At 45.7% G+C, this 71585-nt stretch overlaps 2 protein-coding genes and 1 long non-coding RNA gene across 5 annotated transcripts in view; 2 read left to right on the top strand and 1 right to left on the bottom strand.

Moving 5' to 3' along the window:
• Positions 1–15782: 15782 nt before the first annotated feature.
• On the top strand, positions 15783–19928 carry LOC310636515 (uncharacterized protein; the record flags this gene model as incomplete). The annotated part of the gene is made up of 2 exons (XM_083356434.1): positions 15783–15984; positions 18252–19928. Exon 2 carries the CDS (start codon positions 18342–18344, stop codon positions 19926–19928), a length of 1587 nt encoding a protein of 528 aa, XP_083212560.1. The 5' UTR covers positions 15783–15984; positions 18252–18341.
• Positions 19929–27450: 7522 nt separating this feature from the next.
• LOC310636543 lies at positions 27451–32613 on the top strand. The gene is made up of 3 exons (XR_014491738.1): positions 27451–27974; positions 29287–29403; positions 30561–32613. It is a non-coding gene; the product is annotated as an uncharacterized lncRNA (long non-coding RNA).
• A 30913-nt stretch (positions 32614–63526) lies between these two features.
• LOC310636484 (uncharacterized protein) overlaps positions 63527–71585 on the bottom strand; it is a 27311-nt gene continuing 19252 nt past the window's right edge. For all 3 annotated transcript variants that reach the window (XM_083356376.1, XM_083356374.1, XM_083356375.1), the window contains exons 4-6: positions 70438–70914; positions 66113–66340; positions 63527–64522 (exon numbers count right to left, since the gene is read on the bottom strand). In XM_083356376.1, coding sequence (XP_083212502.1) covers positions 63915–64522; positions 66113–66340; positions 70438–70914 — 1313 coding nt within the window. In that variant the 3' untranslated portion in view covers positions 63527–63914. The remainder of the gene's footprint in view (positions 64523–66112; positions 66341–70437; positions 70915–71585) is intronic.

The following is a 71585-nucleotide window of genomic DNA, read 5'->3' as shown; positions in this document are numbered from 1 at the left end:
CCGACGGCACCCTGAGAAGGCCCTCCCTGTGTGAGCCCACTGGGCGATGGGAACTCATTCCCAGCAGCAGACAGTCCTGCAAGTATCCTGGGCCTAAGCCATGTAGGGCTTTAAAGGTAAGTACCAGCACCTTAAATTTTGGGGATTCCCTATAGGTACTTCTCGTATTATGACCACAATTCAGACCGGAATCTCAGTCTTTGAGAAAAGTGGCCATTAAGTCAGATGTCATATGATTGCTTTGCTCAAAGAGTGCAATCCTGTTCTTGTGGTGGTGAAGCTATTTCACAAGCAGTCAAAGTCCCAGTTAAGGAATCTGGATTTGCAACGCGACTTGGACAACGGCGCAAGGCTGCAAAGGCCTCCGGTCTGGGGATTAAGGCCTCATTTCTCAGTGGCAGCGGAGACAATGGGCTGAAGTGCAGTCCTGGGGTCAGTGGCAGATGGCTGAAACGGCTGAGGGCCCCAGGCCTCCACTTAACACGCAGTCCCAGCATGGTTGTCAATCAGGGCTCCTTTGCATTGCCCGGCTGGGGCGGCTCAGGCTTCCAGAAGTGGCAGCAGCTTTGCATCCCACTTCATCACCCCTGAACTCATGGTGGGGCTGTTCCTGGTCTCTAGGACCTCCCCCACCCCTGAGATTCCCCCACGACCATTGCCTGCCCTTCCATTAAGAACCCTCAAGATCACTTCATGATTGCAACCAGGAATGTGGGATTGTGCTTGTGGAGGGAAATGCTTATGTGACCCCTCACCTGACCGCTGTTTCAATGAATGACCAAAATTCCAGTCCCGACTGTGGTTCTAAGTTGAGGACATCTCTCCTACAGATGTAGGGCCTCCATGACTGTCTTGGGTATACCGAGGACCCTACCCTGGGCAGAGGGTGAGACTGGAAGACCTTCAAGGTCCATTCCAAGGCTGAGATTTTGTGATTCTCTACATGTCTCAAAAGGAAATATTCTCAGTTTGTTTTTCATTTTAACAGCAGATAAAAGATTACCAAAGATTTACCTGCAAGTCAACTATCAACAGATAACAGAAAATCAGCACAAGGCAGCAGCCGCCAGAAAGAATGACGGGTGGGAAACTCTTGGATGCCCCGTCAGACACAAGCAGCACTCGAGAAAACCACAAAAAAACCCATCAATGCTCAGAGTGTGAGAAATCCTTTGCTCGCAGATCCCTCCTTTTGACCCACAGGAAGCTCCATGTGGGAAGTGGATCCAGTGAAGCTTTGAAGGGTGAGAAATCCTTCTCTGGAAAACTCACGAAAGATCTCAGACACCCCACCAGACTAAAACCTTATAAATGTGAGGAATGTGACTTATGCTTTGGTAAAAAGTCACATCTTGTTACACATCAGAAAATCCACACCGGAGAGAAACCTTATCAATGTCTGGAATGTGGGAAATTTTTCCGTCAAAAAGGCCATCTGGGGAACCATGAGAAAATTCACACAGGGGAGAAACCTTATAAATGTTGGGAATGTGGGAGGAGCTTTTCTCGGAGTTCATATCTTTGGGTCCATGAGAAGATTCATGCAGGAATAAAATCTTACAAATGCTTTGAGTGTGGAAAATGTTTCACCCAGAGTTCAACCCTTCGGACTCATGAGAAAACACACAGAGGGGAGAAAAAGGAAAAGTGCCTAGAATGCGGGAAATGTTTTTCCAGAAAAGGAAATCTGGTAATACATCAGAGAATTCACACTGGAGAAAAACCCTATGAATGCCCAGAATGTGAGAGACGATTTGCAAATTCTTCTGAACTTCGGACACACCAGAGGAGGCACAGAGGGGAGAAACCCTATCAATGTGGGGAGTGTGGGAGAAATTTTTTTACACAAAGTGCATGTCGGAGTCATGAGAGAATCCACACAGGGGAAAAACCATACAAATGTGGGGAGTGTGGGAAATGCCTCACCCAAAAAGCAAGCCTTTTACAGCATCAGAGGCTGCACACAGGAGAGAAGCCGTACAGATGCGTAGAATGTGGAAAATGTTTTGCTCAAAAGGGAAACCTTTGGTCACATCATAAAACCCACACAGGGGTGAAGCCATATCAATGCATTGAATGTGAAAGATTTTTTTCTACCACATCAGCCCTTAGAAATCATGTGAAAATTCACACGGGGGAAAAAAACTACAAATGTTTCGACTGTGGGAGAGCATTTGCTCGGTCATGTCACCTTATATGTCACAGCCAAATCCACACAGGAGTGAAGCCGCATAAATGCTCAGAGTGTGATGAATGTTTTTCTCGAAAAAGTACTCTTTTGAACCATCAGCGAATCCACACTGGAGGAAAACCACACAAATGTCTGGAGTGTGGGAAATATTTTGCCAAACCTTCAGCACTTCGCAGGCACACCCGAAATCACAGAAGAGAGTGGCCTTACAAGTGTGTAAAGTGTGAGAAAACTTTTCATTGCAAATCAAAGCTAAAAATGCACCAGAAAGCCCATAGTAGAGGTATGTGAACAATGTGGAATACATTTTTTTTCAAACTTCACACCTTACTGCTCACCTGGAACTTCACAGAGTGACAGAAGGGAAATCCTAGAAATGTTACTTTTTCTAGTCAATTAACTTTCAGTACCATCTTAGAATACACAATTAAGCCAAAGTGTATAAATCTTGGGAGTGTGAGAATATTTTGCTTGCTAAACTGCATTAGTAACTTGTCAGAGTGTTTAAACAACTGGCCATAAATTGTGAAGAGTCATAACTCAAGGCATCCAGGTATTTCTGTTTTTTATTTGTTGTTGTTAGTTCCAACGTCGTGTCCAACCCAATGCGACCCTATGGACAATGTTCCTCCAGGCCTTCCTGTCTTCTACCATCTTCTGGAGTCCATTTAAGCTCACGCCTACTGCTTCAGTGACTCCATCCAGCCACCTCATTCTCTGTTGTCCCCTTCTTCTTTTGCCCTCAATCTTTCCCAGCATTAGGCTCTTCTCCAGTGAGTTTTTCCTTCTCATTAGGTGGCCAAAGTATTTGAGTTTTAGCTTCAGGATCTGGCCTTCTAAAGAGCAGTCAGGGTTGATTGCCTAAATCTTTTTTTGAGATGAAAGATGATTTGGAATTGAGAGACCTTTGGAGAGAACGAAATCTGGAAGAAAAAGATTTTACCTTTTTTTCTGATCGACATCAATCCTTTTCTAGGATTGATTTTGTATTAACTACGAATGATTTTTTTCTAGGGTTAAGAAGATCAAGATATGTCCAAGAACTTTATCAGATCATAGTCCAGTATGGTTGGAATTGGATAAGGAGAGGAAAGATAGAAGATCTTGGAAATTAAATGAGAATTTGTTTAGATATCAAGAGAATGTGGATGAATGTAAAAAACAGATGACAGAATTTTTTAATATAAATATGCATAAGGGTACTCCTATTGAAATGGTTTGGGATGCAAGTAAAGCCTATATGAGAGGAGTGTTAATATATTTGAATAATAAATATAGACGTAGATTGGAATACAAGCGTAAAGAGTTAGAGGAGGAAATCAAGAGGAAAGAGAAGGCTCTAACTTTGAACCCATCTGATAAGAGGGGTGAAGGAAGCAATTACTTTGTTAAGAGGTCAGTTTAATATGTTGATGGCAGATCAAGTGGAATCTAACCTGTGGTATGTTAAACACAATACTTTTTGTAATGCTAATAAGCCGGGTAGGTGGCTAGCTTATTTGTTAAGGAAAAAACAAAGGTCACATAATATAGATAAGATAGAATATAAGGGTAAAGAGATGTTTCAGCAAAGTTATATTAAAAAGGCTTTGTTGAATTTTATTCTAAGTTATATGCCGGGGATAGAATTCAAAGTTTAGATATAGATAGATACTTACAAGAAGTGAATATCCCTGTACTTACACAAGAGCAAAGGGAAGGGATGAATCAATTGATAAATGCTGAAGAAATTATTTTGGCAATTAAACAATTAAAAGTGGGTAAAGCACCAGGAACAGATGGTTTGACTTCCATTTATTATAAAAATTTACAGTTAGAAATGGTGGAACCTCTAAAAGAGTTACTTAGAACAATTCAATCTGGAGAAGTGCCTCCATCGTGGAAAACAGCTTTTATATCGTTGATTCCAAAGGAAGATCAAGATCTTACCCAAACCAAAAATTATAGACCAATATCGCTTTTAAATACTGATTATAAAATATTTGCAAAATTTTTAGCAAATAGATTAATGAAGATTATGCAGCAAATGATTCATAGTGATCAAACAGGATTTATAAGTGGTAGACAAATGAAAAATAATGTGAGACATGGTAGATTTATTGGAATTTTTGGAGAGAAATAACCAGGTCGATTATATTCAGAATAAATATGGGACTAGAAAGTTTCATTTAGTATATGAATAAGTATTAGTATTATATGATGTATTATTAATTAGTTATTATTATTTAGTTATTTAGTTATGTTAACAGGAGCTAAAGTGCGATAGAATCTAAAGTGTCTTTTTTTAGTTGGTTAGCATATTTTAGCTTAAGTTGGTTAAAGTTTATACCCTGTATTCAGCTCTGGGAAGTCGGGGGGGGGAGGGGAAGTGGGGGGAGGGGGAGGGAGGGAGTTTATGTTTTTAAAAATGTATTTTAAAACTTTTCCATAAAAAAAGAGCAGTCAGGGTTGATCTCCTCTAGGACTGACCGGTTTGATCGCCTTGCAGTCCAAGGGACTCGCAGGAGTCTTCTCCAGCACCATAGTTCAAAGGCTTCAATTCTTTGGCGCTCAGCCTTTTTTATGGTCCAACTTTCACTGCCATACATTGCAACTGGGAAGACCATAGCCTTGACTATATGCACTTTTGTTGACAGGGTGATGTCTCTGCTTTTTAGTGTGTTGTCCAGATTTGCCATGGCTTTCATTCCAAGGAGCAAGCATCTTTTAATTTCTTGGCTACAGTCCCCATCTGCAGTGATCTTGGAGCCCAGGAAAATAAAATCTGTCACTACCTCCATTTCTTCCCCATCTATTTGCCAGGAATTGAGAGGGCCGGATGCCATGATCTTGGTTTTCTTAATGTTTAGTTTCAACCCAAGTTTTGCACTCTCCTTCTTCACTCGCAACAAGAGGCTCTTTAGTTCCTCTTCACTTTCTGCCATTAAAGTGGTATCATCTGCATATCTTAGGTTGTTGATATTTCTTCCGGCAATCTTAATTCCAACTTTTGATTCATCTAGCCCTGCCTTTCTCATGATGTGCTCTGCATATAAGTTAAATAGGCAAGGCGACAGTATACAGCCTTGCCGGACTCCTTTCCCAATTTTGAACCAATCAGTGCTTCCGTGTCCAGTTCTCACTGTTGCTTCTTGGCCCGCATATAGGTTTCTCAAGAGACAAATAGTCTGGTACACCCATCTCTTTAAGGATTTGCCACAGTTTGTTATGATCCACACAATCAAAGGCTTTAGCATAGTCAATGAAGCAGAAGTAGATGTTTTTCTGGAACTCTCTAGCTTTCTCCATGATCCAGCGTATGTTGGCAATTTGATCTCTAGTTCCTCTGCCTCTTCGAAATCCTGCCTGTACTTCTGGTAGTTCTCGATCCACATACTGCTGGAGTCTAGCTTGTAGGATTTTAAGCATAACTTTACTAGCATGAGAAATGAGTGCAATGGTGCAATAGTTTGAACATTCTTTGGTACTGCCTTTCTTTGGAATTGGAATGTAAACTGAGCTTTTCCAATCCTGTGGCCACTGTTGAGTTTTCCAAATTTGCTGGCAAATTGAGTGTAACACTTTTACTGCATCGTCTTTTAAGATTTTGAATAGGTCAGCTGGAATACTGTCACCTCCACTAGCTTTGTTGTTGCTCAGCTTTTCTAAGGCCCACTTCACTTCACATTCTAGGATGTCTGGCTCAAGGTCAGTGACCACCTCATTGTGATTATCAGGGACGTTAAGCTCATTCTTGTATAGTTCTTCTGTGTAATTTTGCCACCTCTTCTTAATCTCTTCTGCCTCTGTTAGGTCCCTGCCATTTTGGTCCTTTATCATGCCCATTTTGGCATTAAACGTTCCCTTCATCTCTCCAATTTTCTTGAAAAGATCTTTGGTCCTCCCTATTCTATTGTTTTCTTCCATTTCTTTGCACTGTTTATTTAAGAAGGCATTCTTATCTCTTCTAGCTATTCTCTGGAATTCTGCATTCAATTGGGTGTATCTTTCTTTTTCTCCCTTGCCTTTGGCTTCCCTCCTTTCCTCAGCTATTTGCAAAGCTTCCTCAGACAGCCATTTTGCTTTCTTGCATTTCTTTTTCTTTGGGATGGTTTTGGTTGCTACCTGTTGTACAATGTTGAGAACCTCTGTCCATAGTTCTTCAGGCACTCTGTCTATCAGATCTAATTCCTTAAATCTATTTGTCACCTCTACTGTATATTCAACAGGGATATGATTTAATTCATACCTGAGTGGCCTAGTGCTTTTTCCTACTTTCTTCAGTTTAAGCCTAAACTTTGCAATGAGAAGCTCATGGTCTGAGCCACAGTCAGCTCCTGGTCTTGTTTTTACTGACTGTATAGAGCTCCTCCATCTTTGGCTGCAGAGCACATAGTCAATCTGATTTCTGTATTGACCGTCTGGTGATGTCCATGTGTAGAGCCGTCTCTTGGGTTGTTGGAAAAGAGTGTTTGCTAGGACCATTGTATTCTCTTGACAAAATTCTATCAGCCTGTGCCCTGCTTCATTTTGTACTCCAAGGCCAAACTTGCCTGTTATTCCGGTTATCTTTTGGCTTCCTACTTTAGCATTCCAATCCCCCATGATGATAAGGACATCATTTTTTGGTGTTAGTTCTATAAGGTGCTGTAGGGCTTCATAGAACCGGTCAATTTCATCCTCTTCAGCACCGGTGGTTGGGGCATAGACTTGGACTACTGTGATATTGAATGGTTTGCCTTGGATTCGAACTGAGATCATTCTGTCATTTTGAGGATTGTATTCCAGTATTGATTTTCCTACTCTTTTATTGACTATGAAGGCTACTCCATTTCTTCTGAGGGATTCTTGCCCGCAGTAGTATACCTGATGGTCATCTGAATTAAATTCACCCATTCCTGTCCATTTTAGTTCGCTGATACCTAAGATGTCGATGTTCAGTTCTCTTGTTTGACCACGTCCAGCTTGCCTTGATTCATGGATCTTACATGTTTTTTATTAGACCCCTGTTGATCAATAAGGAGAACAGAAGATTTAGAGAGACGAAAACAGGGTGAGGGATGGAACGAAGATGCATCTGTTTTTTTATTTAGTGATAAAGTGTTGGTGTTGAATATGCTGGCTGAGGATGAAGAAGGAAAGTTTCTTTCTTTTACTATCTTTTTTGGGAGGGTTTTCTTTTTTTCCCTTTTTTATATATTCACACGCCTATTTATATTAAATTTCTTTGTTTGATCTGTGATTATAATCCTTAATAAAAGTATTGTTCAAAATTATCAACTGGAATTTTTTCAGGACATGTACTGGGGGTGGGGATCAAAAAAATCAAGATGGACGTCAAGTTGTGCCATACCGTACAAAGTCTTGCTGCTTTTTAGCTGTGTATGTGATGTCCTTTAAAACAGCCACCATCTTGGCTGACACACTCGTGATTGAGCCATATCTTATTTAGGGCATACGGTACATTATAGGCCACAAGAACTGCGAGTTTGAACTATGTAATCAATTTAGTGCACTTTGCAAATTGATACCAGGCAGGCTGCATTTCATGCAATCCAGAATTCAGTTTAATGTGAGTCTGTTGTGTGTGAGTAGTTTAAAGCGCACGTGATGGAGGGTCACATAAGCGCTACACCAGTGACTATTACACTCTTTAAGACCTAAAGATACCAGAATTAAAAATTCCCAGCAATTAAACAAAATATTTACTACCCAGGTAAGAGGGAACACCAACAGTCTTCTGGCAGCTGTCCAAAAAGGCAGCTGTAGATTGCTGGGACTTTGAAGGGTCCCTGGGTGGTTGGTTCCCACCTTGGGAGATGAAACGTAGGCAAGAGGTCCACAGCAGAGAAGATTCCTTTATTGACCGACGGTCCAAACCCTTTCCCAGCCTCCTCTCTGAGGGTTGGATAGGGAGGTCATGGATGAAGGCTGCAGAAAGCCTTCATGCTTCCTAGGAGATCCCTTCTTTGATTGACAGCCACAGTCCAGCCCAGGAATGGATGAGGTTCTCTCTCAACTGATGGAGGGATGAGAAGCTCCATTGACTGAGACAAGAAGGGGCTCTTTGGCCAGAGCTGGTGTGGGGGCGTTTTTGCTATTACTCAGCGCGTTGGCCTCTACTTAAATTGGGCCAGTAATTCATCAGGTTGGCTGGCTGGGAAATTGGGACTTCCCAAACCATCCCATCGGATTCTGAGGGCTGAGAATGGAGAAACATCCGGCGCCGCCTGTGGAGGAGGCCATGCCGGTAGAGATCAGCCCCCCCAAAAAAAATACCTGGAAGGATCCAGATGTTGGGAAAGGCAGAGGGGGATGGATGGCGGGGGGGGGGGTTTAAAGGTGGTTTGCGACTCGACTCGGTTTCTGCATCCTCTCTCCCCCCTCCGGCCACGGAGGACCCCCCGGGGAAGGGACCCTGGGCAGCCCCTCCCTCTCCCTCCTCCCCAGCCGGGGAAGATCCCCCCTCGAAGGGACGGTGGGTCCCCTTGTGCGCTCCCGGCTCTTTCCCACTTCCTCCCTCCGAGGATTCCCTGGCAATCCGCCTCCTTCCGTCCTCTCCGGAGCATCTGCCCGGCTGCCCTTCCAGGATCTTCGGAATGCGGAAGGGATCTTCCCGGGGCTTCTTCCCGACCCTCCTCCTGGCTTTCCCCGCCCCCCCTCCTCTCCCCTCCCACTCGCTGGATCTCCGCTTCCCTTCCTGTATTCCTCTGCGGCCCGGCAGGATCGGCGCTGGATCCGTCGGGAGTGGCTTCTGGATCCCGCTCCGGACAGGTCTGGCTGCTCTCCTCCTTCCGGTCTTCGAGGCGCCCCTCCCGCCAGGGAGATCTTTTCCCCGCAAGCAGAAAGGTAGCTGGGGATCCCCCTCTTCGTCCTGCAGGGATTTCCTTGGGGAGATTCGGCTCTGGCGTCGCCTGCAGGGAGCGGATCCTTCCCTTCCCTCCAGGGGATCAAAGGGGGATCCCTCCCCGGGCTGGATCTGCCCCCTCCTCGCCCGTCCGAGGCTCCGGAAGAAAGGTTTTGGGGAAGTTACTCCAGAAGGTCTCTCTGTGGTCCGTCAGAGCGGGAGGTCTCCGGCCATGCATATCCCGCACGTGCAGCGGCAGTCTTCAAACTCGGCCCTTTGATGACTCGTGGACTTCAACTCCCAGAATTCCTCAGCCAGGCATGCTGGGTGAGGAATTCTGGGAGTTGAAGTCCATGAGTCATAAAAGGGCCGAGTTTGAAGACCCCTGACATAATAGGATGACAGTATGAATATTCCACTCACATCATAGAGCAGGGGTCTTCAAACTTGGCCCTTTTATGCCTTGTGGACTTCAACTCCCAGAATTCCTCAGCCAGGCATGCTGGGTGAGGAATTCTGGGAGTTGAAGTCCACGAGTCATAAAAGGGCCGAGTTTGAAGACCCCAGGAGTAAACGGAGCTTTGTAATGAGGTATTAAACACAGACTGACCTCATTGCGATGGGGGGGGGGTTTGTCCTTGGGGAAAAGAAAAGGTTTAAATTAACTGAATGCGGTTCATGTTTTCTTGACCCTCCGGGAGATCCCTCTTTCTTTTAGCTCAATGTAAAAAGCGAAAAAAAATAAAAGTCCTTGGTTTTGATGCTAATGTTTACTTTTCCTCCGCCTTAAAAAGCTGGGACGGATTTCTAAACTTTATACTTTCCTTGTTTTGCCTAGAACAGGGGTAGGCAACCTCGGCTCTTTTATGACTCATGGACTTCAACTCCCAGAATTCCTGAGCCAGCTTGGCTGGCTCAGGAATTCTGGGAGTTGAAGTCCATGAGTCATAAAAGAGCCGAGGTTGCCTACCCCTGGCCTAGAAGAAGCTGTGATGTAGCTGCTGCCCCATCTTGGTGGGACAGTTTGCAAAGCACTGAGGAAGTTTTTCTGCTGGTCTTCTGAGCGGGTAATAAAAATAAGCTGATTTGATGGCCAAAAGGCTGCTTTTCCTAATTGTAAATATTTTTCAAAATGCGTACCTGGAATCTTTGTGGCCCTTGCAGCCTCCAAAAAGAGCCGGAAAAAGCAGCAATTTCCGCACGTGCTCTACCCCATCTGCTCTCTCTCATGTTATATTTTTTTATTTTTTATTTATTTTAATTCCATTTATATCCCGCCCTTCTCCGAAGACTCAGGGCGGCTTACAAGCTTAGCAGTAGCCTTCATTCTATGTATATGCCTGCTTATTAGGGCTTTCACACACACACACCCCCAAGCGGCATTATGACAAACCTAACAAAGTCAGCTTATTGCCCCCAACAATCTGGGTCCTCATTTTACCTACCTCGGAAGGATGGAAGGCTGAGTCAACCTTGAGCCTGGTGGGATGCGAACCTGCACTAATTGCAGGCAGCTGGTGTTACCTACTCACAACTCTGCCTTGGTCCCTGTTGGACTTCATCTTGCTGGTTTCTTCCATTTTGGCTCATCAATGTCTTCCTGAATAATGATTCTGTCTCCATTATTTTGTATCCTCAACTAATAATTCCATATTCTCATCCCTTTTCTAAGTCATTTGCGGATTATATTCAGATTACTGTCAGCCTCTGAGCCTTTTTCATTTCTCTTTCAAGAGACCAGTGAGCTCCACAGAGGAGAAGGGGTGGCGTGTGTTGGAATAACCATGATCTCTGTTCCTATACATGTAGCTGGCTAGTACTTTTCTGGCTAATACTTTTCTACCATGGAAAGTCTTCAGTGAACCATGTGCAAGGAAGTAAGCCATAAACCCAGAGAGGCCATTTGGCTACAGCCAGATAAGGTCGGTGAACCATGTGCAAGGAAGTAAGCCATAAACCCAGAGAGGCCATTTGGCTGCAGCCAGATAAGGTCAGTGAACCATGTGCAAGGAAGTAAGCCATAAACCCAGAAAACAAAGGAACCTAGGAGAGGCCATTTGGCTGCAGCCAGATAAGGGCATGGTCACAGTATTCCTCCACACCATTGGCTATTCAATTTAAGGTAAATTCTGACGTCTCCTGCAAATGATTGGTCATTACTGTATTTGTATCTACCTCTAACACCTATGTCCTTTTAGGATAGTTCAGAAGAACACACGTGTAACCATGATTGGTCTATTTGAATAACAATAAAATGTGATTGGTTACTTTTGCTATAAATAAACAAGGTCCACTGCTCCTCGTGGTTCAGTGTCCAGCATCCAGGGTGCATCCCAGGAGCAGCGGGGCCCTTTCCCCGAGAGATCTCTGTGTCTTTCTTTCATGGGCGCTAACCCTGGGCAGGAGCAGCCTCTGCCCAGCTTCACCAGCAGCATCCCAGCAACAGCACCTTCCCTGCATCCCCGCAAATGGTGACCCCGACGTGATTCTGTGGAATACGTCTTCAGCCATCCATACTCATTCGCCCGACGGTGGCCGCGACTCATCCTCGTCCGTTGCTAGACGCAGGAATTTTCGTGAGTATGGGTGGAAAATTCTCTCAACAGCAGACAGCGTATCTGCAGGAGTTGAGGGAATTAATTGATAATGCCAAAGCCTCCATTTCTAAACCCCCTCCTCCCCCTTTCCCTCCTCCTCCTTCCTCAGATCTCCCTCTGGAGAAGCTTCCTCCTACCTCTTCTCTTTGCCCTGCTGTGCCTGTCTCTCCCTCTGACAAAGAGGAAAAAGCCTCTGAGCTTGTTGCCATTACCATTTCTAAACCTCCTCCCTTCCCCCCTCCTCCTTCTTCAAATCTCCCTCCTCCACCTCCCAGCCCCACTCAAGGGGCACCTTTTGTTCACTCTATGCTTGCAGCTCATGCCTTCGAGATATTAGATCCAGAGGATTTAGAAGCTTGTGCTGCCTATCCTGTCACTTTTGTACAACCTGTTTATACTCCTCTGACTCCAAAAACTATTGATTACCTTGGCACTCATATGACCATCGCTGATTATCGTGTGCTGTTTGGCCACGCCTCTTCTGGTTCCCAGCAGGGAATCTAGAGGGGGGGCAGTCAGCCAGCCCGACAACAAAGGCTGACATTTCTTTTCCTCTTAATGCTTCTAACCCCTCTGAACTTTTCACTGATTCTCTTTTTCATTAAGCCTTTTCAGTTTCTCTGGCTCCCCCTCCTTATGAGGATTCAGCTGGGAGAAACTCAGCAGGGCACCTAAGAAAATACAAGGCAAATAGACAATGAATATGCCCGAAATGAACTCCTGTTAAAATTGGCTTATGTGGGGCTTGAAAGAGCCTCTTGGGGCGAGCTGTTCTCAGTAAAGTCCAGGGGCGCGCCTGTTGAATTCAACTGCCTGGACCTGTCTGAGATCTAGCTTCCCATGAAAAGAAAAGAGAAATCAAAGAAATAAAATCAAGTTTTTCTTCTATCTTTTTCTTTTAATCTAGCTCTTTGGATTATTGTTTTGGCCTAAAACCCCAAATTGATATGTGTGTTTTGTTCTGTTTTAAATAAATGTTGTTTTATATGTGTGTTTTGTTCTGTTTTAAATAAATGTTGTTATAATAGTATCTGTGTATATATGTCTGTCTGTGTTGTTCTGTGTTATTTCCAAGACTTGGAAGAGGATCAAAATCCTCTCTGATAACACCAAACAAAAAGGCCTTATTTAACAATGTATGGTTTGTCTGGAGAAAGTATGAAATGAAATTTTTGTATGTGAAATTGTTTATGCAAGCAGTCAGAATGGAAGTGAATGAGTTAATTTGCTGATATGTACACGTGAGTGTGTTAGCCCTCTAAATTGCAGATTTTATTGTTGTAAAAGCCATGGATGATGTGTGAGAGTAACTGCATGTAAAGGAGAGCAAACTATTTTTATTTTTTATTTTTTTGGTGGTGAGATTTTTGTAAAGTTTCTTTTACCCCCCCCCCCCCAACCCCGCTCTGTTACTTTAAGAGTGAGAAAGGGAGAGACAGCCAGAAGAGGGGGGGTGGCTGGTCCTTTTAACCATTTTTTTTTCTCTGCTTAGAATTCCAGTCTGAGAAAGGGGGGTTAAACATCACCCAAAAGAAATTTTTGGAAATTTTTGAGTTTTTAGTTAAACATCACCCAAAAGTAATTACTCTGATCTTTTTGTGGAGTTGTTTTTTGTTTTTGTTTTTTTTTTGTTTTTGATGTTTTTGTGTCTGTGTGCAGGACACATTGATAGAAGGTGATATCTGGGAGAATTTCCCTCCCTTAATCAGCACTAGCCTAAACAATTTTGCAGATCAGGCTGCCTCCGGACCCTTGGCCTGTTCCTTGCAACCCCTCACCCCCTGGGAAAGTCATTCATATTTCCATCAAAATTCCAAAGCTTTGCAGAAGCAGTTTGGCATCACCGCTGCAGAAGCAATTGCAATTCGCCAGCAGTGCCCAACATGCAGCAAACAAGCAACTGCAATCCCTATGGGTGTAAATCCAAGGGGATTGGAGCCTTGCCAAATTTGGCAAATGGATGTCACACAATATGCACCATTTGCCCCATGGAAGTATTTGCATGTTTCAATTGACACCTTCTCAGGATTCATCATGGCCACCCCCCAAAGGGGTGAAGCCACTAAACATGTAGTTAATCATTGTATTCGGACCTTTGCAGTGCTGGGATGTCCAAAAGAACTCAAAACAGATAATGGCCCTGCCTACAGCAGTCAAGCCATGGCAGAATTTTGTCATCATTGGCAAATAACACACAAATTTGGAATTCCATATAATAGCCAAGGCCAAGCCTTGGTGGAAAGGGCTAACAAAACTTTGAAACATGCATTAGATCGTTATAAAAATCAGAACGGGGGAAAACGAAGCCCCAACCTCCCAGCATTGCAAGATACTCTTAACCTTTGCCTCTACACTCTGAACTTTTCAAACTTGACTGGCCATCCCTTAACCACAGCCGCAGAGCGGCATTTTTCATCTCTAGTTGCAGATCAGCCTAAACCCAAAGTGTGGTATCGCCAACTTCCAGACCTAACTTGGAAAGGCCCTGCAGACCTTCTCACTTGGGGAAGAGGCTATGCTGCAGTCCAGGTGCCAGACAAAGTGCTGTGGATCCCAGGTCGCCACGTTCGTCCATATCATGCCTCCACAAACACAACTGCAGAACCCATTAAAGATGACAGCATGGTTTGTGACTTTTTTCAGCTTTGTTCTTACACCACTGACTGATGCCACTAAAACACAATTCCATCTGAAAGCTTACCCCAGACGTCAACTCCACTTCACCAGCTATCCCATCCTGTTCTTGACACCTTTGACATTGCTTCCAGTCAAAAATGACTCTTTTCACACTGTTTTTGCCCCATCGCATGGACCCAGAAGGAACAACCTGTTGTTAACAACGAGTCTACTATCATCATCTATGTGAACTCTGTAGCTCATGTTCCTGTCCAAACTTGAAATGGTTTCAACTTTCAGGAATTATTTGGCTCCTGGTTTCCCAGACTACCTGGTTTACAAGCTATTGTAGCTTTTATTAGTATGATTGTATTAGGATGTACTATTTTACCTTGTGTCTTGCCTATCTTTATCAAAGTATTACTAACAGTATCCTATCTTTATCGAAAGTATTACTAACAGTATCCTATCTTTATCGAAAGTATTACTAACAGTATCCTATCTTTATCAAAGTATTACTAACAGTAGCGTATCTTTATCAAAAGTATTACTAACAGTATTTCCTTGATAGCTGAACAGAGAGCTGTTAAACAAATTAATTCTTTATGGTACAGTAAGTATCAATCCCTTCCCCAGGAGGATTCAGAAGAGCCTAATGCTCAATTTGAACTAGAGACTCCTTTGTCTCCTAAAAGAGGAAAATAAAAATGCCTTTTGGGCTCGCTTGCCTCTTGACTCTCCCGAAGGTGCATCTCTAAAGAACCCATCCCTCCTCAACTTTGAAGCGGAACACACAGATTCTGCATTTAAAACAAAAACGGAGGAGATGTTGGAATAACCATGATCTCTGTTCCTATACATGTAGCTGGCTAGTACTTTTCTGGCTAATACTTTTCTACCATGGAAAGTCTTCAGTGAACCATGTGCAAGGAAGTAAGCCATAAACCCAGAGAGGCCATTTGGCTACAGCCAGATAAGGTCGGTGAACCATGTGCAAGGAAGTAAGCCATAAACCCAGAGAGGCCATTTGGCTGCAGCCAGATAAGGTCAGTGAACCATGTGCAAGGAAGTAAGCCATAAACCCAGAAAACAAAGGAACCTAGGAGAGGCCATTTGGCTGCAGCCAGATAAGGGCATGGTCACAGTATTCCTCCACACCATTGGCTATTCAATTTAAGGTAAATTCTGACGTCTCCTGCAAATGATTGGTCATTACTGTATTTGTATCTACCTCTAACACCTATGTCCTTTTAGGATAGTTCAGAAGAACACACGTGTAACCATGATTGGTCTATTTGAATAACAATAAAATGTGATTGGTTACTTTTGCTATAAATAAACAAGGTCCACTGCTCCTCGTGGTTCAGTGTCCAGCATCCAGGGTGCATCCCAGGAGCAGCGGGGCCCTTTCCCCGAGAGATCTCTGTGTCTTTCTTTCATGGGCGCTAACCCTGGGCAGGAGCAGCCTCTGCCCAGCTTCACCAGCAGCATCCCAGCAACAGCACCTTCCCTGCATCCCCGCAAACCTTCCCTGCATCCCCGCAGGCGTGTTCTTGGATCGGGACCCACCAACCTTTGGCCGGGAATCCATTCTAGAGATTTTGGAAATCGTGGCCCGCTTGGAGACGCATCTTCCTGCACAAAGGGCCAGTCGCTCAGGAAAGATCAAACTGGTCATCAATGAGGGCCATACCTGACCTTGACCCACACGATGGAACAAGTGACCCAGAGACCTCTTAGTTGTAACTTTAAAGGTGAGTAAAGAAATCTTCTTGGTTTGGAGAATAAGCATATGTTTTTAAAATCTTTATTGGACAAAAGAGCAATGCAGAGAAATTGTTTTTTGCTCCCAAAATGCTGGTCAAACTGTAATGTAGCTCCATTGAGGACTACAACATGGTGAGTGCGATTGGTCAAGGCAGTTATGAATCCCTCTGGTGGTGATGCTGTCTATCCCACATTTTTTGTGTGTGTTACCAAGACGTTTTTTTAAAAAAATCCCATTTATATCCCGCCCTTCTCCGAAGACTCAGGGCGGCTTACAATTTTAAGCACAAACCAATGTGCTTAGCGATAGAAGTAGACTGTCGTCGGCTTTGTTACGTGCCTCACACAAGTCCAAGTATAGCATATCCATTGAATTTCACTATTCTACTATTTTAGTCACTTTGACCAAGAATGCAGTAAGTTTTATCTGGCACAATCTGTTTTTGACAAACCCACGTTGGCTTGTAGTAATTTTTTTTTCTAGGCTTTCGCAGATTCCTTGCTTGATCATCTTGTCCAGGATCTTCCCAGGTACTAATATCAGGCTGATTGGTCTGCAGTTTCCTGGATCTATTTTTCTCCTTTTTTTAATATTTTATAAAACATAAAAAATGTCTTGCAGGGAAGCAGGAATCCAAAAGTCATGATGGGACAGAATTTAATTTAATTTTAACCTGTATATATTGTACTGTTTTAATTTGCCCTGTAAACTGCCCTGAGTCCCTCGGGAAAAGGGCGGTATATAAATGGAAATAAATAAATAAATCAATAAATAAATAACTGCAAAAGTCCCAGGAAGCAGAAACAAAGGATAAGAATCAGAAAAGTCTCTCTCTTTCCTTCCCTTTTGCTTCTGCGATGCCTTAGTTTTTGGTATATCCTCAGTTTGTCCTGGACTTATGACCAGAATTGACACTAGAGTCTTGGTCGTTGAGATGTCACGTGAGAGTTTGGCTCAGTGACTGCAATCTCTACTCCTGAGGTTGTGGTTGTTAAGCAATTTCACATGTCGTTAAGCAGATGAGTCCCAGATGGGAATGTGGGGTTGCCTGAAGTCGGTAGGAGAGGCCTTTGTGAGTCCTGGCACAGGCCACGTTTGACTTAAGGAGGTCCTGGAGAAGCTTACAGATCCTTTGGGACACGTTGCTTGGAAACATGTATGGAACACGTGACTTGGAGAACGGCGCAAGGCTGCAAAGGCCTCCAGTCTGGTGATCAAGGCCTCATTTCGCAGTGGCTGAGGTGACAGTGGGCTGAAGTCCTGGTCTGGGTTCAGTGACCGCTGGCTGAAACTGTTGAAGGCCCCAGGCCTCCACTTAAGGCCCAGCCTCACCATTGCTGTCAGTCAGTTGAGGGGGCCCTGAAGAAGCTTACTGATGCTTTGGAACACGTTGCTTAGCAACAGTATGGAACACACGGCTTGGAGAATGGTGGAAGGCTGCAAAGGCCTCCGGTCTGGGGATCAAGGCCTCATTTCTCAAGGGCTGAGGTGACAGTGGGCTGAAGTCCAGGTCTGGGTTCAGTGACTGCTGGCTGAAACTGTTGAAGGCCCCAGGCCTTCACTTAAGGCCCAGCCTCACCATTGCTGTCAGTCAGTTGAGGGGGCCCTGAAGAAGCTTACTGATGCTTTGGGACACGTTGCTTAGCAACAGTATGGAACACACGGCTTGGAGAATGGTGGAAGGCTGCAAAGGCCTCTGGTATGGGGATCAAGGCCTCATTTCTCGGGCTGAGATGACAGTGGGCTGAAGTCCAGGTCTGGGTTCAGTGACCCCAGGCCTCCACTTAAGGCCCAGCCCAAGCATTGCTGTCAATCAGGGCTGCTTTCCATAGCCAGGATGGGGCGGCCCAGACTTCCATGGGTGGCTGCAGCTGTGCATCCCACTCCATCACCCCCAAACTCATGGGTGACCTGAGCCTGGTCACCTGGATCTCCCCTACCCCCAGACACACCCACGTCCCTTGCCTGGGCCTTCCTCCTACCTAAAGTTTCAGGCCTTCTTTTTCACCTCGTCATAGGACGAGAACCAAGGAGGAAAAGATAGGAGTCATTGAACAGCAGAAGAGTTTGCCTCCGAGGGATCTGGGGTGATGAAATCAATGGAGATTTTATATGGGTGTACTGTAGACCTCTGCCCATGACAGACTGATTGGACTGGAAGAGCTTCATGGTCCCTTCCAAGGCTACGATTTTGTGATTCTCTACCTTTGTCAAAAGGAAACATTATTCTCATCTTCTTTCTTTTTCCACCAGCAGGAAAACAACTCTGACCAAAGATTCACCTGGAAGTCAACTTTCAAGAGATAGTAGAAAATCAGCACCAGGCAGCAACTGCCAGAAAGCATGGAGGGCGGGAAACTCACAAATCCCCTGTCAGACACAAGCAGCTCTCCGAAAAACCACAAAAGAACCCATGAATGCTCAGAGTGTGGGAAATCCTTTGCTCGCCGGTCCCTCCTTTTGAGCCACAGGAAAGTCCATGTGGGAAGCGGATCCAGTCAAGGTTTGGAGAGTGAGAAATCCCTTTTTGGAAAAGATGCCAAAGATCTCAGACGCTCCTCCAGATTAAAACCCCATAAATGTGAGGAATGTGATTTATGCTTTGGTCAAAAGTCACAGCTTCTTACCCATCAGAAAATCCACACTGGAGAGAAACCCTATCAGTGTCCGGAATGTGGGAAATTTTTCAGTAAAAAAAGCAATCTCAGAAAGCACGAGAGAATTCACACAGGGGAGAAACCTTACAAGTGTTGGGAATGTGGGAAGAGCTTTTCTTGGACGGGAAGTCTTTGGGTCCATGAGAAGATTCATGCAGGAATAAAATCTTACAAATGCTTTGAGTGTGGAAAATGTTTCATCCAGAGTTCAACTCTTCGGACTCATGAGAAAACACACAGAGGGGAGAAAAATGAAAAGTGCCTCAAATGCGGGAAATGTTTTTCCGAGAAATCAAGCCTGGTGCAGCATCAAAGACGTCACACCGGAGAGAGACCCCATGAATGTCCAGAGTGTGAGAGACGATTTATGTGTCTTTCTGATCTTCGGAGACATCAGAAGAGGCACAAAGGGGAGAAACCCTATCAATGTGGGGAGTGTGGGAAAGATTTTCTTACACAAAGAGAGCTTCAACTTCATGAGAGAATCCACACGGGGGAGAAACCATACAAATGTGGGGAGTGTGGGAAATGCTTTACCCTAAAACAAAGCCTTGGAAGGCATCAGAGGCTCCACACAGGAGAGAAGCCGTACAGATGCCTAGAATGTGGGAAATGTTTTGCTCAACATGGAAACCTTTGGAGACATCATAAAATCCACACGGGGGAGAAGCCGTACAGGTGCCTAGAATGTGGAAAATCTTTTGCTGAAAAAGGAGCCCTTTGGACACACCATAAAATCCACACAGGGGAGAAGCCGTACAAATGCGTAGAATGTGGAAAATGTTTTGCTCAACAGGGAAACCTTTGGAAACATCATAAAACCCACACGGGGGAGAAGCCATATCAATGCTTCGAATGTGGACAATTTTATTCTACCACATCAAACCTTAGAAGTCATGTAAAAGTTCACACAGGGGAAAGAAACTACAAATGTTTAGACTGTGGGAGAGCGTTTGCTCATTCATATACCCTTAGAAACCACAGCCGAATCCATACAGGTGAGAAGTCTCATAAATGCTCGGAGTGCGATAGATGTTTTTCTCAAAAAAATACTCTTGTGAGACATCAGCGAACCCACACTGGAGAGAAACCATATAAATGTCTGGAGTGTGGGAAATGTTTTGCCCGAACCTCATCACTTTGCAAGCACACCAGAAGTCACGCAGGGGAGTCGCCTTACAAGTGTGCAGAGTGTGAGAAAACGTTTCCTTGTAAATCTCAGCTAAAAAGGCATCAGGAAGTCCATCGTAGAGACAAACCCCTTCAGTTGTGAAGAATGTGGAAAACATTTTTGTAAACGTCACATCTTATAATTCACCAGCAACATCACACAATCCCAGAAGGGAAATCCTACAGTTTTTTGGTGTGGGGAAACCTTCACAATCAGGAAACCGGCATGGCAATTTTTTTTTGTCCCAGTTTCATGTGCTTTTTGTACACCAAACCATCCACCAAGGAGAGATTCCAGAAATGCTTCGAGAATGAACGAACCTTTATTGTCAAAGTACAACCATGTATACATTGAGATTAGCTGAGCCTCCCTCCGTGCTTCCACCCCCCCCAACTCACAGTGACAACAAACCTCCATCTTCAGCAGAATTCAAAATTTTATTTCTGATTTTTTTTAAATTTTTCGTTTTGTATATTAAGATTTTGTGATCCAGAAGAGAAGAAGGAAACTCCGATTAGACGCCTCAGATAATATGAGGTCGTGGAAATTGCCTTGTGATTCCATTGCACCTAAAATGACAGGGAGATCCCATTTTCCTCTTGAATGTGTATTTACCTCCCAGCCAACCCAGAGCCCAAGGACCTCCTAGTGGTCTCCCATCCAGCACTGCCGAGCTTTCCTAGAGTGGCCAGGGGTGGCCTCTTAGCTGAGACAAGCACAGTGGAAGGGAGGGTCTCTGGGTCTGGCAAGATGGGGTTAAGGCAAGTCTGGGGTCCAGTTAAAACTCACCCTTCTCAGAGAAACTGCAAAGAGGGAAAGAGTTTGTGCTGAAACCTGGGGGGTGGGGGAAGGGCATTTGCTGATAATTCAGTAGTAATTTTGGAAAACCTTTTTGTAAGGAACAAAAATATTAGTGGGAAAAGTAATATTTTTGTGTTGGTCAACAGCTGGTTTTAAAATTAATATAAAGATCACAAACTAAATATGAACAAGGGAGAGCAAATAGAACTGTTGGGGGGGAAGTGTAAGAAAGATGAGCATTATTTTTAAAAAATAGAAATTGTATGTCAAAATAATTACGTTAAGGCACGGGGTGAAATCGAGAAGGATGTGTTAAGATGTGGGAATTACAACGCTGGCTGGGGAGAATTTCTGTGATTAAAAATGAATGTTTTTACCTACTTCCGTGACGTTTCTGTTTAAAACAAAAGTTGAATTTTAAAACTCTTCAGGATGCAAAGAAAAGAGGATAGATAGTCTGATTGGGAAATTCTCCTTTGCAGCCTGTTCGGTTTGGACAAAAATTATGAGTTTTGCTGAGAAATCAGAGAATTTTAAAATAAGAAGAGCAGGAGCTGAAATTTGGGTGGCCTGGTTTGTACGTGGTACAACTTCAACAATCCTTGTGATCGAAGTGATGCATTGAGAATCCGGAAGGGGTATAAAACCGGGACGGTGCCCGAGAAACCGTTTGCAGAAGAAGGTGATTTATGGGAAACGAAAAGAGGAGGCAAAGGGAAACGGTCACGTATGGAGAGTTGTTAGAAAAAAGGAACACGGGAGAATACAAGGGGAAGTCAGGAGATCAGCAGAGGGATTTAATTTCTCTCCGTGTTTCCTCTGTAGAGTCGAGAGAAAGATTTGAAGCGGACAAAAGGTCACTTTGGAATTAAACACGGACATACTGGGAGACGGAATTTGAAACGGAACTCCTGTATGTTGGCTAAAGATGAACATGAAGTGGCTCAAATGTATCAGCTTTTTCTAAAAATTGAAATGGACAAAAAATCAAGTTAAAGAGCGTACGGCTAGCTCTCGACTTACAACAGTTCACTTAGGGACCGTTCAAAGTTACAAAGGCGCTGAAGGAAGCAACAAGTTACAGTTAGAACAATTAACCAGTGGAACAACCTGCCTCCAGAGGCGGTGAAGGCTCCAACACTGGAGGTTTTTAAGAAGAGACTGGACAGCCATTTGCCTGAAATGCTATAGGGTTTCCTGCCTGAGCAGGGGGTTGGACTAGATGACCTCCAAGGTCCCTTCCAACTTATTATTATTATTATTATTATTATTATTATTATTATTATTATTATTATTATTATTATTATTATTACATATGACAATTTTTCACACTTAAACCAATTGCAGCAACCCCAATGGTCACGTCATCAAAATTCAGATGATTGGCAGCTGACTCCTCTTTGTGACAGTTGTAGTGTCCTAGGGTGCTGTGGGTCATTTTTTGCGACTTGGCAGAAGGCGGCGATTTATAGCGATTTCTTCCCAGCCTTCCCCCCCCAACTTCAGCTGCACGGAGGACCCTGCCCCGCTTCTCCTTCCATCCCGTCTCAGACGCCGAGGGGACCCCGGACCGTCTGGGGGGGGCCCTGCCTTCCTGCCCCTCCCACCCCCCGGGAGCGGCTCTTCCTCGGGGTCCATATTCCCCCCCCACCCTTTTCTCCAGCCTGCGGGAAAAGTTGCCATCCTCGCAACTCCCTCCGTGGCTCTTTGGCGGTCGTGGTGGAGCTTCCGTCTCCGCCCAGATGCCGGAGCAGGCTGCAGCCCTGCCCGCACACAGCAGGGCACTCTTCGCATGGGCAGAGGAACCCTGGACACAGCGGAGGAATTCAATAGGGAGTCCCAGGTGGTGAATGCAGAAAGGGGGAGGAGCTCAGGTTGCAAAGGGGCGGGGCTGCAAGTCGGGGAGAGAGAGAGAGAGACCAGAAGCCCCACCTTCAGCCTCCCACTGGCTGGATCTCCGTGTCCCGCTTCGCCCAGTGCTGGATCCCTTGGGAGAGCTTTCTGGGTCCCAGTTTGGGCTGCTCTCCCTCCGGTCTCCAGGCCACCCCTCCTGCCAGGAGAGCTTTTCCCTGCCAGGAGAAAGGTAGCTGGGGATCCCGCTCTTCGGCTTGACAGGTTTTGCTGGAGATTCGGCTCAGACACCGTAGCAGCCTTCCAGTATTTTAGGGGCTGCCACAAGGCAAAGGGGGGCAGGTTGTTCACCAGAGCACCAGAGGGCGAGACGAGAAACCACGGTTGGAAACCGATCAAAGAGAGAAGCAACCTGGAATTGAGGAGAAACGTCCGGACACTGAGGACAATCAACCAGTGGAACAGCTTTGCCTCCAGACATCGTGGGCGCTTCATCACTGGAAGTTTTTAAGAAGAGGCCGGACAGCCACTTGTCTGAGACGGTATAGGTTGAACTTCTGCTTAAGCAGGGGGCTGGACTAGAAGACCTCCAAGGCCCCTCCCAGCTCTATTCTACTAAATCAATACAAATAAAAAAAATAACATTATTTTCATTCTGCAGTGTGGCTTAGCCTTTCCAGGCCTGTTTACCCCTCTCAGCTTCTTGCATTGTCCCTGAGAACAAGCGCCAGAGCCAGGCTGCTCCCCCAAACTCCCTTCTATCCCGGAGATTGGGAGATGGGCAACCCAGACAGGGTGAGACTCTGCAAAAACCCCCACCGCCACGCTCACGGCCTTAAGAGACCCCCACCCAATTTAAATTCCCAGGACGGAGGGTCCTCGTGTAACCCCAGCACCAGCGGCTGTTACAGATAACCATAAGACGCGAAGGTTTCTGAATTAAAAACTCTTCAGACGCAAATTAAACACGAACCATCCACTGAGGGAGGGAGGATCAATAAAGTCTTCCAGCAGGTAACGAAAAATGGCAACTGGAGGACAAGAAGCAACGGGTGGAAACTAGTCAAGGAGAGAAGCAACCTAGAACTAAGGAGAAACTTCCTGACAGTTAGAACATTTAACCAGTGGAACAACCTGCCTCCAGAAGTGGTGAATGCTCCAACACTGGAAGTTTTTAAGAAGAGACTGACTGAAATGGTACGGGGTTTCCTGCCTGAGCAGGGGGTTGGACTAGATGACCTCCAAGGTCCCTTCCAACCTCTTATAATAAGTTGGAAGGGACCTTGGAGGTCATCTAGTCCAACCCCCTGCTAAGGCTGGAAACCCTATACCATTTCAGACAAATGGCTGTCCAATCTCTTCTTAAAAACCTCCAGTGTTGGAGCATTCACCACCTCTGGAGGCAGGTTGTTCCACTGGTTAATTGTTCTAACTGTCAGGAAGTTTCTCCTTAGTTCTAGGTTGCTTCTCTCCTTGACTAGTTTCCATCCGTTGCTTCTTGTCCTGCTTTCAGGTGCTTTGGAGAATAGCTTGACTCCCTCTTCTTTGGGGCAGCCCCTGAGATACTGGAACACTGCTATCATGTCCCCCCTCGTCCTTCTATTCGTTAAACTAGACATACCCAATTCCAGCAACCGTTCCCTATATGTTTTAGCCTCCAGTCCCCTAATCATCTTTGTTGCTCTTCTCTGTATTCTTTCTAGAGCAGGGGTTAGGCAACCTCAGCTCTTTTATGACTCATGGACTTCAACTCCCAGAATTCCTGAGTCAGCTCCCAGAATTCCTGAGTCAGCATAGCTGACTCAGGAATTCTGGGAGTTGAAGTCCATGAGTCATAAAAGAGCAGAGGTTGCCTACCCCTGTTCTAGAGTCTCAACATCCTTTTACATCGTGGAGACCAAAACTGGATGCAGTATTACAGGTGTGGCCTTACCAAAGCATTGTAAATTGGTATTATTATTATTATTATTATTATTATTATTATTATTATTATTATTATTATTATTATTGCTGTTGTTGTTGTTGTTATTGTTATTATTAGTTATTGTTATTATTGTTGTTATTGTTGTTAAAATCCATTGCTGTTGACTGGCACTCTGAACGGAGAGCCTAAAGAGGAAAACCTAATAAAAAGGAAGATCGCTCCGTTCAACCGGAGCAGGAGGGGCTTCCGGCCAGCAAAGAAACACTCTTCGCATGGGCAGAGGAACCCACGACGCGGACGCCCCCCCCCCCGCAGGAGCAGAGGAGGCTTCGGAGCACGTGGTCCCGGCTGGGAAGGCAGACTATAGAGAGGGCGGGGAGAGTGGAGGAGAAAGGAGAGAAAGGGGCGGGGCGGGAGCGGATCGGAAGCCCGGGCATGCGCAGAGAAACCACGGAGGCCGATGCCCAGCCGAGAAACCGGGCGCCCAGGCTGGGAAAGGCAGATTGGAGGGCGGGGGGAGTGGAGGGGAAAGGAGAGGAAGGGGCGGGGCGGGAGCAGATCGGAAGCCCGGGCAGAGCAAGGCACTCTCCGCATGCGCAGAGGAACCACGGAGGCCGATGCCCAGCCAAGAAACGGGACGCCCAGACTGGTAAGGCAGATTGGACGGCGGGGAGAGTGGAGGGGAAACGAGAGGAAGGGGCGGGGCGAGAGCAGATCGGAAGTCCGGGCATGCGCAGTGGAACCACGGAGGCCGATGCCCAGCCGAGAAACCGGGCGCCCAGGCTGGGAAAGGCAGATAGGAGGGCGGGGGAAGGGGAAAGGAAAGGAAGGGGCGGGGCGAGAGCAGATCGGAAGTCCGGGCATGCGCAGTGGAACCACGGAGGCCGATGCCCAGCCGAGAAACCGGGCGCCCAGGCTGGGAAAGGCAGATTGGGCGCGGCAGGCGGGAGGGAGGAGCGGAGGCTACCGAGGGGCGGGGCCTGCAGTCTTGGCCCGCCGCCAAGCCCCGGATGCTGCCCGGCAACGGCTTCCACTCCGTCCAGCGGAGCCGCCTCTGCCGGAGCTGCGAGGCTGCGGTCGGTGCCCGGCAGGCGGAGGGAGGCAGCTGCACCCGCGCCCCACGCCGCCCGCTTGGCCTTAGGAAAGACGGGAGTGAGCAGGAGGGCTGAAGAACCGGAGCACCCATGAGCCACGCCAGATCCGCTTGGCAGCAGCAACAGCAGCACCATCACCAACCTCCGCAGCCTGAGCAAACCGTGATCGCCGCCTGCTCCAGAGTCCCGAGGTGGGCTGCGGAAGAGAGGGGAAACCCGGCCGGATGTCCACTGCCCTTCCGCTCTTTCAGTCACTTGGACAAAGAACGCAATAGGTTTTGTCCAGCGCAGGGCTGGGGAGCCTTGCCTCTTTTTAAGGACATAATAATAATAATAATAATAATAATAATAATAATAATAATAATAATAATAATAATAATAATAATAATAATAATAATACCGGTAATAATAATAATAATAATACCGGTAATAATAATAATAGTAATAATAGTAATAGTAAGTTGGAAGGGACCTTGGAGGTCATCTAGTCCAACCCCCTGCTCAGGCAGGAAACCCTATACCATTTCAGACAAATGGCTGTCCAGTCTCTTCTTAAAAACCTCCAGTGTTGGAGCATTCACCACTTCTGGAGGCAGGTTGTTTCACTGGTTAATTGTTCTAACTGTCAGGAAGTTTCTCCTCAGTTCTAGGTTGCTTCTCTCCTTGACTAGTTTCCATCCGTGGCTTCTTGTCCTGCTTTCAAGTGCTTTGGAGAATAGCTTGACTCCCTCTTCTTTGGGGCAGCCCCTGAGATATTGGAACACTGCTATCATGTCACCCCTCATCACTCTCTTCTTTAAACTACACATACCCAATTCCAGCAACCGTTCCCTATATGTTTTAGCCTCCAGTCTAATGCAGCCCCCTAATCATCTTTGTTGCTCTTCTCTGTACTCTTTCTAGAGTCTCGACATCTATTTTACATCGTGGTGACCAAAACTGGATGCAGTATTCCAGGTGTGGCCTTACCAAAGCATTGTAAAGTGGTATTAGTACTTCACTTGATCTTGATTCTATCCCTCTGTTAATGCAGCCTAGCACTGTGTTGGCTTTTTTGGCAGCTGCAGCACACTGCTGGCTCATATTGAAGTGATTGTCTACTAGGACTCCAAGATCCCTCTCACAGTTACTACTATTGAGCAAGCTACCACCTATACTATACCTGTGCATTTGATTTTTCCTGCCTAAATGTAGAACCTTACTTTTTTCACCATTGAATTTCATTTTGTTAGATAGTGCCCAGTGTTTGAGTCTGTCCAGATCCTCCTGTATTTTAAGCCTATCTTCTGGAGTATTGGCTATTCCTGCCAGCTTGGTGTCGTCTGCAAATTTGATGAGTTCCCCATCTATCCCCTCATCCAAATCGTTAATGAAGATATTGAAGAGCACTGGGCCCAGAACAGAGCCCTGGGGCACCCCACTACACACTTCCTTCCATGTAGATGCAGTTCCATTGAGGACCACACGCTGAGTACGGCCTGTCAGCCAGCTACGAATCCATCTGGTGGTGATGCTATCTAACCCACATTTTTCTATCTTATCAAGTAGTAGGTTGTGATCTACTTTATCAAATGCCTTACTGAAGTCCAAGTAAATTATATCTACAGCATTCCTCTGGTCCACTAATTTTGTCACTTGGTCAAAGAACGTAATAAGATTTGTCTAGCATGATCTGTTTTTGACAAACCCATGTTGACTTTTAGTGATGACTTTGTTTGCATCAAGGTGTTCGCTGATTTGTTGTTTGATTATCTTTTCCAGAATCTTCCCAGGTATTGAGGTCAGGCTGAAATGCCTGTAGTTTCCTGGATCTATTTTTTCCCTTTTTTGAAGATGGGAACTACATCAGCTCTCTTCCAGTCCTCTGGTAGTTCCCCAGTGCTCCAAGATCTATGAAAAATATAGTTCAGGGGTTCTGAGATCACGTCTGCCAGTTCCTTGAGAACTTTGGGATGTAATCCATCTGGTCCTGGTGATTTGAACTCGTCTAGGCTGAACAGGTGCTCACTTACCATTTTCTTGCCTATCTTAACTTGCATTTCTATTCTGTTTTTTATAGCACTGGTTTTGGTAGGTTGGACTGTTTTTTCCCTTTGTGTAAACACAGATGCAAAAAACGAGTTAAATAGTTCTGCTTTCTCCCTATTGCTTGTCACCTTCTTGCCACTTTCCCCCACTAATGGACCAATCATTTCCTTAACTTTTTTCTTGTTTTTTATATGTTGAAAGAAGCATTTTTGGTTATTTTTGACTTTGGTCGCAAGCCTTAGTTCATTTTGAGCCGGAATGCCTCAACTGGCCATGCTTGACTGAGGAATTCTGGGTGTTGAAGTCCACAAGTCACGAAAGAGCCAAGGGTTGCCTACCCCGGGCGTGATCTGTTTTTGACAAACCCAGGTTGGCTTCTAGAAAGAGCTTTGCTGCTTTCCAAGTGTTCACAGATTCCTTGCTTCGTTATCTTTCCCAGGATCTTCCCAGGTATTGATGTCAGGCTGACTGGTCTATAATTTCCTGGATCCCTGATTTTTTTTCTTTCTTTCTGTAGTGTTTTATAAAATGTATAGGGAAAAGCAAGAAAAGAGAATAAGAAATTGTTTACGCTAACCTGAGCTCTCTTCCCTCCTCTCTTCCTTATGCGATGCCTTAATTTTGGGGATTCCCTATAGCAGGGGTTGGCAACCTGAAACAGCAAAAGAGCCACTCGGAACCGGTTCCGTCACACACACAAAAAAGTGGGAGCCGCAAAATGTGCGCACGCGTGCGTGCACGCACGTGCATGCGCAGAACAAGGCAAAACGTGCACTTGCCCTGCCCCCATCCACCTCTAGTATGGATGGCTCTGCCAAAAGAAAAGCAGCAGAAGAGCCTCCACTGCCCCATTGAGAGAATGGAGCGGCAGAGGCTTGCAAAACGGCGGATCGAGCCTCTGCCGGCAGCGGAGGCTTGCAGAACGGCGGATCAAGCCACTGCCGGCGGCGGAGGCTAGCAAAATGGCAGATCAAGCCTGTGCCGGCGGCGGAGGCTTGCAGAACGGCGGATCCAGCCTATGCCGATGGCAGAGGCTGGATCCGCGCTCTGCAAGCCTCCGCTGCCGGCAGAGGCTCGATTCACGATTCTGCAAGCGTGTCCGGGTGGCACTGCTTCTGCACCAGCGGGATCCAGGCGCCCACCTTCTCCAACACCTCCTGCACCGTCTCATGGCCCAGCAGGTTGGGCAGCCACATATTGCAGTACTCAATCCTGCGGCACAGCAGCAGCGAGGCGGGGATGGGCTTACAGTTGGACCGCTTGTAGGAAAACTTGGGCTCTCCAAAGAGGAAGAGCCCACCGGCTGGGCTGAAGCAAGCCGCGGAGATGCAAAGCAGGTGCGGGAGAAGCTCGCTGGGGCGCATCTTGCTGAGGGGCGGCGGAGGGGAAGCGCGCGTGTGCGCTCTGAGCGGGCCCCGGTCGGGAACCCCCGAAGCTGCCAGGAAAGGAGGAGGGAGTGACGGGCGGCACAGAGCTTTCCCCTCCCGCCAGCCATGTGCGGCTTCCCCGAAGCGCTCCTGCTACCTTGACGGAGGCGCAGCCCGCCACTCTCCTCTCTGCAAGCCTCCGCTGGCGGCAGAGGCTCGATCCACCATTCTGCAAGCCGCCGGCAGAGGCTGTATCCGCCGTTCTGCAAGCCTCCACCGCCCCATTCTCTCAATGAGAGACGGCAGCAAGGTTTTCGCAGCAGGGGAGCCCGAGGAAGGCGCAGCAGGTCGGTAAAGGGCTGCTGCCGACTCACCCGAGTCCCTCCCCACCCCAGTCTTTTGCAGCAGAAAGAGGAAGGCACAGCATACAGAAAAACGGCCCACTCACCTTTCCAGCAGTCCTCCAGTGTCTTCCTCCGCTGCCGCCATGTGGAGTCCAAAGAAGAAAGGAGGTTTGTGGGCAGTCCCACAAACCAAAGAAGTTCAACCAATCAATTCAAACTTTGCGAGTTTTTTTTTTCGTGAGAAGTTTGAATTGATTGGTTGAACTTTTTTTAGTCCCACTTTTTTTGGGGGAGGGGGACTGCACATGCCGGAGGACTGAGACGGCTGAAAGATCCGCATGCGGCTCCGGAGCCGTGGGTTGCCGACCTGTGCCCTATAGGTACTCCTCGCATTATGACCACAATTCAGACCGGAATCTCAGTCTTTGAGAGAAGCGGCCATTAAGTCAGATGTCATATGACTGCTTTGCTCAAAGACTGCAATCCTGTACTTGTGGTGGTTAAGCTACTTCACAAGCAGTCAGAGTCCCAGTTAAGGAATGTGGGTTTGCTTGAAGTGGGCAGGGGAGGCCCTGTAAGTCCTGGCACAGGAAATGTGGAAGTTGACGGGCCCTGAAGAAGCTTATGGATGCTTTGGGACACGTTTCTTAGCAACAGTATGGAACACGCAGCTTGGAGAATGGCGCAAGGCTGCAAAGGCCTCCGGTCTGGGGATTAAGGCCTCATTTCTCAGTGGCAGCAGAGACAATGGGCTGAAGTGCAGTCCTGGGGTCAGTGGCAGATGGCTGAAACGGCTGAGGGCCCCAGGCCTCCACTTAAGACGCAGTCCCAGCATGGTTGTCAATCAGGGCTGCTTTGCATTGCCCGGCTGGTGCAGCTCAGGCTTCCAGGAGTGGCAGCAGCTTTGCATCCCACTTCATCACGCCTGAACTCATAGGGGGGCTGTTCCTGGTCTCTAGGACCTCCCCCAGCCCCGAGATGCCCCCACGATCATTGCCTGCCCCCCCATTAAGAACCCTCAAGATCACTTCATGATTGCAACCAGGAATGTGGGATTGTGCTTGTGGAGGGAAATGCTCATGTGACCCCTCACTTGACCGCTGTTTCAATGAACGACCAAAATTCCAGTCCCGACTGTGGTTCTAAGTTGAGGACATCTCTCCTACAGATGTAGGGCCTCTATCACTGTCTTGGTGTACCGAGGACCCTACCCTGGGCAGAGGGTGAGACTGGAAGACCTTCAAGGTCCCTTCCAAGGCTAAGATTTTGTGATTCTCTACATGTCTCAAAAGGAAATATTCTCAGTTTGTTTTTCATTTTAACAGCAGATAAAAGATTGTTACCAAAGATTTACCTGCAAGTCAACTATCAACAGATAACAGAAAATCAGCACAAGGCAGCAGCCGCCAGAAAGAATGACGGGCGGGAAACTCTTGGATGCCCCGTCAGACACAAGCAGCACTCGAGAAAACCACAAAAAAACCCATCAATGCTCAGAGTGTGAGAAATCCTTTGCTCGCAGAACCCTCCTTTTGACCCACAGGAAGCTCCATGTGGGAAGTGGATCCAGTGAAGCTTTGAAGGGTGAGAAATCCTTCTCTGGAAAACACACAAAAGATCTCAGACGCCCCACCAGACTAAAACCTTATAAATGTGAGGAATGTGACTTATGCTTTGATAAAAAGTCAAACCTTCTGACACATCAGAAAATCCACACCGGAGAGAAACCTTATCAATGTCCGGAATGTGGGAAATTTTTCCGTCAAAAAGGCCATCTGGGAAACCATGAGAAAATTCACACAGGGGAGAAACCTTATAAGTGTTGGGAATGTGGGAGGAGCTTTTCTCGGAGTTCATATCTTTGGGTCCATGAGAAGATTCATGCAGGAATAAAATCTTACAAATGCTTTGAGTGTGGAAAATGTTTCACCCAGAGTTCAGCCCTTCGGACTCATGAGAAAATACACAGAGGGGAAAAAAGTGAAAAGTGCCTAGAATGCGGGAAATGTTTTTCCAGAAAAGGATATCTGGTAATACATCAGAGAATTCACACTGGAGAAAAACCCTATGAATGCCCAGAATGTGAGAGACGATTTGCAAATTCTTCTGAACTTCGGACACACCAGAGGAGGCACAGAGGGGAGAAACCCTATCAATGTAGGGAGTGTGGCAGAAATTTTTTTACACAAAGTGCATGTCGGAGTCATGAGAGAATCCACACAGGGGAAAAACCATACAAATGTGGGGAGTGTGGGAAATGCCTCACTCAAAAAGCAAGCCTTTTACAGCATCAGAGGCTGCACACAGGAGAGAAGCCGTACAGATGCGTAGAATGTGGAAAATGTTTTGCTCAAAAGGGAAACCTTTGGTCACATCATAAAACCCACACAGGGGTGAAGCCATACCAATGCATTGAATGTGAAAGATTTTTTTCGACCACACCAGCCCTTAGAAATCATGTGAAAATTCACACGGGGGAAAAAAACTACAAATGTTTCGACTGTGGGAGAGCATTTGCTCGGTCATGTCACCTTATATGTCACAGCCAAATCCACACAGGAGTGAAGCCGCATAAATGCTCAGAGTGTGATGAATGTTTTTCTCGAAAAAGTACTCTTTTGAACCATCAGCGAATCCACACTGGAGGAAAACCACACAAATGTCTGCAGTGTGGGAAATACTTTGCCAAACCTTCAGCACTTCGCAGGCACACCCGAAATCACGGAAGAGAGTGGCCTTACAAGTGTGTAGTGTGTGAGAAAACTTTTCATTGCAAATCAAAGCTAAAAATGCACCAGAAAGCCCATAGTACAGGTATGTGAACAATGTGGAATCAATTTTTTTCCAAACTTCACACCTTACTGCTCACCTGGAACTTCACCCAGTGACAGAAGGGAAATCCTAGAAATGTTACTTTTTCTAGTCAATTAACTTTCAGTACCATCTTAGAATACACAATTGAGCCAAAGTGTATAAATCTTGGGAGTGTGAGAATATTTTGCTTGCTAAACTGCATTAGTAACTTGCCAGAGTGATTGGCCATAAATTGTGGCCATAAATTGTGAAGAGTCGTAACTCAAGGCATCCAGGTATTTCTGTTTTTTATTAGACCCCTGTTGATCAATAAGGAGAACAGAAGATTTAGAGAGACGAAAACGGGGTGAGGGATGGAACGAAGACGCATCTGGTTTTTTATTTAGTGATAAAGTGTTGGTGTTGAATATGCTGGCTGAGGATGAAGAGAGAAAATTTCTTTTACTATCTTTTTTGGAGGCTTTTCTTTTTTCCCCTTTTTTATATATTCACACGCGTATTTATATTAAAATTCTTTGTTTGATCTGTGATTATAATCCTTAATAAAAGTATTGTTCAAAATTATCAACAGGACTTTTTTCAGGGCATGTACTGAGGGTGGGGATCAAAAAAATCAAGATGGACGTCAAGTTGTGCCATACCGTACAAAGTCTTGCTGCTTTTTAGCTGTGTATGTGATGTCCTTTAAAACAGCCACCATCTTGGTTCTTGTGACTTCCTCCTCCCTCACTGACACACTCGTGATTAATTGAGCCATATCTTACTTAGGGCAGGGCTTTTCAACCAGTGGTACGGGCACCACCTGTGGTACATTGGCACCTGGCAGGTGGTACGCGACCATCTTAGAAAAGTGGTGGGGGGGGAGGGGAATGAGCTGAACCGGTGGCAGCACCGCACAAGCCTGAGCGAGAGACGGCTGGAGCTGCAGGGCTGTCAGGGCTCAGCGGAAGTGCCAGGATCAGCGCCAGGCTCCAGCTGGAATGTTGCAGCATCTCCAGGGTCTTGTGATTTACATTCAGATGCTTGGCAACTGATTCATATTTATGACGGTCACAGTGTCCTAGGGTCATGTGAAGTGACCAAAACCTGCTGCAAGCACCCAGCAGATGGGGGGGGGGGATAAAAACCAAACACCCCCCACCCCCCCCCACTGCCAATCCTCAACAGAAATGTTCCCAACAACAGAATGAACGTTCAGGACATTGAAATAGAAACAGGCATTTGGGCAGATCATAATCCGTTGAAAACGACCTGGAAAGGATTACAAAAAGGGCCAAGGTGGACTTTAAATCGTTCCATATTAAAGGAAAAAGAATTTATAGAGTTAACAAAAAAAGAAATGGAATTCTTCTTCAAAGAAAATAGAAAAGAAGATACTACTGTACAAAATCCATGGGATACAGCTAAAGCGTATTTCAGAGGTATAGCGATAACATATATGGCAAGAAAAAATAAACAGAATAAACAAAAAAGCCGAATTTCAGAGGTAATAGAGGTACAAATACTGAAAAAGGTAAAATATTTGGGTATATATTGATCAGCTAAGTGCTCAACAATAAAAGAAGATAATTACATAAGGTTATTGAAACAAATGAAGCTAGACTTGGAAAAGTGGAAGAATTTAAAACTGTCATTATTAGGAGGAATTGCTACAGTTAAAATGAATATATTGCCTAAGATTTTATTTTTGTTTCAAACAATTCCGATAAAACTTGGGAAAAATGTTTTTCAAGAGTTGAATTCATTAATTTTGAGGTTTCTATGGCAAGGAAAGAAAGCTAGAATAAAGATGAAAACCTTGCAAGATACTAAGGAAAATGGAGGCTTTGGCCTACCTGAGTGGGCTTTGTATTATCAAGCATCTGTATTAACATGGGTGAAAGAATGGATAATGCTTAGGAAGAAAAGGTTGTTATACTTGGAGGGACATGATGTACAATTGGGGTGGCATGCTTTTTTGTGGTATGGTAAAAACAAAATTCATAAGTATTTCTGTATTAGAAATGCTTTGATAATAGTATGGGGAAAAATTAAAACGAAAATATATGTAAAAATTCCAGGGTGGTTATCAACAATTGAAGCTTTTTCACACACAAATCTGTTAGATTTTGAAAAAATAGAGATATTTTAAATACTGATGGGACATTAAAATCGAAACAGGAGCTGGAAAATCACGGTATCAACATGTCATGGTGGATACGCTTACAAATACAAAATAGATGTGAAAAAGATATGAAACTGTATGGATTCTATAAAGAACAAACTGTATTTGATATTTACTTCTGATGAGAAATTAATTAAGAAAATGTATAATTTTTGTTAATCTTAGAGGTGGAAAGTGAAAAACTTTGGTTATAATATAGAATTAGAAAAATGGCAAGAATTATGGGAGAGAAATTATAAATTGACAATGTCAATTTATAGAAAATGTCAAATTATAGAAAATCTCTATAAAATGTTTTATAAATGGCACTTGCCTCCAGCAAGATTAGCAAAAATGTTTAAAAATGTATCAAGTAAATGTTGGAAATGTAAACATAATTTAGGTACATATTATCCTACCTGGTGGACATGTGACAGAGTAAAGGCATATTGGAAAAAATACATGCTTGGCTATTCGGCGAACATGTAATATTTAATCCTGAATTTTTTGTTATTAGGTATAGTACCAGAAAAGATTAATAACCAAAATCTATATTTGGTTTTACTCTTATAATCGCAGCAAGAATAAATTATGCTTAATGCTGGAAGAATGAAGGAATACCTTCAGAAGAAGAAGTAATAAAAAAGATACTGGAATGTGAGGAGATGGACAGATTAACTATGAGGCTAAAAGATAAAGAAGGAACAGAATACTACCAAAGCTGGAATTTATTCTACAAACGGCTAGAAGAGAGAACCAAAGGGCAGGACTTGATTATGTATTAGCGTGATATGAACCCAGATCACGCACTGTTTGAAAAACTAACATATGCATGTAGAGGGGGGAAAAAACAATAAAAATCTTATATATATAAAAAAATGTTCACAATGAAAACCTCGGATAGGAGGAAGAGCGCCGCTGGGCAGGCAGGCAGGCGTCTTGCTCGGCTGTGGCTTGAGTAGCACTTTTTCAGTGCCACTGTAACTGAACAGTCACTAAGTGAACAGTTGTAAGTCGAGGACTACCTGTACGTTGCAAAGGGGCGGGGCTGCAAGTCAGGAGACAGGAGAGACCAGAATCCCCACCCTCACCCTCCCACTGGCTGGATCTCCCTGTCCCGCTTCGCCCAGCGAGGATCGCTGCTGGATCCCTCGGGAGAGCTTTCAGGAGAAAGGTAGCTGCGGATCCTGCTCTTCGGCTTGACAGGTTTTCCTGGAGATTCGGCTCAGACGCCGTAGCAGCCTTCCAGTATTTGAGGGGCTGCCACAAGGCAAAGGGGGGGGCAGCTTGTTCACCAGAGCACCAGAGGGCGGGGGCGAGAAACCACGGTTGGAAACTGATAAGAAGAAGAAGAAGAAGAAGAAGAAGAAGAAGAAGAAGAAGAAGAAGAAGAAGAAGAAGAAGAAGAAGAAGAAGAAGAAGAAGAAGAAGAAGAAGAAGAAGAAGAAGAAGAAGAAGTTGGAAGGTCATCTAGTCATCTAGTCCAACCCCCTGCTCAGGCAGGAAACCTTATACCATTTCAGACAAATGGCTGTCCAGTCTCTTCTTAAAAACCTCCAGTGTTGGAGCATTCACCACTTCTGGAGGCAGGTTGTTCCACTGGTTAGTTGTTCCAACTGTCAGGAAGTTTCTCCTTAGTTCTAGGTTGCTTCTCTCCTTGACTAGTTTCCATCCGTTGCTTCTTGTCCTGCTCTCAGGTGCTTTGGAGAACAGCTTGACTCCCTCTTCTTTGGGGCAGCCCCTGAGATACTGGAACACTGCTATCATGTCACCCCTCACTCTTCTCTTCGTTAAACTACACATACCCAATTCCAGCAACCGTTCCCTATATGTTTTAGCCTCCAGTCCCCCAATCATCTTTGTTGATCAAAGAGAGAAGCAAGGTGGAATTGAGGAGAAACGTCCCGACAAGTTAGGACAATCAACCAGTGGAACAGCAGAGACACACTCTTCGCATGGGCAGAGGAACCCACGACGCGGACGCCCCCGCCCCCCCGCAGGAGCAGAGGAGGCTTCGGAGCACGTGGTCCCGGCTGGGAAGGCAGACTATAGAGAGGGCGGAGGGAGTGGAGGGGAAAGGAGAGGAAGGGGCGGGGCGGGAGGAGATCGGAAGCCCGGACAGAGGAAGGCACTCTCCGCATGCGCAGAGGAACCACGGAGGCCGATGCCCAGCCGAGAAACCGGGCGCCCAGGCTGGGAAAGGCAGATTGGAGGGCGGGGGGAAGTGGAGGGGAAAGGAAGGGGCGGGGCGGGAGCAGATCGGAAGCCCGGGCATGCGCAGAGGAACCACGGAGGCCGATGTCCAGCCGAGAAACCGGGCGCCCAGGCTGGGAAGGCAGACTATAGCGAGGGAGGGGGAAGTGGAGGGGAAAGGAGAGGAAGGGGCGGGGCGGCAGCAGATCGGAAGCCCGGGCATGCGCAGAGGAACCACGGAGGCCGATGCCCAGCCGAGAAACCGGGCGCCCAGACTGGGAAAGGCTGATAGGAGGGCGGGGGAAGGGGAAAGGAAAGGAAGGGGCGGGGCGAGAGCAGATCGGAAGTCCGGGCATGCGCAGTGGAACCACGGAGGCCGATGCCCAGCCGAGAAACCGGGCGCCCAGACTGGGAAAGGCTGATAGGAGGGCGGGGGAAGGGGAAAGGAAAGGAAGGGGCGGGGCGAGAGCAGATCGGAAGTCCGGGCATGCGCAGTGGAACCACGGAGGCCGATGCCCAGCCGAGAAACCGGGCGCCCAGGCTGGGAGGGAGGAGCGGAGGCTACCGAGGGGCGGGGCCTGCAGTCTTGGCCCGCCGCCAAGCCCCGGATGCTGCCCGGCAGCGGCTTCCACTCCGTCCAGCGGAGCCGCCTCTGCCGGAGCTGTGAGGCTGCGGTCGGTGCCCGGCAGGCGGAGGGAGGCAGCTGCACCCCGGCCCCACGCCGCCCGCTTGGCCTTAGGAAAGACGGGGGGGGGAGCAGGAGGGCTGAAGAACCGGAGCACCCATGAGCCACGCCAGATCCGCTTGGCGGCGGCAGCAGCACCACCAACCTGCTGCCTGCAATTAGTGCAGGTTCGAGTCCCACCATGCTCCAGGTTGACTCAGCCTTCCATCCTTCCGAGGTAGGTAAAATGAGGACCCAGATTGTTGGGGGCAATTAAGCTGACTTTGTAATAATGCCGCTGGGGGGGGGGGTTTGAAAGCCCTAACAAGCAGGCATATACGTAGAATTAAGGCTACTGCTAAGCTTGTAAGCCGCCCTGAGTCTTTGGAGAAGGGCGGGATATAAATGTAATAAAAATAAATAAATAAATAAATAAATTGAGCTGACTTTGTAATAATGCCACTTGGGGTGTGTGTGTGAAAGCCCTAATAAGCAGGCATATACATAGAATGAAGGCTACTGCTAAGCTTGTAAGCCGCCCTGAGTCTTCGGAGAAGAGCGGGATATAAATGTAATATAAATAAATAAATAAATAAATAAATAAATTGAGCTGACTTTGTAATAATGCCGCTTGGGGGGGTGCGTGTGTGCGAAAGCCCTAATAAGCAGGCATATACGTAGAATGAAGGCTACTGCTAAGCTTGTAAGCCGCCCTGAGTCTTCGGAGAAGGGCGGGATATAAATGGAATTAAAATAAAAATAAAATAAAAAATAAACCTCCGCCCCGCCGCAGCCTGAGCAAACCGTGATCGCCGCCTACTCCAGAGTCCCGAGGTGGGCTGCGGAAGAGAAGGGGAAACCCGGCCGGATGTCCACCGCCCTTCCGCTCTTTCAGTCACTTGGACAAAGGACGCAATAGGTTTTGTCCAGCGCAGGGCTGGGGAACCCCTGCCTCTTTTTAAAGGACTTGTGGACTTCAGTACCCAGAATGCCTCAACCGGCCGTCCTTGACTGAGGAATTCTGGGTGTTGAAGTCCACAAGTCACGAAAGAGCCAAGGGTTGCCTACCCCGGGCGTGATCTGTTTTTGACAAACCCACGTTGGCTTCTAGTAAGAGCAGTGCTTTTTTTGTAAAAGAAAAAGGTGCCGGAACTGACACATGTCATACAACCCACCTTGCCTACCCTACAAGGTTCCATCCAAAAAAGGTGCCGGAACTCCGTTCTGAGCATTCTATGAGAAAAAAAGCCCTGGGTAAGAGCGTTGCTGTGTTCCAAGTATTCACAGATTCCTTGCTTCTTTCTTTCTTTCTTTCTTTCTTTCTTTCTTTCTTTCTTTCTTTCTTTCTTTCTTTCTTTCTTTTCTTTCTTTCTTTCTTCTTTCTTTCTTTCTTTCTTTCTTTCTTTCTTTCTTTCTTTCTTTCTTTCTTTCTTTCTTTCTTTCTTTCTTTCTTTCTTTCTTATCTTTCCCAGGATCTTCCCAGGTATTCATGTCAGGCTGACTGGTCTATAAATTCCTGGATCCCTGATTTTTTTTTTCTTTTTTTCTGTAGTATTTTATAAAATGTATAGGGAAAAGCAAGAAAAGAGAATAAGAAATTGTTTACGCTAACCTGAACTCTCTTCCCTCCTCTCTTCCTTATGCGATGCCTTAATTTTTTATTTATTTCTTTATTTATTTTTGGGACTTATATGCCGCCCTATCTCCTGAAGGACTCAGGGCGGCTGACAACAATAAAAAAATACAACAATACAAAAGTTAAAAAAGAATTAAACTAACAGCCCCAATAAAAATTAAAAATTAGAATTAAAAAAATAACAACATTTTAAAAATCCCTGTATTCAATCCAGGTCAGCCTGATGGAAAAGGAATGTTTTAAGGCCGCGGCGAAAGGACTGGAGATCCGGGGCCATCCAGAGCTCAAGGGGAAGTTGGTTCCACAGGGCTGGCACTCCCACAGAGAAGGCCCTCCCCCTGGGGGTCGCCAGCCGACATTGTCTAGCCGACGGCACCCTGAGAAGGCCCTCCCTGTGTGAGCCCACTGGGCGATGGGAACTCATTCCCAGCAGCAGACAGTCCTGCAAGTATCCTGGGCCTAAGCCATGTAGGGCTTTAAAGGTAAGTACCAGCACCTTAAATTTTGGGGATTCCCTATAGGTACTTCTCGTATTATGACCACAATTCAGACCGGAATCTCAGTCTTTGAGAAAAGTGGCCATTAAGTCAGATGTCATATGATTGCTTTGCTCAAAGAGTGCAATCCTGTTCTTGTGGTGGTGAAGCTATTTCACAAGCAGTCAAAGTCCCAGTTAAGGAATCTGGATTTGCAACGCGACTTGGACAACGGCGCAAGGCTGCAAAGGCCTCCGGTCTGGGGATTAAGGCCTCATTTCTCAGTGGCAGCGGAGACAATGGGCTGAAGTGCAGTCCTGGGGTCAGTGGCAGATGGCTGAAACGGCTGAGGGCCCCAGGCCTCCACTTAACACGCAGTCCCAGCATGGTTGTCAATCAGGGCTCCTTTGCATTGCCCGGCTGGGGCGGCTCAGGCTTCCAGAAGTGGCAGCAGCTTTGCATCCCACTTCATCACCCCTGAACTCATGGTGGGGCTGTTCCTGGTCTCTAGGACCTCCCCCACCCCTGAGATTCCCCCACGACCATTGCCTGCCCTTCCATTAAGAACCCTCAAGATCACTTCATGATTGCAACCAGGAATGTGGGATTGTGCTTGTGGAGGGAAATGCTTATGTGACCCCTCACCTGACCGCTGTTTCAATGAATGACCAAAATTCCAGTCCCGACTGTGGTTCTAAGTTGAGGACATCTCTCCTACAGATGTAGGGCCTCCATGACTGTCTTGGGTATACCGAGGACCCTACCCTGGGCAGAGGGTGAGACTGGAAGACCTTCAAGGTCCATTCCAAGGCTGAGATTTTGTGATTCTCTACATGTCTCAAAAGGAAATATTCTCAGTTTGTTTTTCATTTTAACAGCAGATAAAAGATTACCAAAGATTTACCTGCAAGTCAACTATCAACAGATAACAGAAAATCAGCACAAGGCAGCAGCCGCCAGAAAGAATGACGGGTGGGAAACTCTTGGATGCCCCGTCAGACACAAGCAGCACTCGAGAAAACCACAAAAAAACCCATCAATGCTCAGAGTGTGAGAAATCCTTTGCTCGCAGATCCCTCCTTTTGACCCACAGGAAGCTCCATGTGGGAAGTGGATCCAGTGAAGCTTTGAAGGGTGAGAAATCCTTCTCTGGAAAACTCACGAAAGATCTCAGACACCCCACCAGACTAAAACCTTATAAATGTGAGGAATGTGACTTATGCTTTGGTAAAAAGTCACATCTTGTTACACATCAGAAAATCCACACCGGAGAGAAACCTTATCAATGTCTGGAATGTGGGAAATTTTTCCGTCAAAAAGGCCATCTGGGGAACCATGAGAAAATTCACACAGGGGAGAAACCTTATAAATGTTGGGAATGTGGGAGGAGCTTTTCTCGGAGTTCATATCTTTGGGTCCATGAGAAGATTCATGCAGGAATAAAATCTTACAAATGCTTTGAGTGTGGAAAATGTTTCACCCAGAGTTCAACCCTTCGGACTCATGAGAAAACACACAGAGGGGAGAAAAAGGAAAAGTGCCTAGAATGCGGGAAATGTTTTTCCAGAAAAGGAAATCTGGTAATACATCAGAGAATTCACACTGGAGAAAAACCCTATGAATGCCCAGAATGTGAGAGACGATTTGCAAATTCTTCTGAACTTCGGACACACCAGAGGAGGCACAGAGGGGAGAAACCCTATCAATGTGGGGAGTGTGGGAGAAATTTTTTTACACAAAGTGCATGTCGGAGTCATGAGAGAATCCACACAGGGGAAAAACCATACAAATGTGGGGAGTGTGGGAAATGCCTCACCCAAAAAGCAAGCCTTTTACAGCATCAGAGGCTGCACACAGGAGAGAAGCCGTACAGATGCGTAGAATGTGGAAAATGTTTTGCTCAAAAGGGAAACCTTTGGTCACATCATAAAACCCACACAGGGGTGAAGCCATATCAATGCATTGAATGTGAAAGATTTTTTTCTACCACATCAGCCCTTAGAAATCATGTGAAAATTCACACGGGGGAAAAAAACTACAAATGTTTCGACTGTGGGAGAGCATTTGCTCGGTCATGTCACCTTATATGTCACAGCCAAATCCACACAGGAGTGAAGCCGCATAAATGCTCAGAGTGTGATGAATGTTTTTCTCGAAAAAGTACTCTTTTGAACCATCAGCGAATCCACACTGGAGGAAAACCACACAAATGTCTGGAGTGTGGGAAATATTTTGCCAAACCTTCAGCACTTCGCAGGCACACCCGAAATCACAGAAGAGAGTGGCCTTACAAGTGTGTAAAGTGTGAGAAAACTTTTCATTGCAAATCAAAGCTAAAAATGCACCAGAAAGCCCATAGTAGAGGTATGTGAACAATGTGGAATACATTTTTTTTCAAACTTCACACCTTACTGCTCACCTGGAACTTCACAGAGTGACAGAAGGGAAATCCTAGAAATGTTACTTTTTCTAGTCAATTAACTTTCAGTACCATCTTAGAATACACAATTAAGCCAAAGTGTATAAATCTTGGGAGTGTGAGAATATTTTGCTTGCTAAACTGCATTAGTAACTTGTCAGAGTGTTTAAACAACTGGCCATAAATTGTGAAGAGTCATAACTCAAGGCATCCAGGTATTTCTGTTTTTTATTTGTTGTTGTTAGTTCCAACGTCGTGTCCAACCCAATGCGACCCTATGGACAATGTTCCTCCAGGCCTTCCTGTCTTCTACCATCTTCTGGAGTCCATTTAAGCTCACGCCTACTGCTTCAGTGACTCCATCCAGCCACCTCATTCTCTGTTGTCCCCTTCTTCTTTTGCCCTCAATCTTTCCCAGCATTAGGCTCTTCTCCAGTGAGTTTTTCCTTCTCATTAGGTGGCCAAAGTATTTGAGTTTTAGCTTCAGGATCTGGCCTTCTAAAGAGCAGTCAGGGTTGATTGCCTAAATCTTTTTTTGAGATGAAAGATGATTTGGAATTGAGAGACCTTTGGAGAGAACGAAATCTGGAAGAAAAAGATTTTACCTTTTTTTCTGATCGACATCAATCCTTTTCTAGGATTGATTTTGTATTAACTACGAATGATTTTTTTCTAGGGTTAAGAAGATCAAGATATGTCCAAGAACTTTATCAGATCATAGTCCAGTATGGTTGGAATTGGATAAGGAGAGGAAAGATAGAAGATCTTGGAAATTAAATGAGAATTTGTTTAGATATCAAGAGAATGTGGATGAATGTAAAAAACAGATGACAGAATTTTTTAATATAAATATGCATAAGGGTACTCCTATTGAAATGGTTTGGGATGCAAGTAAAGCCTATATGAGAGGAGTGTTAATATATTTGAATAATAAATATAGACGTAGATTGGAATACAAGCGTAAAGAGTTAGAGGAGGAAATCAAGAGGAAAGAGAAGGCTCTAACTTTGAACCCATCTGATAAGAGGGGTGAAGGAAGCAATTACTTTGTTAAGAGGTCAGTTTAATATGTTGATGGCAGATCAAGTGGAATCTAACCTGTGGTATGTTAAACACAATACTTTTTGTAATGCTAATAAGCCGGGTAGGTGGCTAGCTTATTTGTTAAGGAAAAAACAAAGGTCACATAATATAGATAAGATAGAATATAAGGGTAAAGAGATGTTTCAGCAAAGTTATATTAAAAAGGCTTTGTTGAATTTTATTCTAAGTTATATGCCGGGGATAGAATTCAAAGTTTAGATATAGATAGATACTTACAAGAAGTGAATATCCCTGTACTTACACAAGAGCAAAGGGAAGGGATGAATCAATTGATAAATGCTGAAGAAATTATTTTGGCAATTAAACAATTAAAAGTGGGTAAAGCACCAGGAACAGATGGTTTGACTTCCATTTATTATAAAAATTTACAGTTAGAAATGGTGGAACCTCTAAAAGAGTTACTTAGAACAATTCAATCTGGAGAAGTGCCTCCATCGTGGAAAACAGCTTTTATATCGTTGATTCCAAAGGAAGATCAAGATCTTACCCAAACCAAAAATTATAGACCAATATCGCTTTTAAATACTGATTATAAAATATTTGCAAAATTTTTAGCAAATAGATTAATGAAGATTATGCAGCAAATGATTCATAGTGATCAAACAGGATTTATAAGTGGTAGACAAATGAAAAATAATGTGAGACATGGTAGATTTATTGGAATTTTTGGAGAGAAATAACCAGGTCGATTATATTCAGAATAAATATGGGACTAGAAAGTTTCATTTAGTATATGAATAAGTATTAGTATTATATGATGTATTATTAATTAGTTATTATTATTTAGTTATTTAGTTATGTTAACAGGAGCTAAAGTGCGATAGAATCTAAAGTGTCTTTTTTTAGTTGGTTAGCATATTTTAGCTTAAGTTGGTTAAAGTTTATACCCTGTATTCAGCTCTGGGAAGTCGGGGGGGGGAGGGGAAGTGGGGGGAGGGGGAGGGAGGGAGTTTATGTTTTTAAAAATGTATTTTAAAACTTTTCCATAAAAAAAGAGCAGTCAGGGTTGATCTCCTCTAGGACTGACCGGTTTGATCGCCTTGCAGTCCAAGGGACTCGCAGGAGTCTTCTCCAGCACCATAGTTCAAAGGCTTCAATTCTTTGGCGCTCAGCCTTTTTTATGGTCCAACTTTCACTGCCATACATTGCAACTGGGAAGACCATAGCCTTGACTATATGCACTTTTGTTGACAGGGTGATGTCTCTGCTTTTTAGTGTGTTGTCCAGATTTGCCATGGCTTTCATTCCAAGGAGCAAGCATCTTTTAATTTCTTGGCTACAGTCCCCATCTGCAGTGATCTTGGAGCCCAGGAAAATAAAATCTGTCACTACCTCCATTTCTTCCCCATCTATTTGCCAGGAATTGAGAGGGCCGGATGCCATGATCTTGGTTTTCTTAATGTTTAGTTTCAACCCAAGTTTTGCACTCTCCTTCTTCACTCGCAACAAGAGGCTCTTTAGTTCCTCTTCACTTTCTGCCATTAAAGTGGTATCATCTGCATATCTTAGGTTGTTGATATTTCTTCCGGCAATCTTAATTCCAACTTTTGATTCATCTAGCCCTGCCTTTCTCATGATGTGCTCTGCATATAAGTTAAATAGGCAAGGCGACAGTATACAGCCTTGCCGGACTCCTTTCCCAATTTTGAACCAATCAGTGCTTCCGTGTCCAGTTCTCACTGTTGCTTCTTGGCCCGCATATAGGTTTCTCAAGAGACAAATAGTCTGGTACACCCATCTCTTTAAGGATTTGCCACAGTTTGTTATGATCCACACAATCAAAGGCTTTAGCATAGTCAATGAAGCAGAAGTAGATGTTTTTCTGGAACTCTCTAGCTTTCTCCATGATCCAGCGTATGTTGGCAATTTGATCTCTAGTTCCTCTGCCTCTTCGAAATCCTGCCTGTACTTCTGGTAGTTCTCGATCCACATACTGCTGGAGTCTAGCTTGTAGGATTTTAAGCATAACTTTACTAGCATGAGAAATGAGTGCAATGGTGCAATAGTTTGAACATTCTTTGGTACTGCCTTTCTTTGGAATTGGAATGTAAACTGAGCTTTTCCAATCCTGTGGCCACTGTTGAGTTTTCCAAATTTGCTGGCAAATTGAGTGTAACACTTTTACTGCATCGTCTTTTAAGATTTTGAATAGGTCAGCTGGAATACTGTCACCTCCACTAGCTTTGTTGTTGCTCAGCTTTTCTAAGGCCCACTTCACTTCACATTCTAGGATGTCTGGCTCAAGGTCAGTGACCACCTCATTGTGATTATCAGGGACGTTAAGCTCATTCTTGTATAGTTCTTCTGTGTAATTTTGCCACCTCTTCTTAATCTCTTCTGCCTCTGTTAGGTCCCTGCCATTTTGGTCCTTTATCATGCCCATTTTGGCATTAAACGTTCCCTTCATCTCTCCAATTTTCTTGAAAAGATCTTTGGTCCTCCCTATTCTATTGTTTTCTTCCATTTCTTTGCACTGTTTATTTAAGAAGGCATTCTTATCTCTTCTAGCTATTCTCTGGAATTCTGCATTCAATTGGGTGTATCTTTCTTTTTCTCCCTTGCCTTTGGCTTCCCTCCTTTCCTCAGCTATTTGCAAAGCTTCCTCAGACAGCCATTTTGCTTTCTTGCATTTCTTTTTCTTTGGGATGGTTTTGGTTGCTACCTGTTGTACAATGTTGAGAACCTCTGTCCATAGTTCTTCAGGCACTCTGTCTATCAGATCTAATTCCTTAAATCTATTTGTCACCTCTACTGTATATTCAACAGGGATATGATTTAATTCATACCTGAGTGGCCTAGTGCTTTTTCCTACTTTCTTCAGTTTAAGCCTAAACTTTGCAATGAGAAGCTCATGGTCTGAGCCACAGTCAGCTCCTGGTCTTGTTTTTACTGACTGTATAGAGCTCCTCCATCTTTGGCTGCAGAGCACATAGTCAATCTGATTTCTGTATTGACCGTCTGGTGATGTCCATGTGTAGAGCCGTCTCTTGGGTTGTTGGAAAAGAGTGTTTGCTAGGACCATTGTATTCTCTTGACAAAATTCTATCAGCCTGTGCCCTGCTTCATTTTGTACTCCAAGGCCAAACTTGCCTGTTATTCCGGTTATCTTTTGGCTTCCTACTTTAGCATTCCAATCCCCCATGATGATAAGGACATCATTTTTTGGTGTTAGTTCTATAAGGTGCTGTAGGGCTTCATAGAACCGGTCAATTTCATCCTCTTCAGCACCGGTGGTTGGGGCATAGACTTGGACTACTGTGATATTGAATGGTTTGCCTTGGATTCGAACTGAGATCATTCTGTCATTTTGAGGATTGTATTCCAGTATTGATTTTCCTACTCTTTTATTGACTATGAAGGCTACTCCATTTCTTCTGAGGGATTCTTGCCCGCAGTAGTATACCTGATGGTCATCTGAATTAAATTCACCCATTCCTGTCCATTTTAGTTCGCTGATACCTAAGATGTCGATGTTCAGTTCTCTTGTTTGACCACGTCCAGCTTGCCTTGATTCATGGATCTTACATGTTTTTTATTAGACCCCTGTTGATCAATAAGGAGAACAGAAGATTTAGAGAGACGAAAACAGGGTGAGGGATGGAACGAAGATGCATCTGTTTTTTTATTTAGTGATAAAGTGTTGGTGTTGAATATGCTGGCTGAGGATGAAGAAGGAAAGTTTCTTTCTTTTACTATCTTTTTTGGGAGGGTTTTCTTTTTTTCCCTTTTTTATATATTCACACGCCTATTTATATTAAATTTCTTTGTTTGATCTGTGATTATAATCCTTAATAAAAGTATTGTTCAAAATTATCAACTGGAATTTTTTCAGGACATGTACTGGGGGTGGGGATCAAAAAAATCAAGATGGACGTCAAGTTGTGCCATACCGTACAAAGTCTTGCTGCTTTTTAGCTGTGTATGTGATGTCCTTTAAAACAGCCACCATCTTGGCTGACACACTCGTGATTGAGCCATATCTTATTTAGGGCATACGGTACATTATAGGCCACAAGAACTGCGAGTTTGAACTATGTAATCAATTTAGTGCACTTTGCAAATTGATACCAGGCAGGCTGCATTTCATGCAATCCAGAATTCAGTTTAATGTGAGTCTGTTGTGTGTGAGTAGTTTAAAGCGCACGTGATGGAGGGTCACATAAGCGCTACACCAGTGACTATTACACTCTTTAAGACCTAAAGATACCAGAATTAAAAATTCCCAGCAATTAAACAAAATATTTACTACCCAGGTAAGAGGGAACACCAACAGTCTTCTGGCAGCTGTCCAAAAAGGCAGCTGTAGATTGCTGGGACTTTGAAGGGTCCCTGGGTGGTTGGTTCCCACCTTGGGAGATGAAACGTAGGCAAGAGGTCCACAGCAGAGAAGATTCCTTTATTGACCGACGGTCCAAACCCTTTCCCAGCCTCCTCTCTGAGGGTTGGATAGGGAGGTCATGGATGAAGGCTGCAGAAAGCCTTCATGCTTCCTAGGAGATCCCTTCTTTGATTGACAGCCACAGTCCAGCCCAGGAATGGATGAGGTTCTCTCTCAACTGATGGAGGGATGAGAAGCTCCATTGACTGAGACAAGAAGGGGCTCTTTGGCCAGAGCTGGTGTGGGGGCGTTTTTGCTATTACTCAGCGCGTTGGCCTCTACTTAAATTGGGCCAGTAATTCATCAGGTTGGCTGGCTGGGAAATTGGGACTTCCCAAACCATCCCATCGGATTCTGAGGGCTGAGAATGGAGAAACATCCGGCGCCGCCTGTGGAGGAGGCCATGCCGGTAGAGATCAGCCCCCCCCCAAAAAAATACCTGGAAGGATCCAGATGTTGGGAAAGGCAGAGGGGGATGGATGGCGGGGGGGGGGGTTTAAAGGTGGTTTGCGACTCGACTCGGTTTCTGCATCCTCTCTCCCCCCTCCGGCCACGGAGGACCCCCCCCCCGGGAAGGGACCCTGGGCAGCCCCTCCCTCTCCCTCCTCCCCAGCCGGGGAAGATCCCCCCTCGAAGGGACGGTGGGTCCCCTTGTGCGCTCCCGGCTCTTTCCCACTTCCTCCCTCCGAGGATTCCCTGGCAATCCGCCTCCTTCCGTCCTCTCCGGAGCATCTGCCCGGCTGCCCTTCCAGGATCTTCGGAATCCGGAAGGGATCTTCCCGGGGCTTCTTCCCGACCCTCCTCCTGGCTTTCCCCGCCCCCCTTCCTCTCCCCTCCCACTCGCTGGATCTCCGCTTCCCTTCCTGTATTCCTCTTCGCCCCGGCAGGATCGGCGCTGGATCCCTCGGGAGAGGCTTCTGGATCCCTCTCCGGGCACGTCTGGCTGCTCTCCTCCCTCCGGCCTTCGGGGCGCCCCTCCCGCCAGGGAGATCTTTTCCCCGCAAGCAGAAAGGTAGCTGGGGATCCCCCTCTTCGTCCTGCAGGGATTTCCTTGGGGAGATTCGGCTCTGGCGTCGCCTGCAGGGAGCGGATCCTTCCCTTCCCTCCAGGGGATCAAAGGGGGATCCCTCCCCGGGCTGGATCTGCCCCCTCCTCGCCCGTCCTAGGCTCCCCGCGGGGCTCCGGAAGAAAGGTTTTGGGGAAGTTACTCCAGAAGGTCTCTCTGTGGTCCGTCAGAGCGGGAGGTCTCCGGCCATGCATATCCCGCACGTGCAGCGGCAGTCTTCAAACTCGGCCCTTTGATGACTCGTGGACTTCAACTCCCAGAATTCCTCAGCCAGGCATGCTGGGTGAGGAATTCTGGGAGTTGAAGTCCATGAGTCATAAAAGGGCCGAGTTTGAAGACCCCTGACATAATAGGATGACAGTATGAATATTCCACTCACATCATAGAGCAGGGGTCTTCAAACTTGGCCCTTTTATGCCTTGTGGACTTCAACTCCCAGAATTCCTCAGCCAGGCATGCTGGGTGAGGAATTCTGGGAGTTGAAGTCCACGAGTCATAAAAGGGCCGAGTTTGAAGACCCCAGGAGTAAACGGAGCTTTGTAATGAGGTATTAAACACAGACTGACCTCATTGCGATGGGGGGGGGGTTGTCCTTGGGGAAAAGAAAAGGTTTAAATTAACTGAATGCGGTTCATGTTTTCTTGACCCTCCGGGAGATCCCTCTTTCTTTTAGCTCAATGTAAAAAGCGAAAAAAAAATAAAAGTCCTTGGTTTTGATGCTAATGTTTACTTTTCCTCCGCCTTAAAAAGCTGGGACGGATTTCTAAACTTTATACTTTCCTTGTTTTGCCTAGAACAGGGGTAGGCAACCTCGGCTCTTTTATGACTCATGGACTTCAACTCCCAGAATTCCTGAGCCAGCTTGGCTGGCTCAGGAATTCTGGGAGTTGAAGTCCATGAGTCATAAAAGAGCCGAGGTTGCCTACCCCTGGCCTAGAAGAAGCTGTGATGTAGCTGCTGCCCCATCTTGGTGGATAGTTTGCAAAGCACTGAGGAAGTTTGTCTGCTGGTCTTCTGAGCGGGTAATAAAAATAAGCTGATTTGATGGCCAAAAGGCTGCTTTTCCTAATTGTAAATATTTTTCAAAATGCCTACCTGGAATCTTTGTGGCCCTTGCAGCCTCCAAAAAGAGCCGGAAAAAGCAGCAATTTCCACACGTGCTCTGCCCCATCTGCTCTCTCTCATGTTATATTTTTTATTTTTTATTTATTTTAATTCCATTTATATCCCGCCCTTCTCCGAAGACTCAGGGCGGCTTACAAGCTTAGCAGTAGCCTTCATTCTATGTATATGCCTGCTTATTAGGGCTTTCACACACACACCCCCAAGCGGCATTATTACAAAGTCAGCTTAATTGCCCCCAACAATCTGGGTCCTCATTTTACCTACCTCGGAAGGATGGAAGGCTGAGTCAACCTTGAGCCTGGTGGGATGCGAACCTGCACTAATTGCAGGCAGCTGGTGTTACCTACTCACAACTCTGCCTTGGTCCCTGTTGGACTTCATCTTGCTGGTTTCTTCCATTTTGGCTCATCAATGTCTTCCTGAATAATGATTCTGTCTCCATTATTTTGTATCCTCAACTAATAATTCCATATTCTCATCCCTTTTCTAAGTCATTTGCGGATTATATTCAGATTACTGTCAGCCTCTGAGCCTTTTTCATTTCTCTTTCAAGAGACCAGTGAGCTCCACAGAGGAGAAGGGGTGGCGTGTTCTTGGATCGGGACCCACCAACCTTTGGCCGGGAATCCATTCTAAAGATTTTGGAAATCGTGGCCCGCTTGGAGACGCATCTTCCTGCACAAAGGGCCAGTCGCTCAGGAAAGATCAAACTGGTCATCAATGAGGGCCATACCTGACCTTGACCCACACGATGGAACAAGTGACCCAGAGACCTCTTAGTTGTAACTTTAAAGGTGAGTAAACAAATCTTCTTGGTTTGGAGAATAAGCATATGTTTTTTAAATCTTTATTGGACAAAAGAGCAATGCAGAGAAATTGTTTTTTGCTCCCAAAATGCTGGTCAAACTGTAATGTAGCTCCATTGAGGACTACAACATGGTGAGTGCGATTGGTCAAGGCAGTTATGAATCCCTCTGGTGGTGATGCTGTCTATCCCACATTTTTTGTGTGTGTTACCAAGAAGTTTTTTTTTTAATCCCATTTATATCCTGCCCTTCTCCGAAGACTCAGGGCGGCTTACAATTTTAAGCACAAACCAATGTGCTTAGCGTAGAAGTAGACTGTCGTCGGCTTTGTTACATGCCTCACACAAGTCCAAGTATAGCATATCCATTGAATTTCACTATTCTACTATTTTAGTCACTTTGACCAAGAATGCAGTAAGTTTTATCTGGCACAATCTGTTTTTGACAAACCCACGTTGGCTTGTAGTATTTTTTTTTCTAGGCTTTCGCAGATTCCTTGCTTGATCATCTTGTCCAGGATCTTCCCAGGTACTGATATCAGGCTGATTGGTCTGCAGTTTCCTGGATCTATTTTTCTCCTTTTTTTAATATTTTATAAAACATAAAAAATGTCTTGCAGGGAAGCAGGAATCCAGAAGTCATGATGGGACAGAATTTAATTTAATTTTAACCTGTATATATTGTACTGTTTTAATTTGCCCTGTAAACTGCCCTGAGTCCCTCGGGAAAAGGGCGGTATATAAATGGAAATAAATAAATAAATCAATAAATAAATAACTGTAAAAGTCCCAGGAAGCAGAAACAAAGGATAAGAATCAGAAAAGTCTCTCTCTTTCCTTCCCTTTTGCTTCTGCGATGCCTTAGTTTTTGGTATATCCTCAGTTTGTCCTGGACTTATGACCAGAATTGACACTAGAGTCTTGGTCGTTGAGATGTCACGTGAGAGTTTGGCTCAGTGACTGCAATCCTCTACTCCTGAGGTTGTGGTTGTTAAGCAATTTCACATGTCGTTAAGCAGATGAGTCCCAGATGGGAATGTGGGGTTGCCTGAAGTCGGTAGGAGAGGCCTTTGTGAGTCCTGGCACAGGCCACGTTTGACTTAAGGAGGTCCTGGAGAAGCTTACAGATCCTTTGGGACACGTTGCTTGGAAACATGTATGGAACACGTGACTTGGAGAACGGCGCAAGGCTGCAAAGGCCTCCAGTCTGGTGATCAAGGCCTCATTTCGCAGTGGCTGAGGTGACAGTGGGCTGAAGTCCTGGTCTGGGTTCAGTGACCGCTGGCTGAAACTGTTGAAGGCCCCAGGCCTCCACTTAAGGCCCAGCCTCACCATTGCTGTCAGTCAGTTGAGGGGGCCCTGAAGAAGCTTACTGATGCTTTGGGACACGTTGCTTAGCAACAGTATGGAACACACGGCTTGGAGAATGGTGGAAGGCTGCAAAGGCCTCTGGTCTGGGGATCAAGGCCTCATTTCTCAAGGGCTGAGGTGACAGTGGGCTGAAGTCCAGGTCTGGGTTCAGTGACCCCAGGCCTCCACTTAAGGCCCAGCACCGGCATTGCTGTCAATCAGGGCTGCTTTCAATGGTCTGGATGGGGCGGCCCAGACTTCCATGGGTGGCTGCAGCTGTGCATCCCACTCCATCACCCCCAAACTCATGGGTGACCTGAGCCTGGTCACCTGGATCTCCCCTACCCCCAGACACGCCCATGTCCCTTGCCTGGGCCTTCCTCCTACCTAAAGTTTCAGGCCTTCTTTTTCACGTCGTCATAGGATGAGAACCAAAGAGGAAAAGATAGGAGTCATTGAACAGCAGAAGAGTTTGCCTCCAAGGGATCTGGGGTGATGAAATCAATGGAGATTTTATATGGGTGTACTGTAGACCTCTGCCCATGACAGACTGATTGGACTGGAAGAGTTTCATGGTCCCTTCCAAGGCTACGATTTTGTGATTCTCTACCTTTGTCAAAAGGAAACATTATTCTCATCTTCTTTCTTTTTCCACCAGCAGGAAAACAACTCTGACCAAAGATTCACCTGCAAGTCAACTTTCAAGAGATAGTAGAAAATCAGCACCAGGCAGCAACTGCCAGAAAGCATGGAGGGCGGGAAACTCACAAATCCCCCGTCAGACACAAGAAGCTCTCCGAAAAACCACAAAAGAACCCATGAATGCTCAGAGTGTGGGAAATCCTTTGCTCGTCGGTCCCTCCTTTTGAGCCACAGGAAGGTCCATGTGGGAAGCGGATCCAGTCAAGGATTGGAGGGTGAGAAATCCCTTTTTGGAAAAGACATGAAAGATTTCAGAAGCTCCCCCACACTAAACCCCTTACGCTTTGACTTACGCTTTGGACAAAAGTCAAGTCTTCTTACCCATCAGAAAATCCACACTGGAGAGAAACCCTATCAGTGTCTGGAATGTGGGAAAATATTCCGTCAAAAAACCTACCTCAGAAACCACGAGAGAATTCACACAGGGGAGAAACCTTACAAATGCTGGGAATGTGGGAAGAGCTTTTCTCGGACGGGAAATCTTCGTATCCATGAGAAGGTTCATGCAGGAATAAAATCTTACAAATGCTTTGAGTGTGGAAAATGTTTCATCCAGAGTTCAACTCTTCGGACTCATGTGAAAACACACAGAGGGGAGAAAAATGAAAAGTGTCTCGAATGCGGGAAATGTTTTTCAGAGAAATCAAGCCTGGTGCGACATCAGAGATGTCACACTGGAGAGAGACCCTATGAATGTCCAGAGTGTGAGAGACGATTTATGTTTCTTTCTGATCTTCGGAGACATCACAAGGGGCACAAAGGGGAGAAACTCTATCAATGTGGGGAATGTGGGAAAGATTTTCTTACACAAAGAGGGTTTCAGCTTCATGAGAGAATCCACACAGGGGAAAAACCATACAAGTGTGGGGAGTGTGGGAAATGCTTTACCCTAAAACAAAGCCTTGGAAGGCATCAGAGGCTCCATTCAGGAGAGAAGCCGTACAGATGCCTAGAATGTGGGAAATGTTTTGCTCAACATGGAAACCTTTGGAGACATCATAAAATCCACACCGGGGAGAAGCCGTACAGGTGCCTAGAATGTGGAAAATCTTTTGCTGAAAAAGGAGCCCTTTGGACACACCATAAAATCCACACAGGGGAGAAGCCGTACAGATGCCTAGAATGTGGAAAATGTTTTGCTCAACAGGGAAACCTTTGGAAACATCATAAAACCCACACGGGGGAGAAGCCATATCAATGCTTCGAATGTGGACAATTTTATTCTACCGCATCAGCCCTTAGAAGTCATGTAAAAATTCACACAAGGGAAAGAAATTACAAATGTTTAGACTGTGGGAGAGCATTTGCTCATTCATATTCCCTTATACGTCACAGCCAAATCCATACAGGAGAGAAGTCCCATAAATGCTCGGAGTGCGATAAATGTTTTTCTCAAAAAAATACTCTTGTGAGACATCGGCGAATCCACACTGGAGAGAAACCATACGAATGTCCGGAGTGTGGGAAATGTTTTGCTCGAACTTCATCACTTCGCAGCCACACCGGAAGTCACACAGGGGAGTCGCCTTACAAGTGTGCAGAGTGTGAGAAAACCTTTCCTTGTAAATCTCAGCTAAAAAGGCATCAGAAAGTCCATCGTAGAGATAAACCCCCTTCAGTTGTGAAGAATGTGGAAAACAATTTTTTAAGCATCACCTCTGACAATTGACCAGGAACTTTGAAGTATCACTGCTGTCTCCCGGAGGCTGCATTCCCCCGTGGCGCCTGGAGAATGTTCAGGAGTGACTGCCCGATGGGCCCGAGGGGTTGAACGGTCCTCAGCAAAATATTGCCTTGACCTTTAGTCCTGCCGCGGTCGCCAATTGAAGTAGAAAAAAATTGGCAAGAGACCAGGCCAAGCTCTTCAATGTAGGAAGTTTATTTGCGCAGGTCCAGACTGCACTTGGCAAGAAAGAATCTGGACCCCGAAAAATCCACATCAACATAAATTTATACAGTTACATTCATCTGGTATTCATATGTCATATTATAGGCGTTACAGAGGGAGGAATAATATATGGTAATGTAAGTAATGTCATATAGAGAAGTGAAATAAGCCACGTACACTTAAACAACAAAAGAAAAAGGAGTTGTCAGCGAAAGGGAGTATACATGTGATAAATGTCCGCTCAGGAAGAGAACAGGATGCATATGTCTGGGTCAAGATAAAAATACTAACAGCTTAGCACAGCTACTTACTTGCTAGTCTGTGAGCTAAGGGGAAGTAGGGCAAAAGTCAGAGACCTTAGCTTTGAGAGTTCTGCCACAGCCTGAACCAAAGTTACAATCCTTTAAGCCATCGGATCTCCTGTCCCACCTTTGGGTTTACAGGTCACACCTGAGTTAGTCCCTGATTCTGCATTTCCTCATATTCACACAGTCCCAGAAGGGACATCCTACAGTTTTTTGGTGTGGGGAAACCTTCACAATCAGGAAACTTGACCATTCAAAGTTACAATGGCATTGAAAAAAGGAACATATGACACACTTATAACCATTGCAGCATCCTGATGGTCACAACATGATCAAAATTCAGACAATTGGCAACTGACTCCTCTTTATGACGGGTGTAGTGTCCCAGGGTTGTGCGGTTATTTTTTTTTTTGACTTTCGGACAAGCAAAGTCACGGGAGAAGCCATATTCATTTAACAACCATGTTGCTATCTTAACAACGTGGGATGTTTTTGCTTTGACTACTGTTGTGATTCACTTAACAACTCTGGGAAGGAAAGCCTAAAAATGGGGCAAAACTGCCTCATTTTGCAACAGAAATTTTGGGCTCTATTGTGGTTGTAAGATGAGGACCCCCCGTACGACGAAAAGGGCCAAAGGTTTTGGTTATTCTGTGCCACCAAGTCTGTGTCGACTCTTAGCAACTGCATGATAAATCTTCTCCAGAATGATCTCTATCCCCAACTGGATCCTTCAGGTCCCCCAATGGTTCTGTTGTGATTCAGGGTCAGCCTGTGGGTTCGGCAGTTGGGTCGGATGACTCAGATGAGGGGGAGGAGGGGGGTGTTGAAGAACTTGCTGATGATGGCTTTGAGGCTCCGCAGAGCCCCCAGCCAGGCCCCTCCCACCTGGTGGAGACCCAGCTGTGTGAGCCTGACAGCGTGGATGAAGATGACCCACAGCTGGCCCTGTTCAAGGACGCCCGACGCAGGAGGCAGTCAAGTAGGAGTAAACAGAGGAAGGCAATGGGGCTTCTCGGAAGGAGGGAGAGAGAAGCCACGCCCTGAACTCTTTATAAAGGACTTGTGTGGGGAGGGCTGGTTTGCTGAAAGCAACCGCTCAGATAGTGTTTCAAAGCTCCGGTATCTTGGTTTGTGTCTTGTTTGTTTTTGTAATAAATTTGGCAGACGTATTCCAGCCTCCTGCCGTCTGTAAAGGGGTTGCCTTTTCTGCAAGGCCGGTAGCAGGCTGGTACAGAACAGGTTCCCCCATCGTTACTTTGCCTGGATCCACCCCCTGGTTGCCCTCTTCTTCTCGTTCCCTCCATCTTTCTCCGCATCAGAGCCTTTTCCTTAAAGCAAACATTGTTGCAGCCTATCTCTGATTGATGACAGTTTGAGCCTGGTCTATTTATGCCTGGATTGAGGATTCTGGTTGGTTTCTTGTGTGATCCATTTGTCTGTTTTCTTGGCTGTCCATGATAATCTCAGGAGTTTTCCCCAACACCAGAGGTCGAGATCTGTCAACCCTCTTCCTATCCTGCTTCTTCAGAGTCCAATTTTTGCTTCCCTAGAAGGTCACAGGGAATATCTGAATATTCTGATCTTAGGTTTATAGGTGAAACTCGAAAAATTAGAATATCGTGCAAAAGTTCATTTATTTTAGTAATGCAACTTAAAAGGGGAAACCAATATATGAGATATACTCATTACATGCAAAGCAAGATAGTTCAAGCCGTGATTTGTCACAATTGTGATGATTATGGCTTACAGCTCATGAAAACCCCAAATCCACAATCTCAGTAAATTAGAATATTACATGCAATCAATAAAACAAGGAGTGTACATAGAACAATATCGGACCTCTGAAAAGTATAAGCATGCATATGTACTCAGTACTTGGTTTGGGCCCCTTTTGCAGCAATTAGTGCCACAATGCGGCGTGGCATGGAAGCTATCAGCCTGTGGCACTGCTGAGGTGTTATGGAAGACCAGGATGCTTCAGTAACGGCCTTCAGCTCTTCTGCATTGTTCGGTCTCATGTCTCATCTTTCTCTTGGTAATGCCCCATAGATTCTCTATGGGGTTCAGGTCAGGCGAGTTTGCTGGCCAATCAAGCACAGTAATCCCACGGTCATTGAACCAGGTTTTGGTGCTTTTGGCAGTGTGGGCAGGTGCCAAGTCCTGCTGGAAAATGAAGTCAGCATACCCATAAAGCTCGTTTGCGGAAGGAGGCATGAAGTGCTCCAACATCTCCTGGTAGATGGCTGCATTGACCCTGGACTTAATGAAGCATAGTGGACCAACACCAGCAGATGACATGGCTCCTCAAATCAACACAGACTGTGGAAACTTCACACTGGACTTCAAGCATCTTGCAGTGTGTGCCTCTCCATTCTTCCTCCAGACTCTGGGTCCTTGGTTTCCAAATGAGATGCAAAAGTTGCTCTCATCGGAAAAGAGGACTTTGGACCACTGAGCAACAGACCAGGTCTGTTTTTCTTTAGCCCAGGTAAGACGCTTCTGACGTTGTTGTTCAGGAGCGGCTTGACAAGAGGAATACGACATTTGAAGGCCATGTCCAGGATCCGTCTGTGTGTGGTGGCTCTTGATGCACTGATTCCAGCCTCAGTCCACTCCTTGTGAAAGTCCCCAACACTTTTGAATGGCCTTTTCCTGACAATCCTCTCCAGGCTGCGGTCATCCCTGCTGCTTGTGCACCTTTTTCTTCCACACTTTTCCCTTCCACATAACTTTCTGTTAATGTGCTTTGATACAGCACTTTGGTAACATCCAACTTCTTTTGCAATTACCTTTTGAGGCTTTCCCTCCTTACGGAGGGTGTCAATGATGGTTTTCTGTACAACTGTCAGGTCAGCAGTCTTCCCCATGATTCTGATTCCTACTGAACCAGACTGAGACCATTTAAATCAGGGGTCTTCAAACTTGGCCCTTTTATGACTTGTGGACTTCAACTCCTAGAATTCCTTAGCCAGCCATGCTGGCTGAGGAATTCTGGGAGTTGAAGTCCACAAGTCATAAAAGGGCCAAGTTTGAAGACCCCTGATTTAAAGACTCAGGAACCCTTTGCAGGTGTTATGGCTTAATTAGCTGATTAGAGTGGGACACTTTGAACCTAGAATATTGCACCTTTTCACAATATTCTCATTTTCTGAGATTGTGGATTTGGGGTTTTCATGAGCTGTAAGCCATAATCATCACAATTATGACAAATCACGGCTTGAACTATTTTGCTTTGCGTGTAATGAGTCTATCTCATATATTAGTTTCCCCGTTTAAGTTGCATTACTGAAATAAATGAACTTTTGCACGATGTTCTAATTTTCTGAGTTTCACCTGTACATTCCTCTAGCTAGGCTCCATCAATAAAAGGGAGTTCTAGAATTCTTCTGGGTTTTGTTTCCTGATTTAGCCGAGATCCACCTTTTAAGGTAGCAATTTTTTTTGTTTCCTTTCTATAAACAGGCAAGCAACTTTAAATCTCTTTGCAACAACTCCTTCCTTTTACAGACTTCGATCCTGGTTAATTAATGGATGCTTTCCTTCTTCGCCTTTCTACCTGTGATGGAATCTGCACCTGGAGAAGCAGTTGTGTGTGCGTGCGTGCGTATTGGGGCGATGCCTTAAGACCTAACGATACCAGAATTAAAAATTCCCAGCAATTAAACAAAATATTTACTACTCAGATAAGAGGGAACAGCTGTAGCAGCTCCCAAAAAAGGCAGCTATAGATTGCTGGGACTTTGACGTGTCCCTGAGTGGTTGGTTCCCACCGTGGGAGATGAAACGCAGGCAAGATGTCCACAGCAGAGAAGCTGCATTTATTGACCGACGGTCCAAGCCCTTTCCCAGCCTCCTCTCTGAGGGTTGCATAGGGAGGTGGTGGAGGAAGGCTGCAGAAAACCTTAATGCTTCCTAGGAGATCCCTTCTTTGATTGACAGCCACAGTCCAGCCCAGGAATGGATGAGGTTCCCTCTCAACTGATGGAGGGATGAGAAGCTCCATGCGCTGAGACAATAAGGGGCTCTTTGGCCAGAGCTAGTGGGAGGACCTTGGTGTCCTCTGAGCTTGGCTGTTTTCTTGCAGGCGTTTCATTGCCCAACTAGGTAACATTATCAGTGCCAAGTAAGATGAGCTAACCAATTATAGGTTTACCCACTTGTCTTGTTGGGGTACCCATATGAAAGGATCTGATTTTCTGGGATTTTTTTATGGCCAATAAGCAATAAGCAAACCCTCTGCAAATTGTGATCCAATGGACGCAAGGTCATAGAACTGGTGGCAAGAGCCACCCGGTTACCAAGTGCTCACGGTGTGGTTAGATAACTGGGGGGGGGGGGAGGCAACATTTTACAGTGGTCAGAAGTAGTTCATGGACCCATAATGCTTGCTGCAAGTTGTAACGAACTTGTCACTGTAATGAAACCTTGATAGACCCTGGATCATTCGCCAAAGGGGGTCTCTGGTATAAATGCTTGGAATACTGTAAAATACTGACCTCATTGAGACCTCTGGAGGCCTCGAAGAACACACATGAAAAAGAAATTGTGCGTGAAATGTTTTTCTGGAATGTATGCCTGGGTCTGCAGGTAAAAATGCCCCGGAGAGAAACCCTCCAGGTTCTCAGTTTACTGGACACACTTTCCGGGCGACAAACCGCATCAGAGTTTGGTGTGTGGAAAGTCCGTTCCTTGAAATGAAACATTTGTTTTCATACATTTGTGAATCCCCACAGAGAGGAGGTCTAAAATTCTTAAGGTTTTATCCTGAAAACTTTTTTAAAAAACAAAACAAAACAAAACACAAAGCAGTTCATAATTGCGGTGAAGAGAGAAAAAAGTTCCCTGGCTGGGTGTTATTTTTTTTAAAAAAGGTTGTGATTCAGAGGGAGAAAATATCCTTCAGATGCCACTTAAGCCTCGGGGGTCTCTTTTTGCCCCCTTCTCCATCCTATTCACAGTGGAAGAGACCCAGATCTCCAGCTCTTAAGTGGGACAGAAAATTCTCTTTTAGGACATGCAAAGTAAAACTTTATCCCAAAACGCTGGAGGGGGAGCTGAAGGGACCGGGTGGAGCCAGGATGAGATTTACCCACCAGCAGGCAAGTTTCCTTTGACGGGGCTTCTCCAGGAGCCCTTTTCAACTTCAGATTTATTTATTTTTTTAATCCCATTTATATCCCGCCCTTCTCCGAAGACTCAGGGCGGCTTACAATCTAAGCACAAATCAAATGTGCTTAGCAATAGCCTTCATTCTATGTATATGCCTGCTTATTAGGGCTTTCGGGGGGCCCCAAGAGGCATTATTACAAAGCCAGCTTAATTGCCCCCAACAATCTGGCTCCTCATTTTACCTACCTCGGAAGGATGGAAGGCTGAGTCAACCTTGAGCCTGGTGGGATGCGAAACTGCACTAATTGCAGGCAGCAGGTTGGTGGTGATGCTGCTGCTGCTGCCGCTCTCTCTCTCTCTCTCTCTCTCTCTCTCTCTCTCTCTCTCTCTCTCTCTCTCTCTCTCTCTCTCTCTCTCTCTCCTGCATTAACAGAGGGATAGAATCAAGATCACGTGAAGTACTAATACCACTTTACAACGCCTTGGTAAGGCCACACCTGGAATACTGCATCCAGTTTTGGTCACAATGTAAAAAAGATGTCGAGACTCTCGAAAGAGTACAGAGAAGAGCAACAAAGATGATCGGGGGACTGGAGGCTAAAACATATAGGGAACAGTTGCTGGAATTGGGTATGTGTAGTTTAATGAAGAGAAGGGTGAGGGGTGACATGATAGCAGTGTTCCAATATCTCAGGGGCTGCCCCAAAGAAGAGGGAGTCAAGCTATTCTCCAAAGCGCCCGAAGGCAGGACAAGAAGCAACGGATGGAAACTAGTCAAGGAGAGAAGCAACCTAGAACTAAGGAGAAACTTCCTGACAGTTAGAACAACTAACCAGTGGAACAACCTGCCTCCAGAGGTGGTAAATGCTCCAACACTGGAAGTTTTTAAGAAGAGACTGTACAGCCAATTGCCTAAAATGGTATAGGGTTTCCTGCCTGAGCAGGGGGTTGGACTAGATGACCTCCAAGGTCCCTTCCAACTTATTATTATAAGGGACTCTATGAGAAATGCTTGGAGTGCGATGAATGTTTTTCTCGAAAAAGTACTCTTTTGAACCATCAGCGAATCCACACTGGAGGAAAACCACACAAATGTCTGGAGTGTGGGAAATATTTTGCCAAACCTTCAGCACTTCGCAGGCACACCCAAAATCACGGAAGAGAGTGGCCTTACAAGTGTGTAGTGTGTGAGAAAACTTTTCACTGCAAGTCAAAGCTAAAAATGCACCAGAAAGCCCATAGTAGAGGTATGTGAACAATGTGGAATCTATTTTTTTCCCAAACATCACACCTTACTGCTCACCTGGAACTTCACCCAGTGGCAGAAGGGAAATCCTAGAAATGTTACTTTTTCTAGTCAACTAACTTTCAGTACCATCTTAGAATACACAATTGAGCCAAAGTGTACAAATCTTGGGAGTGTGAGAATATTTTGCTTGCTAAACTGCATTAGTAACTTGCCAGAGTGATTACACCACTGGCCATAAATTGTGAAGAGTCGTAACTCAAGGCATCCAGGTGTTTCTGTTTTTTATTAGACCCCTGTTGATCAATAAGGAGAACAGAAGATTTAGAGAGACGAAAGCGGGGTGAGGGATGGAACGAAGATGCATCTGGTTTTTTATTTAGTGATAAAGTGTTGGTGTTGAATACGCTGGCTGAGGATGAACAGAGAAAATTTCTTTCTTTTACTATCTTTTTTGGAGGGTTTTCTTTTTCCCCCTTTTTTATATATTCACACGTGTATTTATATTAAATTTCTTTGTTTGATCTGTGATTATAATCCTTAATAAAACTATTGTTCAAAATTATCGACAGGACTTTTCTCAGGGCATGTACTGGGGGGTGGGGGATCAAAAAAATCAAGATGGACGTCAGGTTGTGCCGTACCGTACAACGTCTTGCTGCTTTTTAGCTGTGTATGTGATGTCCTTTAAAACAGCCACCATCTTGGTTCTTGTGACTTCCTCCTCCCTCACTGACACACTCGTGATTAATTGAGCCATATCTTACTTAGGGCATACAGTACATTGTTAGGCCACAAGAACTGTAGGTCACAAGAAGTGCGACTTTGAACTATGTATTCAATTTACTGCACTTTGCAAATTGATACCAGGCAGGCTGCATTTCATGCAATCCATAATTCAGTTAATGTGAGTCTGTTGTGTGTGAGTAGTTTAAAGTGCACGTGATGGAGGGTCACATAAGCGCTACACCAGTGACTATTACACTCTTTAAGACCTAAATTATTTTATGTTATTTTATTTTATTATTTTATCATTCTTGTTTTAATTTGGGCATTGGTTTAATTGTCTTTTAATTTTTGTATTGTTATTTATATATTCCCTGTTGACCGCCCTGAGTCCCTTAGGGAGAAGGGCGGTATAGAAATCTCAATAAATTAAATTAAATTAAATTAAATTAAATTAAATTAAAGATACCAGAATTAAAATTTCCCAGCAATTAAACAAAATATTTACTAACCAGATAAGAGGGAACACCAACAGTCTTCTGGCAGCTGTCCAAAAAGGCAGCTGTAGATTGCTGGGACTTTGAAGGGTCCCTGAGTGGTTGGTTCCCACCGTGGGAGATGAAACACAGGCAAGATGTCCACAGCAGAGAAGCTGCATTTATTGACCGATGGTCCAAGCCCTTTCCCAGCCTCCTCTCTGAGGGTTGGATAGGGAGGTCATGGATGAAGGCTGCAGAAAGCCTTCATGCTTCCTAGGAGATCCCTTCTTTGATTGACAGCCACCCTCCAGCCCAGGAATGGATGAGGTTCCCTCTCAACTGATGGAGGGATGAGAAGCTCCATGCACTGAGACAAGAAGGGGCTCTTTGGCCAGAGCTGGTGTGGGGGTGTTTTTGCTATTACTCAGAGCGTTGGCCTCTACTTAAATTGGGCCAGTAATTCATCAGGTTGGCTGGCTGGGAAATTGGGACTTGTAGAATGCCGGATTTTTCATCCCCAAAGAGGAGAGATTCAAAAGAATGTCCCATTTGCACTTTCTAGAAACTGGAGGCTGAATCACAGCCTCACAGCTTCCTGCTTATTTTTTTTTTCCTACTAATTTCTCCTGAAATCTTTTCGTCTAAAAATCTGGAGCCACATACCCCGATAGCAATTAGACTTACATACTGCTCCGTAGTGCTTTATAACCCTCTTTTAAGCGGTTTGTGGAGTCCGTTTCTTTGCCCCATCAATCTGAGCCCTCATTGTACCAACCTGTTGTGATTCAGGGTCAGCCTGTGGGTTCGGCAGTTGGGTCGGACGATTCAGAGGAGGAGGAGGAAGAGGAGGAGGAGGAGTTTGGAGAGCCTGCAGAGGACAGTTCTGAGGCATCGCACAGCTCTCAGCCAGGCCCCTCCCATCTGGTTACTACTCAGACCCAGCTGTGTGAGCCTGACAGCGTGGATGAAGATGACCCACAGCTGGCCTTGTTCAAGGACACCCGAAGCAGGAGGCAGTCAATCAGGAGTAAACAGAGGAAGGCAATGGGGCACCTCGGAAGGAGGCAGAGAGAAGCCACGCCTTGAAAGTGTTTAAAAGGGGAATGCGTGGGAGGGCTGGTTGCTGAAGGCAACCGTTTGAGCAGCTTCTGTTTTTAGTGGTTCGTATTTTGTTTTGCTCAGTTTGCTCTGTTTTGGATCTGTTTTGTGTAAATAAATTTGGCGGGCTTACTTCCAGCCTTTTGAAAAGGGGTTGTCCCTGGCATTTCTGCAGGGCCGGTAGTAGGCTGGAACAGAACACAACCTCGGAAGGATGGAAGGCCGAGTCAACCCCAAGCCGGCGAGGATCGAACTCCTGGCACGTTCCAGTGAGGCTGGCTTCTGCGCTCAAGACCCCGCCAAGACGTGGCAAGTTGGCAGAGGTGTCTGCAGTTGGGTGGGTGGCTGTCAGAAACGTCCAGATGGGAGTTCAGATCAGAGCCCCGCCCCTTTCCTTGAGCGTCATGGTTGTGTGGCGCCCGTGAAAAAAACAGCGGGATGTCTCGTTTTTATCGTTTCGATATTTCTGAGCCCTGCCTGACCCCCTCCTCCCACCGCTCAGAAAATGAACATTTGGGATTGAGAGTATAAGGTTTCACACCCACCCACCCATCCCCGCCTCCTAAAAAACATGGCTGTGATATAAAGTTGGCTTACCCTTTTTATTGGAACCGAGAAAGGAAAACTGCAATGTTACTGTGCGTAAAGTAATATTATTAATAACAACATAGTGACGGTCAAAGACAGAAAGAGTCTTTACGTACGTATCTCCAGAGAAGCATATGGTGGGGCAGGTGTGTGTGTGTGTGTGTGTGTGCGCGCGCGCGCATACACACACACACACACACACATACAAACTCACCCGCCCACTGTGCAGGGGGGAGGATTCAGCTGGTTGGTTTGAACTCAATTGCTTCATCTTCTCTACTCAAGCTAGGATCTTTGGATGCTGGAAGTCGGATCTGCTCAAAACTCACCCGGTGCAGGAAAATTAAGCCAACCATTTTGAATTACGTTGCTGAAACCTCAAAGGCTAAGTCACTGGATCGCATGTTGGCCTTTCCTACCGGTAAGGGCTCCGTGGGCGGTTTTTCCTCGGTCGCCTCCAACTTCACTCCGTTCCTCCACCCTCCGCGGTCCTCAAGAGAGGCCGAGGGAGCTGTGAGGGTGGCCGAAAGATCCCCTGGATTGTAGTCTACGGACACCTCTCTCAACTGGGTCCCTTTCGGGTTGCCTGATCGCCTGTGGATCAGCTGGTGTTTGTACAAGCTGGAGGTGTAGCTGAACTTCCGTCCACAGTCCAAGCAGGCATAAGGTTTCTCGCCCGTGTGGATCCGGTCATGCCTGACCAAATCCGCCTTGTCCCGAAAGCCTTTGAAGCAGATAAAGCACCAGTATTTCTTCTGCCCCCGACGGCTGACCGTTTTCTTTGTCACTTCGCCTTTTTGGTTCACGCCGGAGGCCGCTGCGGGATGCTGACTCATCAACGGCCGCTGTCCCAGGCTGCTGGCAAAGAGGCCAACTCTGTTCTCGGGGAATGTTTGGTTAGGCCAGGGCCAAGAAGGAGTTGCCCCATCCAGGTGACTATTTTCCTGGTTCCCGTGCTGTTCCTGGTCTCCTGCAATAAGAAAACAAGTCGAAATATGCCAGCCAAAGAGAGCATAGACCAGGGGTCTTCAAACTTGGCCTTTTTATGACTTGTAGACTTCAACTCCCAGAATTCCTCAGCCAGGCATGCTCTTCTGTCTATGCCAGGGGTCTTCAAACTTGGCCCTTTTATGACTTGTGGACTTCAACTCCCAGAATTCCTCAGGCAGCATGCCTGGCTGAGGAATTCTGGGAGTTGAAGTCTACAAGTCATAAAAGGGCCAAGTTTGAAGACCCCTGGCATAGACAGAAGAGCAGATCCTCGACCCGCTTAAGCGGTTCGGACCATTCAGACAAGCTCATCGAGCAGCTAAGAACTTGTGCTAAATCAGATGTATCGAACAACATTCGGAGTGCATCACGGAGACGTTTCAACCACCGCTGCCCTCTGAGAACGAGATAATGCAATATGTAAAGGTGAGGAGCCGTGGTGGCACAATGCTTAGAATGCAGCATTGCAGGCTGACTCTGCTCACTGCCAGGAGTTCGATCCTGACCACCTCGTGGTTGACTCAAGTCTTCCATCCTTCCGAGGTCGGTAAAATGAGGGCCCAATTGTTTGGGGGCAAATATGCTGACTCTGTCAACTGCTTAGAGAGGGCTGCAAAGCACTGTGAGCCGATATATAAGTCTAAGTGCTATTGCTATTAGGTTATACTATGCTATACTATATTAGTATAGTACTTTAGAACCGGTGGATTGGCAGGAGCTGGACCGTGAGACGGAAGCTCAGCCCGCTTTGCAGCAAAAATGGGTCTCGAATGCAAACCTCCTGATGGTCAGCCCAGCATTCTACCATACTCCCAATTCATGTAGTAGTATTATATATATTAATATATAACATAATTATATTAATTATATAATATATAATTGGTACATTAATTTGTATATTAATACTTTAATATAGTATGTAATATATAATCATAGGAATATATATATATATATGTATATATATGTACATATATATATATATATATATATATATATATATATATATATATATATATATATATGGCTCAGTGGGTGCTGAGATTGTCGATCTACCATATGAATCGGTTGCCAAGCATCTGAATGTCAATCACGAGATCCTGGAGATGCTGCAACATTCCAGCTGATCGGCGCTTCTTCTGGGCTCAGCAGAAGCACCGGGATCAGCGCCGAGCTCCAGCTGGAGCCTGGCGCTGATCCTGGCGCTTCCGCCGAGCCCTGACAGCCCCAAAGAAGCGCTGATCCTGGCGCTTCCGCTGAGCCCTGACAGCCCTGCAGCTCCAGCCGTCTCTCGCTCAGGCTTGTGTGGTGCTGCCACCGGTTCAGCTCATTCCCCTCCCCCGCTACCACTTTTCTAGGATGGCTGCGTACCACCTGCCAGGTGCCAATGAACCACAGGTGGCACCCGTATCACTGGTCGAAAAGCCCTGGACTAGAAGACCTCCAAGGTCCCTTCCAACTCTGTACCATTCTCCTTCCTTCAAGACACATTTCCTTGGAAGCAGGTATCGCTTAGTTTCAGGGCAGGAGAGGTGAAGGCCAAGGGGTCCTCCTCTTAACGCTTCCTCCATACCTTTGTAGGTTTCTCCTTCGAGATGCTTCCTCTGATGTCTGTTGAGGGCCGGCTTTTGGGTGAAACACTGCCCGCACTCAAGGCAGCTGTAAGGCCTCTCTCCCGTATGGACCGTCTGATGCCGAAGGACCTGGGAAACGTCCCGGAAGCTTTTCCCACAGGCCAAACACTCTGGACGCTTGCGACCGCCCAGGTCAGTCTGTGAGGGTTGAAGACTTGGGATGAAACCTTTTTGGCGAAGAAAAAAAGACAACCGTAAGCGTACAGATAGTCCTCGACGTACGACACTCCCTCCCAACTGAGCCTCAAATTTATGTTGCTAAGCGAGACCGTTGTTAAATGAGCTTTTTCCTCACTTTACGACCTTTCTTCCCACAGTTGGTAAGATAATCCCTGCAGTTGTTTAGTTAGTGACACGGTTGTGATGCGAATCTGGCTTCCCCCGTGGGCTTGGCTTGACAGAAGGTCGCACAAAGGGATCAGGTGACCCTGCCAAGCTTCCGAATTTGGATCACATGACCACGGGGATGCTGCAATAGTTGTAAGAGTGAAAAACAGCTGTAAGTCACTTTTTCCAGTGCTGTTGTAACTTTGAACAGTCACTAAACAAATGTTTGTAAGCCAAGGACTGTCTCTCTCTATATATGTATCAATAGATTTACAGCAAATTTTAGTGTTTTGATTGACAGGACAAGACAGCCAACCAGATAAGGGGAAGCATTTTAGAAGATATGATAAGATCCCAGCAAAATGTTGGAATAGATACCTGTTTAGATCCTTGTAATTTACATTTTTATGCAATGTTATAAAGGAATAGAATAGAATAGAATAGAATAGAATAGAATAGAATAGAATAGAATAGAATAGAATAGAATAGAATAGAATAGAATAGAATAGAATAGAATAGAATAGAATAGAATAGAATAGAAAGGAATAGGAATAGGAATAGGAATAAGAATAAGAATAGAATAACAGAACAGAACAGAACAGAAGCTGGAAGGGACCTTGGAGGTCTTCTAGTCCAGCCCCCGCTCTGGGCATTGGCACAAGTAAAACAATACTAAGTTTATTATAGGCCGTGATTTCTAGTTAGATTTTAACTTGTGTGCAGTTCAACTCTGAGGAAAAATAAAGAATAAAAAAAAATTATAACCTGTAAGCTGCCCAGAGTCACCTTGTAGGGGAGATAGGCGGCATAAACGTTTAGTAAATACCTACATAAATAAAAAAATCCTGCAAGAATGCCCTTGCAGAACTGACGTATTTTTATTGTTGTGATCTTTATTATGTCTGATTTCTCTCACAAGAGCCATGGAGGCGCAATGAGCTAGAATGCGGTATTGCAGGCTAATTCTGCCAACTGCCAGCAGTTCGATCCTGACCGGCTCAAAGTTGACTCAGCCTACCATCCTCCCGACGTCAGTAAAATGAGGATCCAGATTGTTGGGGGCAATATGGTGACTCTGTAAACCACTTAGAGAGGGCTGTAAAGGGCTCTGAAGCGGTATATAAGTTTGGGGTGCTATTGCTCATGCTATTTGTGTGTTTCTGTGTGAGATGTTGGGGCAGGAAGAGGGCCCTTAATCCTCATAGCAAGGGTAGGGAGAAAGGCTCAGAGTGTAGTAATTAACAAATAATTACAACAGAAGGGTTACCTCCATAACATGCATTGTAATGTATTTGTGTGTGTGTGTGTGTTTGTGTGTGTGTGTGTTGTAGCCATAGTTCTAGTCATTGCCCGTGTTCTCAAACCAGAGGTCCTAAATGGTTGTTGCTGTTCTTCCCTGTGTTCTACATTGCACAATATGAAGGCAAACAGCTCAAGCATTTACAGAGCACCTCATTATATCAAAATCAAGATTGTACCAACACACAACCACCCTGCAATGTAGAACACAGGGAAGAAGAGCAACAACCATTTAGGACCTCTGGTATAAGAACATGGGCAATGACTAGAGCTCTGGCTACAACACATGGAACTATCAGCAATTCACTTTTGACAACAGATACCCAGAGACAACTACATCCCCCAAAAATGGATGCGCGCCAACTCAAAGAAATACGGCCGACCTCAACAAACAGATCGGTGACGCGCTGCATGAGCAGAGTACAGACACCAACAGTATAAACGCGATCTCCCCACCCCAGCGTTTCCATCCTGACGACATTGGCAGTTAGCCAACGAAAGCTTGATCTTTTAGCAATAAAAACTGTTTTAGTTTTTCTTATTCCATCCCAGTGTTCGTTTAGTTTGTCAGTTTTAATATGCCAGGGATTCGCATTTTTAATCTTATCAAGGAATAGATAGATAGATAGATAGATAGATAGATAGATAGATAGATAGATAGATAGATAGATAGAGATAAAGGTAAAGGTAAAGGTTCCCCCGCACATGCGGGCTAGTCGTTTCCGACTCTAGGGGCCGGTGCTCATCTCCGTTTCAAAGCCGAAGAGCCGGCGCTTGTCCGAGGATGTCTCCGTGGTCATGTGGCCGGCATGACTAGACGCCAAAGGCGCACGGAACGCTGTTACCTTCCCACCGGAGCGGTCCCTATTTTTCTACTTGCATTTTTTTACGTGCTTTCGAACTGCTAGGTTGGCAGAAGCTGGGACGAGTAACAGGCGCTCACTCTGCTACGCGGCACTCGGGATTCGACCCACCAAACTGCCGAACCTCTGATCGACAAGCTCAGTGTCCTAACCCACTGAGCCACCACGTCCCTTCTAGAGATATAGATACATAGATAGATATAGATAGATATAGAGATATAGATAGATATAGATACACACACACACATACACACACAGAGGGTGCCTTTATTGTGTTATTGTTGTATTATTCTGGATATTTGGGTTCCTATATAAGCTGTCAGGTTTCCCTGGATCGTAGTTGGAAATGTTGAAAATAAACATAAAGATGGCTGCCAGCAATCCAGGGGATGGCAGTGTGACGTCACCATTATTGCTCAAAATATAAATGGGATATAAATGGGATTTAAAAAAAAAATGTACCCAGTGGCCATTATGTTTTCCCATGCAATCTCTCAGTGTTTCCTGAGCCACAGCATGGCAAGCAGCCCTAGATGTCTATGGACATTCTCAGTCCTCCAAGTCAGAGTTGTTCCAAAGGGGCATTTTTCAGGAGGCAACTAGACGTTCTTGTTTTTCTTTGAAGACATTTTGCTTCTCATGAATGAATGAACCTTTATGGTCAAAGTACAACCATGTATACACTGAGATTGGCCGAGCCTCCCTACGTGCCCCCCACCCCCCAACTCACAGTGACAACAAACCCACCATCTTGTTGGCCGCCCTGAGTCTTCGGAGAAGGGCGGGATATAAATGGAATTAAAATAAAATAAATAAATGTGAGCTAATTGCACACAACACACCGGCCTCGCAAGTCAGTCGTACATAAAATTATAAAATTATTGCCCGTTCAAGAGCCTGACAGCCCCTGGATAAAAGCTGTTCTTCAGCCTGTTGGTACGGCTGGCTATACTCCTGTATCTCCTACCCGATGTTAGGAGAGTAAAGAGGTACCGACCGGGGTGTGAGTCGTCCCTGAGAATTTTCCTCACTCTTCCAAGGCAGCGAGCCCTGGCGAGGTCATCCAGTGGTGTCAAGGGACAGCCCCTGATGTCTTGTGAGCTAACTGGATGGTGGGGAAGAGAAAGATTTATACTCCTTGCAGACAGCTGGTCATTTGCCTTCTTTTAGAGCAGGGGTCTTCAAACTTGGCGACTTGAAGACTTGTGGACTTCAACTCCCAGAATTCCTCAGCCAGCCAGGGCTGGCTGAGGAATTCTGGGAGTTGAAGTCCACAAGTCTTCAAGTCGCCAAGTTTGAAGACCCCAGTTTTAGAGAGTCATTGAGGCCACCTGGAGGTTTGTATCCTCAGGGCCACCTGAATGGTGCCAAAAGGTGTGGGGGCCTTCTTGACTGCAGAATGTTTTTTTTCTGCCCTGTGTTCCCGCCCCCCCACCCTCCAGTCAGAGCTGAAGAAGCTTCTTGGATGAGAAGTGAAACATCTTCCAAGAAAAAACAAGATAGTCCAGTTGCCTCCTGGAAAAGCACCTTTGGGACAACCGCGACCCGGATGACGTGAGAATCTCCACAGATCGTCAATATTCTGTTTGTGTAGCTCAGATCTGTGTTTCTCAACCTTGGCAACCCTCTTAGCAACTGTCTTGCTTAGCCACAGAAATCTTGGGCTCCGAATGGAGATCTTACGTTGAGGACTGTCTGTAGTTCATTCGGCAACCCTTCCGATATTCCACATCACCCACAGCCTTTGGATAGCGGCGGGGAAGCCCTCCTCGTACCTGAGTCATTCTGGCTTTCCAGATGTTTTCTCAGATGCCGGTTAAGTGCGGGTTTCTGGGTGAAACTCTGCCCACATTTAAAGCACCCGTAGGGCTTCTCTCCCGTGTGGACGGTTTGATGCCGGAGAACGTGCGAAAGGTCTCGGAAACTTTTCCCGCAGACTGGGCACTCCGGACGCTTCCGACCCGCATGAGAGATCTGGTGAGTCCGAAGCTGCAAGGCGTCTTGAAAGCTTTCACCGCATTCGAGGCACCAGTGCCCATGTTCCTCCAAGCGGACCACCGTCTCGTAGACCCCTTCACTGCAAAGCCTCGCTTCGTCCCCTTTCTGGACCAGCTCCGTTGGGTTCGTCCCCACCAGCCCGTCCCTGCTGTCGAGGGATCCCGATTGCCCCATTAACGATCCGAACAATATGGGAAGCTCAGGATCCCTTTGCTGAGAAACCCCCAGCGTATTCCTGCTTGTGGTTGGTTCACCTGTTGAAACAGCATAAACATCCAGATGTTGGACTTCCTCTAGGGTCCCCGGGGTAGGCCACCTTGGGTCTTTTAGGACTCGTGGACTTCAACTCCCAGAATTCCTGAGCCAGCATGGCTCAGCTTGGAAACCTCTCCCTTTCCCCTCAGCCTGGCTGGGTCAGGAATTCTGGGAGTTGAAGTCCACGAGTCATAAAGCGGCCTAGGGCAGGGGTTGGCCACCTTGGCTCTTTGATGACTCGTGGACTTCAACTCCCAGAATTCCTGAGCCAGCATGGCTCAGCATGGAAACCTCTCCATTTCTCCTCAGCATGGCTGGCTCAGGAATTCTGGGAGTTGAAGTCCACCAGTCATAAAAAAGCCAAGATGGCCTACCCGTGCTCTAGACCAGAACAAGAAACAATAGCTGGAACTGGATACTGGTACATCAGGTTTGGGGAGTGGGGGTCTACCCATTCCAGCATCCAATTCCCAACAGAGACAGCCTAGATTCAGCCATCACCGGCTTAGTTTCACTACTAGCTTACTCCTAAAGGCAATCCACCCTGACTGTTCTTTGGAAGGACAGATAGTAAAGCTGAAGCTCAAATGGCTTGGGTCCGGGATATCTGAGGGAACACCTGCTGCCGGCATCAAGTTCCCTTCGTTCAGTGCGCTCCCACAGGGAGGGT

The sequence above is a fragment of the Vipera ursinii genome, assembly GCF_947247035.1.
Source record: "Vipera ursinii genome assembly, chromosome: 2".
NCBI classification, from domain to species: Eukaryota; Metazoa; Chordata; class Lepidosauria; order Squamata; family Viperidae; genus Vipera; species Vipera ursinii.
Note: the sequence above shows the minus strand (reverse complement) of the source record. Positions and strands in the feature narration are given on the sequence as shown.